The sequence below is a fragment of the Rana temporaria genome, chromosome 2 (genome assembly GCF_905171775.1).
Source record: "Rana temporaria chromosome 2, aRanTem1.1, whole genome shotgun sequence".
NCBI classification, from domain to species: Eukaryota; Metazoa; Chordata; class Amphibia; order Anura; family Ranidae; genus Rana; species Rana temporaria.
The window spans coordinates 476,635,651-476,707,739 of NC_053490.1; positions in this window are offsets into that span (position 1 = coordinate 476,635,651).

The following is a 72,089-nucleotide window of genomic DNA, read 5'->3' on the forward strand; positions in this document are numbered from 1 at the left end:
CTGCAGTTCATCTTTAAGATATTAAAAATGACATTTAAAATTATATATATGAGATTTTAGGGATTTACATATATGAGATTTTAGGGATTTACATATACATTAATGATTTGATAAAAAAATACCACATGTAATAACATATTGGTGGTAGTTTCAACGATAACTTCAGCTTAAAACTCAACAACTAAACAAACAGATAAAATACATGAAAGCTGATTTACCCATCAAAGAATTTATATCTCTGTCCTAAGATTTACACAACCAAGTCAGAAAGCACAACCAGAATGGTGACATGACTTTTCTCTTCTGCAGTTATAAAGTACAAACTGCTCACCTTCCTGCCCCCATCCTGTAATTGGACATTGAAATGGCAGCAGACTGATGAGGGTCATCCCTCTGCTCTATCCTCCTATCACCCTGTTCCTTGTCAGCATGTGTACATTCAACTCACCTGACTGGTTCTTAATACTGTCCCCGCCTCTCAGTCTGACTACTGCTGCACACAGGATTGCAAGTGTAGGAGCTCAAAAGCCGTCTGACACGGACAACAGACTGTCGACACAGGTCCTTAATGTGGTGTTTTGTAGGTCTGCCTGTATTTTGGATGTTATCTTTTTTGTGAATTAGACTGCGTTTCTGCACAGATGATGAAACTAACAGACTGTAAAGACCAGGATGCGTGCTGTAAAGATTTTGTGAATTGCCCTCTTGTTTATTTATCAAGAGTTGGGACACTGTCATAAGCAGAATAACAATCTAATATGTCATTTCAGTAAGCAATCAAAATCAAAAGATACAGGCATTCTAGAAGGTTAGATTGCAGCCGAATGAAGAGCAAAGGACATGGATTGCCAGCCATGATTTCTACGCAATGAAGACAATTTTTTCTGTTTATCTGCTACCTGTCACTGTTAAACTATATTTACAAAATGTTAAAATATCTTTAAGAATGTATATATTTACAATAATCTAATAGAAATAGTTATGAATGTGTATGTGTGTATGTACATGAAATGTTGTTTATTATAATACTTTGGGCCAGATCCACATAGAATTCGATCGGCGCAGCGTATCAGAGATACGCTACGCCGCTGTAACTTACTTTTGGCTGTTTCAAATCCACAACGAATTTGCGCCGTAAGTTACGGCGGCGTAGTGTATCTCTGGCGGCGGAATTCAAATCGGCGATTAGGGGGCGTGATTCATTTAAATGAAGCGCGTCCCCGCGCCAAATGAACTGCGCATGCTCCGTTTCTAAATTTCCCACCGTGCATTGCGCGAAATGACGTCGCAACAACGTAATTTTTTAAACTTAGACGTGACTTACGTCCATCCCGATTCATGGACGACTTACGCAAAAAAAATAAAAATTCAAATTTCGACGCGGGAACCACGGCCATACTTAACATGGCAAATCTAACTATACGCCGCAAAAAAGCAGCTTTAACTATACGCCGGAAAAAGCCGACTAGAGACGACGTAAGAGAATGCGACGGCCGCGCGTATGTTCGTGGATCGTTGGAAATAGCTAATTTGCATACCCGACGCGCAAAACGACGTGAACGCCACCCAGCGGACGCCGAAGTATTGCATCTTAGATCCGAAAGGCGTACGAGGACGTATACCTGTCGGATCTAACCCAGATGCCGTTGTATCTTGGTTTGGGGATTCAAACCAAAGATACGATGCAGGTAATTTGAAAGTACGCTGGCGTATCAGTAGATACGCCAGCGTACTCTGTCTGTGGATCTGGCCCTTTGTCTCTAGCTAGGGTTGCTGAACGTTAATGAAAAAAATCCCTAATATTTTTATTTCTGGGTAAGTCTAGCCACAGGCAATGGGGAAAACGGAAGTGACCGCCTCAGCCGGGATGACGCTGAGGATGAACCGTCCATACCAGACTATCTGTCCTCACTACAGGTCAGTAGTCTCGTCTTGTATACACAGGGAAACACTACTGAGCTGATTACCGGGATGCTAGCCCAGCTTCCTGCATCCTAGCAATCAATGACAATGAGCAGCCTAGCTGCCAGCATCCTAACTAACAAAGCCACAAAGTCATTAGTTGCTGAGGCAGTAAAAGGGTGTGGAAAAAACGGCTGCATATGGCCACCACAGTAGGACTGGTTAGAGATCATACTGGATTGTGGGGGGATGGACAAAAATGGCTGCCTTAGCAGCTATTAATGTAGTCATTCACCTGAGGCTACCCAATCAGACACGTAGGCATTAAATGACCAACAGCATGCCCCATCCAAACTTCTGGTTAAAGTTTGTCTATTAGGGTGGAGATATGGAAATATTGTAGATGCCATTGTTGACTTTTTTTGTAGATTTAAATTACAGGTTGTTATCGTTATCCTTCCTTCACTCCGTTATGAAAAAAAAAAGTCTAGAGCTCCTGTTTTCTTTGGGGGGTGAATCTGAGGGTGGTGGAGCTCATGATTGAAAATGATTTACAATGAGCAACTTTTCTTGGGATTCTTATTTTTGAATAAAAGACTTATCAAACATTTGGGTGAGAGGAGAGTTAGCAGTGCCTGATATCATACAATGTACTGGGACCTGGTGGCCAGGAGATGTATCCATAAACACTTTGGACCTCCAGTAATGTTGGTGCAATGTATCTGTGGGCTGGATCCTGAGTGAATGGTGACCAAGCTTTTGAGTCTTCTGGAGGATTACTGCAGTACACTAACCCCAGTTTTACTGGGAATGTGCATGGTGACCTTACCTAAGTGTGGATGGGACACCCTTTGGATGGTGTTAAAGTCATATCGTTGGCTCATTTATTTTCATTTTTTATCTCCAATTGTCTACCCATGACTCTGCTTATTGATGGAATAAAACATTGCCTTTATTCATGGTCCTATTGACTTTGTCACCATGTATAGACCCAGTCCATAGAGCGCTGCCTATCAGTATCTCTTGTTCATGTCACATTCTTCCAAATGTTTCTGTCAGCTGCACTGGCTCTGCATTCTACTGTATATAACTTATTTGGTTGTCACACATCACTGCAGGACCCACAGGTTTTTAGCGCTAAATGAACTATGGGCCAAATTCTCAAAAAACCTGCCTAACTTAACTTTCAGCAGTTAAGTTACACAGGCGTTAAATTTCTACCTAAGTGCCCGATCCACAAAGCACTTACCTAGAAATTACACGCCGTGTAACCTAAGTGCCTCCGTCGCAAGGCGGTCGTCTGCTCGAGGGGGCGATTTCTATTCAAATGAGGCGCGCTCCCGCGCCGGACGTTCGGCGCATGCGTGTGACGTCATTTTTTCCGACGTGCATCGCGCGAACGTACTTTACGCCGGGCTTTGTGGATCGCGACGGGACAATAAAGTTGCGTCGGGTAAAAAAAAAAATACGCGCCGGGAAAAAAAATTTGAAATTTTAAAAAAAACGCGGCGATTGAAAAAAAGGTTTGTTTTTACAAGGTCTAAACAGTTTAGGCCTTGTAAAAGCATCCCTAATTTTACGTATGCAAAACGTAACTTACGCAGAAAACACAAAGCTAAAAAGCTTTGTGGATCTGCCTAATGCCCCATACAGACGGTCATTTTTTGTGATGAAAAAAAAATGACGTTTGAAGTGATGAAAAAAAACGACATTTTTGAAACTTCATTTTCAAAAACGATGTAGCATACACACCATCATTTTGAAAAATGATGAACAAAGTGACGGCACTCTAAAGGGGAAGTTCTATTCGCCTTGGGACTGCTTTTAGCTGGTTACTTGTTAGTAAAAGATGATTCGTGCTTTTTTGTCTGTTACAGCGTGATGAATGTGCTTACTCCATTATGAATGGTAGTTTTACCTCCCGTCTCAAAACTTGCTTCTGGGCATGCGCGGGTTTAAAAACGTCGTTTTGCCCACACACTATCATTTTCATTGACACAAAAAATGACATTTTGAAAAACGACACAAAAAATTCGAGCATGTTCGAATTTTTTTTTTGTCATTTTCAGAAGACATAAAATTACATTTTGCCCACACACCATCATTTTAATTGACATTTTTAAAAATGTCATTTTATTTCATCACAAAAAATGACCGTCTGTACGCGGCATAAGTCCTCATTTGCATACGCAAAGCGGCATTTCGACTCGAAATGCCCCCAGCGGCGGATGCGGTACTGCATCCTAAGATCCGACAGTGTAAGTGTCTTACAGATGTCGGATCTTCTGACTATCTTTGGAAAAATCCTTCTGAGGATCGTTTCCAAAGATAGCCACAGGGATACGCAGGCTGAACAGCAGTTCCGCCTGCGTATCTCCTTTGAAGATTTGGCCCTATATTTTTTTGTTTTGTCTGTTTTAGCCTTTGGCTATTGTGATTTTGCACTCAATATATTTTCCTTTGTCAATACATTTTTATCTGGTTATGCACCCTTTTGTTTTTTCTGTACGCCTGTAATAGAATAGGTTCCCTTTAAAGAAAGATTTAGAAGTTGGAAGGAGGTAAAGCCAAGCTTGGTATATACATGAAAAGTCAAGATTTGCATATAATTTTAGCTGTTTTTATCCTTACAGTTACTGATCATTTTGACAAACATTGTACATCTATTGAGCATGAGCACAATATGGAACTGTTTATGGACTGTTTATGATCTATTTCCAATGAAATATTTATCTATTTGATGATACTATTTTGTCCAGTACTTATATTAGACTATGTCTAGCGCAATCTTTTTCTTCCATTGTTTATTGCTTTTTTGCTGACCGCTAGCTTTTTTTGCAGCTGATATTGTCACTATAAGTACTTATATATCCAAAGGCGCTTTAAGGTTTATACATTCATTGTACCTTGTTCACTAAAGGCAATGTCTAATTATGTAATATTTCATCATATGCTTGATTTAAATTGTCAAGGCTTGCAATAATTTGGGGTTACTGGAATTTTTTTGAAATAGATCCCTTAAGCCCCGTACACATGACCGAGTTTCTCGGCAGAATTCAGCCAGAAACTCGATCGGAGCTGAATTCTGCTGAGAAACCCGGCCTGTGTATGCTTTCGGCCGAGGAAGCCGACGAGTTCCTCGTCGAGCGAAATAGAGAACATGTTCTCTATTTCCTCGTTGTTCAATGAGGAAAGTTGGCTCGCCGAGATCCTCGGCGGCTTCACACAGAACTCGACGAGCAAAACGATGAGTTTTGCCCGTCGAGTTCCTCGGACGTGTGTACGGGGCCTAACACATCTTTTACATACAGATTCCAAGCTTAGAAATGCTCTATAACCAGTCTGCCAAGTACCCATGTCATTCTTGTTTTATACCTACCGTACTTACAGTATTTTTGATAGCATTTTTGATAGGGCAACAAAAAAGTATTGCTAGAGGCAGCTAATATGTAAATGCAGCATTGGCATCATCAATATTTTACAAGGTATGTTCAAGGTATTCTGCAATACACTGCGGAATTAATCAGTTTCCAGCACTTGGTTATTCTTGACATGACATTTCCCATCTGCATATTGCAAGTCTATTTAAAATACCTTTTCTTTAAGTCTTGCATTTCAGCCACTCTGTACATTAGCATCCTATATCAAATCCAATAATTTAGTGTTGTTATAATTCACAGGTGTTTTTTTCCATAGCACGTCCTCTAAAGTAGCAGCTTACATATGCATGAATTGTGAGAAATGCAAATGACTTCTGCCTGGAGGGTAGAAGTGGCTGTGGCTCCTCCTTTGCCTCAACCTATTCTGAACTCTGACTTGTGATATAATATGCATGGAAATGAAGAAGTATGTCTCCATCTAATCACAATGATATGGTTTAAAATGAGTCATCAGCCCATAAATATCTGTCATTAATATGGCCACATATGACAGGTCTGTGCTGATGAATAAAAATGAAGGTAGGTTGGCTTGTCATTTTAAAATGTTCACTGTTAATTTTTACCATTTTTGTAATTTATTTAAAACTCTGAAAGTAATACACTGATGCCATTAATATGCAATTTATCATTTTAAAATAAGAAGGTGCTCAACTCCCTGAATCAAAGGTGTGATTAAATATGACAGCACTACTCTATAGCAGAATTAAGCATTGAGGAAAACAGGAAGCCCCAATTTACCTCTATGAAGACAACATACACATTTGCTGGAACCCCAGATGGATGCCAATTCTATACTGATACACAGACACCAACGTCTGAGAGTATCATGTGTAAGTAAACGAAGGAGGGCCGCACTTCCATACACAATGCAATATGGTTTATTTCCAAAATATAAAAACAGCACTGGAATGGTACAAACAGAGGGAAGCAGGTAACGCGTTTCACACGACTAGCATGTTTTGTCACAACCTTACAAAAGTGAATCACCTTTCACATATTTATGTAAAACATCACATGTAATTAATTGGTTAATTAGGTGATTAGACTAATTAAACTTGTCGTTTCCAACCGTTGTCTTCATTCACAGAAAGATATACATATAAAAAAAAAAAACATTAGATTCTCAAAAGTGAAAAAATCTAAAAATATTTTTTTGGTATATGCACATCTGTGAAGAAAAAAAGGATACATAAGTATAAACATACAATCCTAAACAAAAAAAAAGGAAAAACTAAAAGAAGCAAAGACAAGTTTACTTGCCTATCTACCTGCAGCAGCCAAATTCGTTACACAGTCTGAGAGTATCAGTCTTTACTGTGGTTGTCCTTAAAACGGTAGTAAACCCATCTCGTTCTATTTCTGCAATACAAAGATTCCCTAACTAGTGAACTTGTTGCTCTATGTACAATGCTTCCTACCTTCTTCTGTGCAGTCTGTCCTTTTCTGAGCAATGACGTAATTGGCACATGCACACTTAGTCCCATTTCTTTGGAAGGCTCTTCCTGCAGGAAAAATTGTATTTCCATGCCGGGGCTACGTCTTTTCATTTGCCTGTCAGCTCCGCGAGACTAGTTTCACATTCACAAGCTGAGCCTTAAAGTGATTATAAAGTAGTCTTGTTTAAAAATAAATAAATAAATAACAAACATGTTATACTTACCTGCCCTGTGTAGTGATTTTGCACAGGGCAGCATGGATCTTCCTCTTCTCTGTTCCATCTTCACTGCTCCTGGCTCATTATTCCTGTTGAGTGCCCCCACAGCAAGCAGCTTGTTATGGGGTCACCCAAACCAATCTGTAGCTCTGTGTGTCCATTCAGAGTCCCCCCTCTCTCCTGATTGGCTAACTGACTTTGATTGACAGCCGTGGGAGTCAATGGCACCGCTTCTGTGTCGCAGATAATCAGGAGGGAGAGTCCCGGATGACCGAGGGACTCATAGACATCGCTGGACAGTGATGGAGCTCAAGTAAGTATTAGGGGAGCTGGGGAGGCTGCTACACACAAAAGGCTTTTTATCTTAATGCATAGAATGCATTAAGATAAAAAACCTTCGGACTTTATAACCCCTTTAATCCCATGTGACTCGTTACGTCACAGGGGTCGTGGAGGCAGCGAGCACAGCACAGGACTGTGCCTGAGAGAGCAGTAATGCATTATTGGGCACACGCGAGGTTATAGACATGGAGAGGGAGTAAGGGCGGAGGTAAGAATCATATTGAGCGTGGAAGACAGCAGTCCGTATAGTGGAGGCGGGAACCGAGAAAGAGCTTTACAAAAAATAATATAACTTATTACACCTCAATCTACATAATTTTGGGTAGAAGTATCTGAGTTTACTACCGCTTTAATGGCTAATGAGCATAATGGTGTGCTGCACAAGTAGTATTTCAACTATACAGTAGGTGAGCAAAATGTAGTTTTACTTTTTATTTATTATTTTTAATTATGGCACAATCATGCATTGGAGTCAATAGGAAAGTTAAAAGTGAATTCCAGGAATTCAGCTGCTTTGTAAAAAGTGCAGACATGCTATGAGTTAAGTCTAAGGAGGTGCTCCTGGGCTAATCTCTATTATTTATATTTTACAGGTTTATTGCTCTGAAGGGATCTATGCTCGAGTCACCCGGAACTGGCCCAAGTGATGACACTTACAATGTATAGGGGGAACAGCACAATTACAGTACAGTTCAATACAGAAGGGACAGGAGGACCCTGCTCGTAGAGCTTACATTCTAAAGGGAGGGGGTGGTGGTACAAAAGGTAATAGCTGCAAAAATATGATTTGATGGGGGTGGCTCTGGAACAGTTGTTAGGTGGGTGTGGGATAGGCTTCCCTGAATAAACTGAATAAACTGATCAGTGTTGTCGGCTATAGCCAGCGGCACTGATCGATCAGGAAAAATCCAACAGGGTGGTTGTACAGAAATTGATCAGTAGATTAACTTCTGTAACTCCTTCCTGCCCAATCATGGATTGCAATTCAGCCGATCCCTGCTGAACCAGCCGAATTCCGATCCATGTATGGCCAACATAGGCCTGCATTCACACCTGAGCAGAGTGTATTCCTGGTTATTTTAAAGTATTTTTCATGTCTTTTACAGGTGTTATTCAGGTGTAATACAAACATTTTACAGGTGTTTTTGCACATATACGAAGCTTCAGAAATTTGTTTCCTGGGCTGTGCAAGGGGAGAAGAACAATTCTATAGGGTGGTGCAAGGTTGAGGGGTGCGCTATGTTGTGCTTATTAAGGAAAGTTTTCCTGCACTGTATTTATGATTTAAGTAATTTTTAACAATGATATTTTTAAGATACAGATTCAATCTATTATGACCACAGTCTAAAAATATGAAATTTATTCGCCAGACATGTAACCATACAAAATAGTTATATATATATTGTGACAGTATGCGAGGTGCGATACATGATCATAGGTACATTTCACCTCGCATACGTTCCATTATGAGAGACTGAACCGGAATCCATTCCGGGTTTTACAGCCTCTGGGCCTGGCTAGGATTCCGGTCCGGATGTTTGGGTCTACTGGAGTCCACAATCAGCTGGACTTTAAATGTCCAGGAAGAGAGCACAACAGGGCTCTGGCTTGAAACTCAGGAAGGGACCTGAGTGAGGGGAGCGCTGAGTGCTGGACTGAAAAGGTTTGCTTTACTACATGTTTTGTGGGTGTCAGGGACTAGCCCCACACTGTATAGAGAGGAGATCCTGTTTGTTTAGTTTAGCGCCGGACGGCAAGGATTTAATTTATTGTTTTGTTTATTTTAATCTGCAAACCGTTTATAAATAAAATCTGGCATCCGCCAGACTTAAAAGAAAGTGCCTGCTTACAGACTGTGATTTCAGAAAAGGTGATCCCCACAAGCTAATCCCTCACACGTGGTGGATTCAGCGGGCACTTTTCTGAAAATGGAAGAAATGTTAAAGGCCCTGCTACAGGCCAATGCAGCCCAGCGGGAAACCAACCGCCAAGTCGCAGAGGCCGCTGCAGCACAACAGGCTGCCCAGCAGGAGATAAACCGCCAAGTCGCAGAGGCCGCTGCAGCACAACACCGCCAAGTCGCAGAGGCCGTTGCAGCACAACACCGCCAAGTTGCAGAGGCCGTTGCAGCACAACACGCTGCCCAGCAGGAGATGAACCGACAGTTTGCCGAAGCTCTGGTGGAACTGAAAAAGGGGTCCGCACCTCCGGTGTTAGCGGAACCAAAGATTGTACGTGCTTCCTACCACCTGCAAAAGATGACACCGGCGGATGATGTTGAGGCGTACATGGCGACTTTCGAGAGAGTCGCTGACCGCGAAGGATGGCCAAAAGAGCAGTGGGCGGGACTATTGGCCCCATTCCTAACAGGAGAACCCCAAAAGGCCTATTTTGACCTAGAACCAGATAAGGCCCAGGACTATGAGACTCTAAAGACAGAAATACTCGCACGCTTGGGTGTCACCATGGCAGTCCGGGCCCAGCGCGTGCATCAGTGGTCCTATTCCAGCAACCAGCCACCCCGGTCACAAATGTTTGACCTGGTCCACCTCACCAGGAAGTGGTTGCAGCCAGAGACTCTGACCAGCCCTCAGATTGTGGAGCGTGTGGTAATGGACCGGTACCTGCGTGCGCTCCCTGCTACCCTGAGAAAGTGGGTCGGACAGGGGGACCCCAACACTGCAGCCCAAATGGTGGACCTAGTGGAGAGGTACAGTGCTACCGAGGACTTAATAAACCCACCCACGCCCCACTTCGGAGTGTCTCGGGGTGCAAGATCTCCCAACGGTTCAGGTAAGACTGTTCCGGGGTTCAAGAGTTTGGGGAGAGTGGATAAGACTGTTGTTACAGCAGATGAGACTGTAGGTCCTAGACCTGGAGACTGGCCAAAGAAGCCAGGAAGGTTTTTGGGACCGGTAAGAGGACTGGGGGTAGGGCAAATACGGTGTTTTCGTTGCCATGCATTAGGCCATATTGCTGCAAACTGCCCTCTAAATGATGAACCTATGCAATGTGATTATGTTGATAGGGTAAGACGCCTTTCTCTGTTTGCACAGGTCGCATGTGTTGCGACAGGTCAGCGTCGCCTGGAAAAACAAATGTGCGTTATTTCAGTAGATGGCAAGCCTCTTACAGCCCTGCTAGACTCTGGTAGTGTGGTGACCTTAGTCAGGAGTGTGTGTGTAGATCCCGCAAAACTACACCCCAGTTGTATTGGGGTAATATGCATCCATGGGGACACTCGGGACTACCAGACAGCGGTGGTTGAGGTTGATACCCCCTGGGGCTGTGTAACACATTCAGTGGGGGTGGTACCTTCACTGCTCCATGAAGCCTTAGTGGGAAGGGACTTTCCTCATTTTTGGAAGTTATGGGAGAGTGAAGGGAGGCCCGTAGATAGCGCTCCCCCTCCTGGGGAAACTCGAGAACTCTCACCAGACCCGTTTTGCCAAAGGGAAGGGCATGCTGTTGGTGGGATCGAGGAGGCCGGAGATCCTCCACCATTCCCTGCCATGGCTGGGGAACCGGAGGACTTAGAAGCTAGCACCCAGCCTGAGGGTAACGAACAGGAAACCTCGCCTGACCCTGACATGGAGAGTAGCCAAAATGTGGTACCCGACTTGGAGGTCAGGAGGGAGGATTTCTGTACTGAGCAGCTGCGAGAGCCCACCCTCATGAATGCCAGGGAAAATGTTAAGGTGTTGGATGGGGAACCGGTGGATCCTAATTGGGTGGTGTCCTTTCCCTACATGGCAATTAAAAACAATTTGTTATATCGAGTGATAAAACATGGAGAGGAAGAGGTAGAACAGCTACTGGTTCCCAAACCCTTTCGCAGGATGGTGCTAGACCTGGCTCATGGTCACGTAATGGGGGGACATCTCGGGGTCGAAAAAACCAGGGAGAGAATCACCCAAAGATTCTTCTGGCCCGGTTTGCATGCAGAGGTCAAGGAGTACTGCGAATCGTGCCCCGAGTGCCAAATGTCAGCACCATCGCCCCATTTTCGCAGCCCCCTTGTTCCTCTACCAATAATTGAGGTCCCCTTTGAAAGGATTGGCATGGACCTGGTGGGGCCGGTCGTGAAATCTGCCCGAGGTCACCAGCATATTCTGGTGATCCTGGACTATGCGACTCGCTATCCTGAGGCCATACCCTTGCGTAACACCTCCGCCAAGGTTATTGCCAAGGAATTAGTCCAGGTGTTTAGTCGAGTAGGGATCCCAAAAGGGATCTTGACCGATCAAGGCACCCCTTTTATGTCAAGGGTTACCAAGGAATTGTGTAGATTGTACAAAATCTCCCATCTCCGTACTTCTGTCTACCACCCCCAGACAGATGGTCTGGTCGAAAGGTTTAATAAAACCTTGAAGAGTATGTTGAAAAAGGTGGTTGACAAGGATGGGAGAGACTGGGATTTTTTGCTACCATATCTCATGTTTGCCATACGAGAGGTTCCACAGGCCTCCACAGGCTATTCCCCCTTTGAGCTCTTGTATGGTAGGCATCCCAGGGGCCTGCTAGATATTGCTAAAGAAACGTGGGAAGGAGAGGTCAGCCCATATAGGAGCATCATAGAGCACGTCTCCTTGATGCAGGACCGAATTGCAGCCGTTCTGCCCCTAGTACGGGAACATATGGAGCGAGCCCAGGAGGCCCAAAGGAGGGTCTATAACCGGGGTGCCAAGGTCCGTACTTTCAACCCGGGGGACAGAGTGTTGGTACTGGTTCCCACGGTAGAAAGCAAGTTTTTAGCCAAGTGGCAGGGTCCCTTTGAGGTTGTCCAAAGGGTGGGGGAGGTAAACTACAAAGTCTACCAGCCAGGGAAAAGGAAACCACACCAAATTTACCATGTAAATCTCTTAAAGCCCTGGAAGGACCGAGAGACTTTACTGGCCACGTCCCCACTTCCAACAGACCGGATACCCGTGATACCTGACGTTCCCATCACGGATTCCCTGTCTGTAGCACAGCAAAGTGACGTTAGGGCATTCGTGCAGAAAAATAGAGACTTTTTCTCCCCCTTACCCGGACTGACCAACACGATCCAACATGACATAGTGACGGAACCAGGGGTTCGGGTAAATGTAAAACCATATAGAATTCCAGAGGCCCGGCGAGAGGCAGTTGCGGAAGAAATAAAAAATATGTTAGAGTTGGATGTGATCGAGGAGTCTCACAGTGAGTGGTCAAGTCCCATAGTGCTGGTCCCAAAACCTGATGGCAGTATTAGGTTTTGTAATGATTTTAGAAAACTTAACAGTGTGTCCAAATTTGACGCCTACCCGATGCCCCGGGTCGACGAACTTGTGGACAGGTTGGGACAGGCTCGCTACATAACGACCCTAGACCTAACGAAAGGTTATTGGCAGATACCGCTTACTGAATCGGCCAAGGAGAAGACTTCCTTTTCCACTCCTGAGGGCTCGTTTCAGTATAAGCGGATGCCGTTTGGTCTGCACGGAGCCCCTGCATCATTCCAGCGAATGATGGACAAAATTTTGAGACCACATCGCTCGTATGCAGCGGCGTACTTGGACGATGTGGTCATCCACAGCCCAGATTGGGAATCGCACCTGCTCCGTGTACAAGCGGTCGTAGATTCCCTTAGGGAAGCACATCTCACGGCCAATCCAAAGAAATGTGCCATAGGCCTGGAGGAGGCCAAATACCTTGGGTACATTATTGGCCGGGGAATGGTCAAGCCGCAGACCAATAAGATTGAGGCAATTCAAAAATGGCCCCAACCAGTCAATAAAAAACAAGTGAGGGCCTTCCTGGGCATTACGGGGTATTACAGGCGTTTTATACCCAATTTTGCCACCATTGCCGCCCCCTTGACCGATCTAACGAAGGGTAAGGGGTCGGTCATGGTCAAATGGAACCCCGAAGCCGAGGGGGCATTTCAGAAGTTAAAACAGGCTCTTTGTATGGTACCCGTACTAGTAACCCCGGATTTTAGCCAGGAGTTTGTTATACAGACGGATGCCTCTGAGGTGGGACTAGGGGCCGTACTGTCACAGATCAGGGATGGTGAGGAGCACCCAGTGGTATACCTGAGCAGGAAGCTGAACAAGCACGAGAAAAATTATGCCATCGTAGAAAAGGAGTGTCTCGCCATTAAGTGGGCCTTAGACTCCCTGAGGTATTACCTACTGGGGAGGTCATTTAAGCTGGTCACAGACCATGCTCCCCTGAAGTGGATGTGTGATAACAGGGAGAAAAATGCTCGTGTGACAAGGTGGTTCCTGGCTCTACAGCCTTTTAAATTTACGGTGGAGCACAGGCCAGGGAAGCTCCAAAATAATGCAGATGCCCTCTCCCGTGTGCACTGTATGGTTGGGTCAAGTGCTCAGCCGCAGGGGCTTGAGCAGAGGGGGAGGATATGTGACAGTATGCGAGGTGCGATACATGATCATAGGTACATTTCACCTCGCATACGTTCCATTATGAGAGACTGAAACGGAATCCATTCCGGGTTTTACAGCCTCTGGGCCTGGCTAGGATTCCGGTCCGGATGTTTGGGTCTACTGGAGTCCACAATCAGCTGGACTTTAAATGTCCAGGAAGAGAGCACAACAGGGCTCTGGCTTGAAACTCAGGAAGGGACCTGAGTGAGGGGAGCGCTGAGTGCTGGACTGAAAAGATTTGCTTTACTACATGTTTTGTGGGTGTCAGGGACTAGCCCCACACTGTATAGAGAGGAGATCCTGTTTGTTTAGTTTAGCGCCGGATGGCAAGGATTTAATTTATTGTTTTGTTTATTTTAATCTGCAAACCGTTTATAAATAAAATCTGGCATCCGCCAGACTTAAAAGAAAGTGCCTGCTTACAGACTGTGATTTCAGAAAAGGTGATCCCCACGAGCTAATCCCTCACAATATATATATATATATATATTGGTTGACAAAAACAAACGTTACATGAAAATACCGATTGTGTTACATAACAGCTTGAATATCAGTTGAAACATCCGCTAAATGGGGTTGTAGTACCTTTCACATGATACAGCAATGATAAACTTCCCTGTAGAATCAATAACCTTGTAAAATGACAATTCAACCATAACAATACTGCAGGTAAGTAAGTGGTTAACAACGTGAAATAAAATTAGACATTTGTTACAGTATGTCAAAAATGGAAACGATGCAAATGAAAAATGTATTGAAAATGAAATCTTTAGAGAAAAATCTACAAGGCGGTTATTGATTCGGGAGATTAATTATCAGTTGTATAATACTCAATGAATCAATATATTTAAGAAAACACAAATGAATATAAGATAAAAATCAACACAACATAATTTCCCATTCCAAAACGGCTACTAGTCTGAATTGCTGGTTACCAGAGTTTTTAGAATGGCTGCTGTGGCTTTCAAGATGGATACTCTTAAAGAGGAATTACTTCTTGCGACCTTCAAGTTCCAAAGCATAAGGTGTCCAGGAATCTTTATGAATGTAAAAGTGTGAGTTGATGAATGGTGTATGAGTCTGCGTGTATGATTGATGGTAATCAGGTGTTTTGAGTCTTTTTTGCGTGTCCTTTCATGGCATCTCTCTTGCCTCTAAATGCCATCTCAAACAATAAGATCATAAAAATTATAATAGGCTCAGCCCAAAAGGTATGGCTCTTTTCCATTGGTTAATGAAACATCTTATGATTTACTTTGGTGAAATTCAGATAATATCACCTTCAACCACTAGGCATGTCTGAGAGAAGAAAAATGTGTTCTAAACTATCTTTTAAATATTTTCATAATGTGTATCAGTTTGGTACTGGTACTGAAGAATATATAATATTTATATTATTCTGGAATTCTGGCAACCGGCATAATATACAATACTCTCAGTATAACTTTGATTAATGAAAATCACATTTAAATTGTTATATAAATGGATAAATGTATATTTGTATATCCAATGAATATTTGATTATCTAAGAAAAACACATGCTATATGTATATTTTTTTTACAATTATTGTCACGATTTATATGTCTTACATAACACTGATTGGATTTTTAAAACAATTCTACTTATAATTTTTTCTACATCAAAATCTTTATATTTTTTACCTTATGACAGAATTATCATTGGGTCAGTAGATACTAAAATCATAATTGTATCTGTGACCGGGAATATAATATATAATTTGAGTGACTTATAATCAAATATCGGCATAATACTGACTGCACAAAATTCAAATCTCTTCCTAACATGTTTTGAAATTAACTTTGAACAGACTCAATGAATATTTAGAGATGGTTTAGCTATACACAAAACTTCTAAAATCTAACACAATGGGTTTTGTTAGACAATGGTGATTTCTATATGATAACAGTCCAGTCATATATTTGTGTCTCTTTCCTTTTCCATTCCACAAGGACAGGTAAATGTTTTTCTTGTTTCTGGTTCGCAATAAGTTGAGTGCTCGAAGAACCGGTTTATATCATTCTTGTTTTAACACAAGGCTTGTATAATTTTAGAATGGTTGATCCATTGAAACTTGGAAAACATATGAAGTCACAAGACCTTTATTTCATCTTGTCTGGAGGCCTAACTGAATTTAACATCTCCGCCAGAAGATTTTAAAATGTATTATTTCCTCATCATAATCACGACAGCTACATACTGAGTGGAGGGTTGAGAGGTGCGCTAGGTACTGAGTACAGGATTGGGGGGAAGCTCTACATACTGAGTGCAGGTTTGAGGGGTGCACTATTTATTGAGTTCCGGGTTGAAGGGTGCACTATGTACTGAGTGCAGTGTTAAGAAGTGCACTACATACTGAGGGCAGGGTTGAGTGGTGCACTACGTACTAAGTGCTGGGTTAAGAGTTGCATTATGTACTGAGTGCAGGGTTGAGAGGTGCACTATGTACTGAGTGCAGGATTGAGGAGTGCACTATGAACTGAGTGCAGGGTTGAGGAGGGGCGCTACATACTGAGGGCATGTTTTAGGGGTGCACTGCATACTGAGTTCAGGATTTAGAGGTTCATTACATACTAAATGCAGGGTTCAGAGGTGCACTACGAACTGAGTGCAGGGTTGAGGGGTGTGCTACGTACTGTGTGCAGGGTTGAGTGGTGCGCTACGTACATAGTGCAGGGTTGAGGGATGTGCTATGTTCCCCCAAGTCCCCCCCCCAGTACAGATCTCACCCCGTCCCACATTCCAATACAGAGCTTTCTTCCCCACACATCCTCGGAAAGAGTGGAGCTGCTGCAAAAGAGTATCTACAACTTACTTGCCCCTGCCAGCAGCCTGCAGGGGTATGCTGAAAAGAAAAGATCCGCTGCAGAGCTGACGTCGGCCATGGACCACATAGATTCCCTGCCCCCTCCCTCCTCTGCTCTCCTATAGAAAGGTGCAGGGGGGGTGGAGGGTGTTCAGTACGGCCACCAGGAGAGGAGCGCTGTCTGTATTTGCAAATGACAGTAGTAAGCAAGGAGAAAAGTGAACAGCACCGGAGGAGACAGAACTTTCTGGCTGACAAAAAAACTCTGCTGGTGCCCACACTAGCGTACCGCTGCAGTGCAAGTTGCTGGAGCCAAGTGCTGGAACTTGTTCCGGCACTGGGCTCCACTCTGGGACTCAGTCTTGATCTGTGAACAGTTGGAGGTATGGATGCTGTTTATGAGGATAAGCACAAGTAGCTGTCTGTTCTGAACTGGTTTACTGAAGTAGTGATTCTCACCTGGACTCTCTGTTGTTAAAGTCTTATAGAGACTATGCTATGCAACCTTATATTTCTTTACTGAGCCTCAGAGACCTTGCTGCGAAGAATTGATGGTCTTGCAGCTTTCATAATATACTTTGTGTTATTTTTCAGTTTATAGGTGTTATTCACCACACTGAATCTATTTTGCATTATTGCTTCTAAGCATTTTTAGTAAACAGCAAGTTAAAGAGGAGCTCTGGGCTCCTTCAGAAAAAGTTAAAAGTCAGCAGCTACAAATACTGTGACTTCACCCAAACCGGTCAACAATCGGTTGCTGCCGCCGCCATCTCCACTATGGAAAACTGTCAGTGAAGACCTGCGGCTTCACAGAAGGTTTCCTACTGTGCTCTGTGAATGGGCAGGCTGCGGGGCAAGGAGGAGGGGGCAGTGGCAAACATGGTAGCAGTACTCGCTCCTCCCTCTCCCCCAAAATGTTCCAAATGTGGCAGGGGAAGGGAGGAGGGGGCAGACAAGCGGAGCTTCCCCTTTTGGGTGGAGCTCTGCTTTAGAGTTACTCCATCTTGTATTATATGCCCAATTACTTATTCTGTTAAATCATCACTTGACTAGTGTAAAGTATGGATTTACAGGTATGCCATCACGCATCTAAGGAGAAGGTAAAGTGTAAGATTTCCATCTGCTCCTGCTAGCTTCATTCAAGTTTTACAGACACTTAGGCCCCGTACACACGAGAGGATCGATCCGCTGGAATTGATCCGCGGACCGGTTTCAGCGGATAGATCCCCTGGTGTGTACGATCCAGCGGATCTGTTTCCGCGGATTTTTGTCCCCGGGGATGGATTTCCAGCGGATCAAAATTTCTTGACATGCTAAGAAATCGATCAGCTGGAATCCAGTCCAACGGATTCATCCGCTGGTCTGTACAGACTCACCGGATCAATCCGTCCAAATCCATCCCCCGCATGCGTCGTAATGATTCGACGCATGCATGGAAGTCCTTATATCACAGCGTCGCGCACGTCGCCGCGTCATCATCGCGGCGACGGCGCGACACATCACCGCGGACGGAATTCCGCAGGGATTTTGATCTCATGGTTAGTACAACCATGAGATCAAAATCCGCCAGAGGATTTATCCGCGGAAACGGTCCCCCGGACCGTTTCCGCGGATAAATCCTCTCGTGTGTACTAGGCCTAAGATTCGTTATCTCTTAACAGCTTGATTTAGAGGAAAATCTAGTAATCTTCTGCCTCTATTCCCATAATCACCACTAATGTTGTTACTGTCATCCTGCAGGCCAGAGTGACATATTTTTTCTACATTGCCGAACTGGAAGGGTGATTTCTCTGATAAATCACGTTTTCATGTAGTTTTATTGGCAGTAAATGAGTCTTAGTGATATATCAGAGGGGCAAAGGTTTTAGTCATGGCACTGTTCATTAGTAAGTTATGTCATTCAGATAGACCTTAATTGGCCTCAGATGTAGCCTGTCACATTGTATAGGTTAAGCATTCTCCTATTAAATTAAGAGTTTTCCAGGCTTTAAGTTTAAGATAATATTAACCAAGGTATTGAACCTACACAGGGGATTCATACCTTCTGGCACATATGTCTGACTGTCTAAAAGGATACTTTAGCTAATTAAATCGAACACTGAAATTTTAAACAAATATTATAGCCACTGCAAAAAAAAAAAAAAAAAAGAAATCATTATTTAACCACTGAAAGACATTCAGAAATATTCAAATCTGCTATAGACACATAGGCCCAGATTCACGTACAGCGGCGTATATTTGAGCGGGCGTAGCGCATAGAGAGGCAAGACCAGTATTCACAAAGTACTTGCTCCCTATGTTACGGCGGCGTAGCGTAAATGGGCCGGCGTAAGCCCGCCTAATTCAAAGTAGGCAGGTAGTGGGCGTGATGTATTGAAATTAACCATGACCCCATGTAAATGAAGGGCCGAACGAACGGCACATGCGCGCGCATGCTCAGAATCATGTCCAATTTACGCCCTAAGATACGACGGCTCAATGGCAACGACGTGAACGTAACCTGCGCCCAGCCCCATTCACATACGGCTTACAAAAACGACGTAAAATCCGACGGCTATTCCGTCGTCCATACCTTTGCATTGGCTGCGCCTCCTATTTGGTGGTTTATCTTTACGCCGGACGTACACCTTACGTAAACGACGTATACTCATGCGACGGGCGCAAGTACGTTCGTGAATCGGCGTATCTTGGTCATTTGCATATTCAACGTGTAAATCAATGGAAGCGCCCCTTGCGGCCAGCTTAAATATGCATCCCAAGATACGACGGCGTAGGAGACTTACAGCGGTCGGATGGAGCCGAAATTCAGGCGTATCTCCTTTGCAAAATCAAACGCATAGATACGACGGCGCATCCATGGACTTACGTGGCGTATCAGTAGATACGTCGGCGTAAGTCTTTGTGAATCCGGGCCAAAGTGAACACAAGGTGCAATATGAAAATATTTAAACATATGTAGCAACCCTACCAGTAACTAGCCTGGCTGATTTGTAGTGTTTATGATCATTTGGGTTTCTCCTAAGCCTGGTTTAGTTGTGGTTCCTCCCTTCTGTCAGTAGATGGCTTTGTTACTTTTGGCATTAGTATGATGAGCTACAGTGAAGCTAGGTTATGAATATGCATACTTTCTCAGCCAATCATTAGGAGTTTCTCTGGCTACTGAGCATGCTGGGAAATAGTATACATATTTGGGGTGGTCAAGTGATCAAGGTCCTCCCACCCAGACCTTGGTCTGGAGTAAATGTGTGAGGAACAGCCCCTGTGTTGGGTAGGCCTAATGACTGGGGCCTAGCCATATGTTTGGGGCTCTGCAAGCGAAAGCCTGCTTATAGATTTAGGCATGAAGGAGACATGAGATGAAGTGCCAGAGGTTACTCTGCCATGGACCAGGGAACGATGGAGAGACTGTGAAAGCATCAAGACTGAATCATCCAGAGAATTCCTGCCTTCCTTTTTTGTGAGCTCTTTTTCTGTACTGCTGACTACTTTTTGTCTGATGAGTCTGCTGGTCTGCTAGTCTGCTTCTTTATTTGACTAAGGGTGTCCTGTGCCCAACCCTTTCCTACCTAAGTTGTTTGTTATCATGAGCAATAAACTCACCTTTGGTCAGCATCTTTTCTACAGTCTACACCACCTGCCATGCCTAGCAAACCCACACCCCGAGGTAAAATGTCAGCACTCCCTGTCTCTGGGGGTTGCCACCACACCTCTGGATGTCAGGGGGGGTGCTACACATATATTTTGTGGCTCCAACTTAATTCATAAAACATGCATACATATTATTAACATTCAGTTGTTCAACTGTCTTTTTTCCTTTATATATTAAACTCAGAAACTCAATGGTTTTTCAATACCAGCAAAAGAAAGCTCAACCTGTTTTAAAAAATAATTGTAAAAAAATAATCTGTGTACATTGTATGAGTAATTGTCAGTAAAATGATCACTGGAAAATGGTAGGGTGATGAAGGTTTACTGTAAATACTGGCGGGAACTCAATTGGTTGAAAACTTTCACTAGGACCCACAGAATGCCCCCCAGAAACATTATTTTCTGCTTGTGCAATTGACTTACTGATTTTCTCAGAAGTCTGCCCCAAGATACAAGTCAGATTTTAGGCATCAGTCACACCAAGGATTTCTCCAGCTCACAAGAACAGCATTACCAATAGCCAGGAAAAGACTATCTAGACCAATGGATACTTTTCAGTCTCATTATTTACAAAAAGAATCGTCTCTTCCTGTGATCAACTCACTGTTGATGTTTGGAGATAATCTGCTATATTCTTAGTCATTGCATGGATCACTATCAATTAAGGCTACAATATTAGCTATTACGTGACTATCCAATCAGCACACTGCCATTTTTTCTGTACACTATATTGCCATACTAGCAGCTTGGGACTTTCACGCCTGTCCACTGACATAAGATTCCTGTAGGGGTCTTCTATAAATGGACTTGTTATACTGTTAAACAAACCTGACAGCTCGGTAGATCCTGGGATATGAGACAAAGGAGGCTCTACAGTGGGTCTATTTTGGGCAGTACTTGGTAAACTTCACCACATGAATATTTTAATCCATTCTCTTCCCTCCTGATCCCTTGCGTATATGGTTTAGTTCAACGCCTGAAGATATTGTAACATACACTTACTTTACGATTAATGTACTAGGCCACAATTTTTGGAGGTTTTCGGGTTCCAAGTCAACGAGGCCTGTAGGGTGTCTGCATGTTCTAGCCAGCGGCTGGCACCCAATAAGACCATTCGTGTAGCTCTCTCCCTTGATCCTGCCAATGTCGCCTCCTCTATGTGTCATGCTTGTGACATACGAGGCAATTTGGGGCAAATATTGTGTGACTCTTCTGTCTTGTGGGTGTGCACACCCGTGACCTCTTTGTTCTTAATGTCTTTTAATTCGATATACTCTCCTTATTATCTCTATGCCATTTTTGTATATTATATTTAAGCAATAAAGAAAATTTCTTATATAGGTGGAGATCGCTGTCTGCCACATCCCCTTGTCATTATCTGAACTCTATGGGTCTTTACACTTCTCCTCCCTTTTTTCTACTTGTTAATTGAGTTAAAGACAAATGAAAAAAGTACCACCCACACTGGGTGAGTCGGTACCCCTATTCTGCAAGTGTATTGAATGTCGATGTAATTCTACACACTGGTCTCTGGATTTGATCTGAAAACCCTCCCCTTTGTTTTTCAATAGATTTTAGGCATCCCCTGCAACACAATTGTAATTTATGGTGAGATACTCCCAATTGGAAATTACGACTAAAATTATGCAGACCCTGAAATTTTCCTCATTAGAGCCCTGCAACTGCAGTAGCTGATTGATAATTATGAAACCATTAGATTCACTTTCCACATGGACACAGAAAAACACACAGGTATTTCTTCAGAATAGCAAAAGGTAGGAATCTGCAGCAAAGTTTGTTAAAATCCTTGCAATGTACATAGATCACCCAGAGGGGAATGTTTTTTTCTCTCAAAAAAATGGAGTTACTCTTTAAGTCCTATCTTTGGAACATGCAAAAGTCAAAATTATGCCACAATATTAGAAACAGCAATTGAACAAAAACAGAAAAAAAAAAAGAAACAGCAAGTAAGCATGTTATGAAGTGCTACTAGGGCACAAAGTAAAACCTAACTTCAACCAAAACTTTTCTTTTTGTTTTGATTAAAGTGGGTTACTGTTAGAACCTCTAATTAGTTCTTTGTGTCCCCAGTGAAGAGTTTTCACTTCCAATTCCAACCTCAGGACCTCTGTGGTGTCTGGCTGTGGCTCTTCTTACTGTGCCACCTGAAATGCTGAACAGCTCCCTGCCTGATTTCTTGGATAACCTTACTTTGTATCGTTTTTCTGATGAAGCTTGAACCCTTTGCTCCTCCCATTAACTTCATATTTAAGCCATGTCTCAGATTGCTGTTTGCCAGATTATTTTACTCTCACCAGCTGATATCTTGCACCTTTGTATACCTGCTACTGACTTTATGTTTGGTACCACACGTTATCGACCCTTGGCTTGTTCATCAACTACGCTTCCACCTGATCCCACCTGATCCCACTGCTCTTTACTGACTTTTTGGCTTGCTCATCGACTATGCGTCTGCTTGTTTTAGACCCTGCGCCTTGGGTAAGCACATGTCATCCACTTCGGGGATCTACTTGTGTATTCATCCAGTCATCCAGAAGACTACTGCATAAACCTCTCTACTTCTATAGCCACTGGCCTCATGATGCAATTACCCTCACAGAGACAATGAAGCAGACAATGAAGTCCTCAAACTTAAAAAAAAAACATAGGGCCAGTTCTTTGGACTATTGGCTACTGTTGCCTGTAGTCAATAAGTGTAAAAAGTGCTCCAGCATCAGTGGTCAGAATAGTGTCCCATCCTGGTGTCAGTGAGTTTATTAAAACTCCACCCATCTCTAATGTTCAGTGATTACTTACCTTTGTATATGCCCATGTCCTTCTCTGCTTCTCTACTGTTGAGATGACATTAGGGCCTGGTATGCAGGCTTCATCAGACAGGAAATCAATCTGCCTGACAGAGCTGATTGAGGTACATTGGCACCCAAGGCTACCCTCCATACACCTGTAAGGCCCCATTCACACCTGAGCGTTTTGTAGCTTGAAGCCTCAAGCTACACAACTCTTGAGGGGAAAAAAATCTATTATTCTCTATGGACATGCTTCACATCTCCACTCCAAGTTGTCTGAAGCTCAAACAAGTTCTGGACACTTTTTTGTTGCCCGAATCAGGCAGATTTGGGCATTTGTATTACCATAGAAATGAATGGAAATACTCCATTTGAGTGTCTTAGCGCTTCTTAGCACGTTTCTATGTGCATTTTGCCACTTTTATCTGTTCAAGTGAAATAGATTTACATAAAGGAAATTACATAAAAATACACAGGAAATGCACAGATCTCCATTTTTGGTTAGGAAAGCAACATGGATGAGGAAGTGATGGATGAGGCAGTATCTATTTCGATCTGGAGAGCTTTATCAGAATGATAAAGCAACACACCTACCTCTACGATTCCAGAGATCAATGCCTCAAGCTTTGAGCGAGCAAGAGGAGGGCATGGAACCAGATTGCCAGCCAAGTGTTCACAAACTGGGCAGACATAAGAAATGCCCATGTGAAGGATGATAAAGGTAAGATAAACCCAGCAAACTGAACTAACCACCAAATCGACCATAGGGAGATGATAGGATGATTGTTATTTAGTACATTATCTAAACATAAATAACAGATTCACCAGAAAAACAGTACAAGCTTATGCTCATATTCCTATGCACTGCTTACATGATCATACATATGAGAAAAAAACAGACAATAGATGTGCAGTTGTGGCCACATATGTATACACACAACTTGCATGTGTGTAGGAATATGGTCATGATGAACTGGAATGGCAATCTATTGCCTCCTTGTTCGTAAGTATATAAGTATAAGCACCTAAGCAATGCATAGGAGTATGAGTATAAACTCGTATTGTTTACCGTATTGTTTTTAACACAGTGATTTGCTCAGAAAAATAGGTGAATTTATACTCATATTCCAAGACATTGCTCATGTGCTCATTATGGTGCTCATTATGGTGCCCCTATAGCAAGCTGTGGGGGCACTCCATAGGAGGGAGGGATCATAAGCACAGAAGAGGGACCCGAGAAGAGGAGGATATGGGCTGCTCTGTGCAAAACCAACTGCACAGAGGAGGTAAGTATAAAATATTTGTTATTTTAAAAAATACCTTACAATCACTTTTATTAATGTTGCCAGCTACTCCTGCATGTGCCACTTCTTGCCCTCACACTCTCCGCCTCACCGCGTGTTGAGCAGAAGGTGGAAAAGAGGCCTCCACAACTTTCCAGTCTTCATCAGGTACTTGGTACTTGATTTGCCGCTTCAGGCAGGAGGGATAACAAGGCTACATTTGGACACACAAGTAGATAGGTGTCAGCACGTAACAAATACATGAGGACACATCCTGACCCCTAGTGGATATTGTATGGATGCTGTACACAAAGATAAATAGATATTTAAAAAAAATACAAGACTTCTTATCAACAAATTATTTTTTAGATTATTCAGTACAGCTTAGTATATAGTTATTTAACAAACCAATAAAGGGTAATTTTACTCTTTATTAAAGATTTCGAATTATTAAATTGCCTCAAGCTGCCATGGGACCTGTCCTGCTGGAGAAATAAAGTAGGACGCAAATTGATCCCTGACATGTGTACCTTGTCTGCTTTCACGAACACCAGTACAATGAACTCTTTTTATGTTCTGAAGTAATGAGTCCTTAAACTCAAATCCATCCCACTGCCTTACAAAGTTATGAAAGGCACATGCAGCTTTAACAGCACAGACCGCATTTTACATGTTCAAGACAATGGGAGTGTGCAGGACCCGCCATTTGTTTGCTAAAATGCTAAATGCACATTCCAAAACTCTACATGCTCTTGTTAGCCGATTATTGAATACACTCTTCTATACAGTTAGATTTTGCCTCAAATAAGGCCGTATAAGATGCTTACCCAGAGCAAAAACACTGGGTAGGGGAGGGTCATTTATGCCCAGGAGTGGACTGTTTTCCAGAAGGTCCAGACTATTGGTACGCAGCATGTGTCCAAAAGAAGAATTCCCAAAAATACTAAAATTAGCACTGCTGCCATACGACCCAATATCTATATAACTTAAGCAATAATTAGCATCAGCCACTGCCATTAAAACAAACAAAAAATATTTCTTGTAGTTAAAATACTGGCTTCCGCTGCCCATGGGCTTTATGATTCTAATGTATTTTCCATCAATCGCTCCAACGCAATTGGGGAAGTTGCAGCATTGCCAGAAAACTTCAGGTGAGGCTGCAATGGTGAGCACAGGTCATGCTGTAATGGTGGGCACAAGTGGGGATGCAATGGTGGGCACAAGTGGGGATGCAATGGTGGGCACAGGTCACGCTGCAATGGTGGGCACACATCATGGTGCCATGATGTTTATTTTATGCATATAAAAATATTAGAATATTGGGTTCTTCATGTATCAGTCTTCAAAAAATTACAAAAAATTTAAAATCACCTCAGTGTGATGGTTAGTCATTCCACAGGGGGTATACTGTTTGGGAAATATGTGTCCATTCATTGCAACTGACTACTGAGTAAACCCAGTAACTCATCAAAACCGTGAGCAAAAATAACAAATGTGGGGTTAAGTGGAAATGATAAGAAAGGACCAATGTCAAACATCATGAATCCAAAGAAGTTTGACTAACTGTTTTATGGACATCCTAGTGTAGTCCAAAAATGTTTACTCACGATCACGTAGATCACTGTACATGACCCAAAATTGGCCCCTCTCTTCTCGATCGGCAATTATGGTGTGGATACAGTATCTGCATGCCCTCTTCTTCCTCCTCTCTCTTTCATGCATGTAGCAGTGGCTGCTGATACAAAACATGCCATCTCATCGTCACTCATCTTTGTATAACAAGATACACTACACAACACAGCCAGGAACAGGAAGAACAATGATGAACCGGAAGAAGAATATTCACCCAGGAAGCAGATGAAAAAAACGAAAAACATAGCAAAAAATTCAGAAATAGAATTTCCTATTGGCTATTAAAAAAAATGCCAAAGCTCAAAAACGATGCATGGAAATGCGCAAATACGCGCAAAAAAATAGCCTGAAAAACATGCAAAAATGTTACGCTCAGGTGTGGCCTTATAGTGTGCAATGGAAAGGACATCACAGGGCTGTTCAAAGCCAATCAGTGGGCCATAGTGTAAGGACTTCTGTTTTAATCATCCTGAAATAATAAAATAAAATCCACAACATTGGTATACTTATTATTTTTATTATTTCTTATTACATAAGCTCTATTGGTTAGAGAAGATATATTATTTCATTAATTATGGTACACAAATTTCATATGCAGCATCTAAGATGTAGTACTGTTTTTCCTTGTTAAATTGGAAATGTTATAAAACTCTTGAAAATAAGCCTTTAGCATTTAATCTTTTTCTGTACTGCCTCGTCCAAACTTCAACAGATTGTGGACCAGCAGCAGTGGATGAACATTGAATCCTATATCCTTCCTTAGATTAGTTAATTTAGTATGGGGCTAAAAAAGTACAGTTCATCAAAAAATGAAGCAGAATATGAATTGGACCAGATGGCTTCATGTGCATTGGGGATGTGTTTGTCCTGCATAATGTATTCCCATCTCAGTGCTCTCTGGTTCTTCCAGAATGAGATCTTAGTAAGGAAATCAGAATCATAAGAGTAGAATGCATTGGAATGAGTGCTATGACAAATTAGACTGTTTAAATATAGCCCTGTATATATTAAGCCATCTGCTTAACCTCAGCCAGTTTATCTATAGATCTTTTACAAAGGTAAACTCATTTCTTGTGACCTTTCTGATTGGTTTAATTAAAGCCAAATTAAAATATAACATAAAACATAAAAAGGAAAAATAAATGAAGTATGCTGTAAATATATATTTTTAATAAATAACGTATTATTATTATTATTAATATTATTATTAGTAGTATTATATAAATAGTAATATATTAATATATTTATTATTTCTTAAAAATATTATGTAGTCATGTGTTTTAAATAACAAATTGTGTTGCATCATAGCTTCTAATCAGATTAAAATTTACCGGTTCAATTGTCAATTGCAAGTGCCATTTTGAAGAGTATAGGTAGACCCCAAACAATGTAAGGTTTAGGCTCACAGAGGCGAAGTGAAATATTTGATGAGAAGCTCATATAATATCTATGTGTAATATTGATTTAAGGTACAGTGGAACCTCGGATTGAGAGTAATGCGGTTAACAAGCGTTTCGCAATACGAGCACGGTATTTAAAAAAATCCTAACTCAGTTTGCGAGTGTTGTCTCGCAAAATGAGCAGGATTCAGGCCAAAGCGGTGTGCAGTACCGCGTTTGGCCTGAGGTGGGGGGCGCCGTAGCCGAGCAGAGCTGAACGGCGGGGGTTGCAGCCGAGCGGAGCTGAACTGCGCGGATCGCAGCCGATCGGCGCCGTTCGGAAATGCACGGAAAGGCTCGAGGACAGCTCGGCTGACCTCGGCAAACCTCGGGAATGGAGTCTTTACGAGGTTTGCCAAGGTCAGCTGAGGTGTCCTCCAGCCTTTCCGGCCGTTTCCGAGGCTCTCTGGTGCCCCCCCATCTCTGGCCACATGCAGTATTGCATGCCATTGAAGTCAATACGGAACAAATTATTTTCGGTTCGATTGACTTCAATGGGGAAACTCGCTTTGATATGCGAGTACTTTGGATTACGAGCAGTCTCCTGGAATGGATTCTGCTTGTAATCCGAGGTTCCACTGTACATTTAAATTTATTGATAGCACTTTTACGTTATTGATACACATTTTCTTCAGGGATTTTAAATTCAGCCAACCTCCAAGGTTATTAATTGAAATCTTAGAAACCTCTAGTGCTCACAGCACAGAGAATTTGAAATTTTAATGATGGGCAAAAGGGAGCTTGGTTAAATGGAATATCAAGGTTATGTGACCAATATCTCTTCCAATCACAAAGTATTGTCTATAGCATTAAGCCTCTGCAAAGGACCCTGCAAGCTCCACACTGTGGCCTGCATTTTATAGATGAACGCAAACACTGTGGTGTCTCGTGAACATGCCTTGAGGGTACTCCTAGATGTTCCTCATCTATTGCAGGGGCTTATCAAATCTTTGTATACCTATCTGTTTACCCACCTGTGCACTAAAAATCACTGGCATGCTTGTCAGGCATCACACTCTGCCGGTTTTCTACTGTTTACCCACCTGTGCACTAAAAATCACTGGCATTGTTCAAAACATAGAGACCACTGACAGTTATTCTTTTTTTAAAGGGGATAGTTCTTCTTTAGGACACTGATAAGTCAGGGCGATTGCCCTTTAATCAATTTGCTGTCAGAGCCATTTTATTTATTTTTTTGCACGTGCTTGAAAATCATTTTAGGCCTTTACTTATCCCCCCCCCCATTTTTTTTGAGCAGACACCCTGGAGAATAAAATATTAATAGGTCTAATTTTTTCGTTACACTATAAGAATTTATTAAGAGCAAAACTGCAGTAAAAAATAGACTAATGCCACGTACATACGATCGGGAATTCTGACAAGAAAACTATGGATTTTTTTCAGACAGAATTTTGGCTCAAACTTGTCACACACAAATGTTGTCTGAAATTCTGACTGTCAAGAACGCGGTGATGTACAACACTACAATAAGTCAAGAAAAATTAAGTTCAATGATTCTGAGCATGCGTCGAATTGATTCCTAGCATGCGTGTTTTTTTTGTGCGTCGGAATTGCCAGCAGGACCTGTTGCTTCTTAGTAGGAAGGGGAGATCAGCGAATAGACGTTTGCTGATCTCCCTCCTCTCTACCCAGCAGCACCTGTGATGTTAGTCCCTAGTCTGTCAAAGGGAGTGCAGAACCTTGGAAACATGGTGGGGGCGTGCATGGGGGAATCAACTGTTGTTGGTGTGTCCCTGAGACAACGCACTTTGTGTGACAAAACGCGTAGGGTGAGCGACGTACTGAGGTCACCGTGCCTTTGTCACGTCTTGAAAGCCTCTCCCCAAAAAAACTTTCTAACGTCCATGAGTTGAACTTGCCTTCGGCCTTTTGCCTCTGACCCCCGGGTTGTTATACTGGATACCAGGACACACTAGGTTGGTTCTTGATCTATGGATAACTATTTAATTCTATCCCTTTATTCAATTTATTTGTTCTTCTCATTTGTTCTTTGTTCTTTCCTTTTTTTTTTCTTTGAATGGGAGGAGTTTTAATGTTGGTGAGATACTCCACAAGGGTTAACTACTTCTAAAGGGATGCAGATACTGCAGTTTTGTTTATTAGAACATAAAGCGTGCACCAGCTGATAATAACAAACCAATTCCCTCATTCAGAATCAGTATCCTAAAGACATAATGGAACAAACAGCTTTTTCTTCAAAGCAGAAAAAGATCAGATTCTGCAGCAAAATGAGTTTCAATCTTTGAAAGTACATTGATCACAGAGAGGGTATTGTTTGTTTTTTTTCTCAACAAAAGTGGATTTATTCTTTAAGCAGCCCATTCAATAATTTCAGTTTCCTCAATTTATTAACCAGAAAGCAAGACTTGATTTTCATATTAAACACCATTAAATGAAAAGTCAGTACAGACTTTAAAAATAAATTTAAAGTTACCACTTGTAATAATGCAATTTAGCTCCTCTTAGAGCCACATATTGTAATATTACAGTAAAAGGTTTTATTGGCTTATCAAATATTGATCAGGCAATTAAGATGGTTCATTTGTCCTTTTGCTATTCTCATATTAAATGTTAATATACCTTTGGTATGTCCTACAAGATATAATTCAGAAACTTCTATGGGTATTACCATTTATATTGCCTGTTTTTACACAGTAAGCCTTGTTTGAGTCTCCCATTCAAAAGTTTTAATGATTTATCTGAATCTGTATCTGCAGTGTTATTAAGGTTCCTAATTCTATATGTCAGGAAGCGTGTATAGTCAGTAGGATAAATAGTCTAAACTGGCCACAATGAAATTACAGATCAACAGTCCTTACTGTAAATAAAACCCATTTTAGAGGGGTTCTTTTAGATACCATTGTACACAGACAGGTCTACAAAACATATTTTTCCTAATTTCAGTAGTTGTTCATTTAAAAATAATTCTCATGTTTACATTACCGTATTTGCCGGCATGTAAGGCGACTGGGCGTATAAGATGACCCCCTAATTTTCCAGCTAAAATGTTGGTTTTGGGATATACTCGTCGTACAAGATGACCCCTCACTGTGCCATTGCCTCACCTCACTGTGCCATTGCCTCACCGTGCCATTGCCTCACCTCACATCGCCGATCTTCATTACTTGAGTGAGTCAGACTGCGGGCGTCCATTTTTTAAAATCCGCGCCTCTTCCTCGTCGTCTCGTCCTTAGCCTCGGACGAGAGGACGTCCATGATAGGCGGAACACTGAACACAGGCTCTGCTGGGAAACTGAGTGTTCCGCCTATCACGGAACAGCACGAGGAAGAGGCGCGGATTTTAAAAAATGGACGCCCGCAGTCTGACTCACTGAAGTAATGAAGATCGGCTAAGGACGAGACGACGGCTAAGGACGAGACGACGTCTGTGATAGGCGGATCACTGAGCCTATCACGGGACAGCACGAGGAGGAGGCACAGCTTTTAAAAAATGGACGCCCTCAGTCTGCATCTGGCGTATAAGACGACCCCCGATTTTTGAGCCAAATTTTTAAGTATAAAAGGTTGTCTTATACGCCGGCAAATACGGTACATTTTTCATTTTTTAAGCACAACTGAAACAAAATCCTTTTATTCTGTTTTGTATCAAATTGGTAGTGGATAGAGCCTCTAATTTTTATTGCTGTCTGTGTTTGAATTTTTGTAAATTTTAACTCATTTCCTTTTTTTTGTCCATTGCTTTAAAAATCCACTAAGAACCACTTTTCCTATTCCTTGTACAACCAAGGGGAGGCAAAAATATCTGCAATGGGGTCATGGACAGAAATAAAAACCTAATAAAATCTTTAACTCTTACCCACTCCATCCAAAACCAAACAAATAAAAAGGCTGAACTACCCGGGGATCTGTGTTGAAATTGACTTCTGAGTCCATGTGCAGACCATTGAACCCCAGCATCAGCCTAGCTGCATGATGGTAGCACAGTTTGGCACCGAGAGGGCTTAAGCCAACCATAGACGGTGTGATTTTCCAGTGGTTGCAAGAATGAAAATCACTTGATTCCCCCATCAATACATTCAATGTTGATGGGGGAATGCGTGGAGCTATTGTGTTCTCCTGCCGGGGGAGCCATCCCTGAAGGGAGAAGACACAGTGGTTATTGCTATGCCTATAATGGCAATAATCACATAAAAAATGCAGGCTGGTTGTACCCAAGCTGATCAATCTATCAACTTGGGTACAATAAGCCTGCCCATACATGGCATGAATCTTGGCCGATCCCTGTTGAACCAGCTGAGATTTGAATTTGAATCTTTACTACACAGATTGGTAAAACACAGATACACAGATACTTGCAAACACCATACCATATCAGTATTTCAACACTGTTTGGATTTAGGTGCTTTCCCTCACTCACCTTCTTCATAGCATATTTTCCAGCACTACATGTGGCCTTTGACACTATAAAAATAATATAAAAAATTTAATATTTTAGAAAATATTATTAAAATGATTACTGCATCTACATTTATAAAGTAAATTTAAATATTAAACACAGTGTATAAACATGTGCACAGTTGGTGCAGAAATAATTATAGATAATAGAATGATGGAATATCTGCTGTGTGCGTGATTGGTGGAGTACAGTAGACCAATATTATTTACTTTCCAAGCAAAGGTTCTATTCCAAGGGAACACTTACCAGTTAACTTTGTTGTTTCCAATTTTAATACCCCTAGATGTGCTTCCAGAGAGACCTAGTCCCCAAATATCACCCACTGTGGCATCATTGTCCAAATAGAGAGGTAGTATACTTCCTAATAATGATAGAACATAATAAAGGATTATATTAGTAACTCTGAAGCCAATGATATTAGAGGAGATTCACCCAAAAATACCTATTTGTTGCCAACATCCCAATACTTGGTAACCATAAAAAGTAGAAGAAGTGCCCCCCAACAGAGTACATAGGGGACTTTGAGGGCAACTATACTGAATACTAGATATGTGTAATAAAGTAGAAAATGTATTGAACATTTTTAAAAAGTGGTGCATACATCACCATATGACACATAAATAAAAACAATGAAAGCAGTTGAATAAATTGATAATGGTTTTCAGGATCTCACAGAAATCCTTTCTTCGGGGGCATTTTCATAAGGAGATTTTATCAAAAAATAACAATCTATAATAAAGCATGACAATGACAACAGAGGAGGTGGAGGTTTGTACTCAATCTTTAGAATGCAATTCCAATGATTCTTCGCTTGTTATATGCATTCTATGTAAAATGTTTATCAACATGTTCTACCAATATCAGCAGTCTGTATCTACACTGATTGAATGATGTTGTGATGCATTGAAATAAAAAATAAAATGGAATTCCAATTTAATCCAATAGGAAGATATGGCAATAATTAGGTCTTAGGAACCCCCAACCTGTGTGAACAGAATGGGGGAGTCATACTGAAAACCTGTTCAACCCTAATTTTTCTCTAAAATGCACAAGTTGGTAACAGAAATGGTTAGTTTTAAATTTCATGCCTGTGGTATGCAGCCAGAGCTGGTAAAATACTTGTGGTATTAAAGCAAAAAATATGCAGGAACCCTTGCAAATTGCCTATTGACGTAATCGCCTAGGCCAGTGATGGCGAACCTTTTTAAGTCCGAGTGCCCAAACTGCAACGCAAAATCAACGTATTCATTCCAAAGTGCCAACATATACAGAACTTGATGAGCGTGGGATATGATGTCTGGGGGTGAACATGGGACACATCAGAAATCATTGTGTATTCACTATGTAGTCTGTGTTTTGTACAAGAAGATCTAAAACTAGAACACATTTGACAAAAGTTACATTTTTTGGAAGCTGTCCTAGCATTGTGCAATCAAATTTCAGTATCACTATTCTAACTATACATTAATATTCAATACACTCAAGTTGCATGACAGGTGTACTTTAAATTACTAGTTGTTCAGTAGAAGCACTGGCTGGATGATAAACAAATCCTGTTACAGGGGGTGACATGCAACCAGCAACTCTACAGCTGCAGCAGAACTTCCCAGTCCCCCCATTCCCTGCTGGCACACATTATGCTCTCTTTGGTTGTTAAGGCATGTTGAGATCTGTAGTTCTACTCCAGCTGAAGACATACTGGTTGCCCTGCATTGCTGTAGCAGAAGACTACTTAGAAAATCTCTCATTCCTGACTATCTTCATAGTCCTCAATGTCCAGGAAACATCCTTCTGAAAGTGAACATTCAAAGACAACTGTAGCAATGCTTTACCAATGGTTCACTCACAATGCCTGTGCAGTTCAATGCACGTCAAATGCAAACTCCAAGCAACATCTCTACACCTCTCTGTATAATGCCAGTGATTCTGGACTGTCTGTCATGTGATTCTGGTATTATAAAAATACAGGGGGATGGCAGGGACAAAAACTATATGTATTTACATCTCACACTGTACTGCAGTGATCTCTGAAAAATCTAGCAGGCATTTCCAGCCAGATAAACCTGAATAGCCAACACAAAGCATGAGACATCTGCTGTAACCCACACAGCATATAACACAGACAGCATATAAACAACATTATTCTGACTATACAATTCCATATTTTGTGGCAATGTTGGGAACAAGAAGAAAAAAAGTCCCCAAGGAATAGATTCTATTTGAAGAGGCACAGAAACAGTGTACACAGCTAAACACATTTATTCCCCACACAGCATGTACACTTACTTTAACAATTGCCACAGCACTCCAATGCATCTGCCGACTCAGTCAGTTCCCGGGCATAAGAACGGCCTGTGATTGGGCAGCTTCAGTAGGCACCATCACGGCCCCCCATTGGCTCAATCCCCACCACGTGTTCTGCCTGCCATCAAACCCGGAGCAACCCTTCATCTCGTCCACGCCCCATCCTAGACACGGCCCCCCATTGGCTCAATCCCCACCACATGTTCCGCCTGCCATCCAACCCGAAGCAACCCTTCATCTCGTCCACGCCCATCCTAGACACATCATCCCTGGCTCCAGAGACTTATGGGAGATGTAGTTCTATGTGAAGGGGAGCTGTGGACGCGATATACCGAGTCAGTACAGGATTTTCTCACGTGCCCACAGAGAGGGCTTGACGTGCCGGCTGTGGCACGCGTGCCACAGGTTCGCCATCACTGGCCTAGGCTAATAAGACCAGGAAGCTGTAGAAAAACGGTAAAAAACAGGTATTTACCAGCCAAAAAAAAATAAAAATATTGCCCATTGTGAAAACTATGCGCTAAGGGCATGCAGCACAGCCAAAGGTGAAAAATTGGGTGGAACTCCACTTTAAGCCAGGGTTTGCAAAAGAGTCCTAATGACTCTGCCGTAAATATTCATAAACAGAATAGAGAAGAATATATTTGGCCTCTAACAAATCGTAATTTTATTCTGTGCAATCATTTTATGGTTATTTAATTGTGAATACATGTCACATGGAAACTATTTAGGATAATTGGTATTAATGGTGTGTCCCCTGGACCATATTAAAACACTTCAACATCCCTCACACCCAATTATTGATTGTGTTAATACTGTAAACCTGCATTCCTCAACCTTTTTCCAGTAAAGGCACCCTGTAAAATTATGGACAATCTCGAGGCACCCCATTCTAAAATGTACCAAACTAAACTAATAGTTTTACACATCGCGGCATTATCTACACACATAGGATGCTCAACATTAGTGATGGTCAGTGATGTGCCATCCTGGAGGAGTTGGACTGCCTATGCAACCTTTATAGGGTTCAAGTTTCGCCTCGTGCTACCAGTAGTGACACTGACCCTAGCCAAATGCAAAACTAGTGAAAAACAGTCAGAAAAGATGAGTAGGGAAAAAAAATGTCAGACATCTCCACCTGAAAAAACATTCCTGTTTTGGAGGTCGTCTCATTGTTGCCCATCTAGTGCACCTGTTGATAATTTCAATTAACAGCAAAGCAGCTGAAACTGATTAACAACCCCCTCTGTATACACCCCTCCCCCTCTGCTACTTTACTGACCAGATCAATATGCCAGGAGTTCTGATTCAAAAGTGTCCCTTTAATTTTTTTGAGCAGTATAGTAAATATCTCCTAAACTGTCCCAGAGCAGAAATATCTGTGTACACTTTGGGATCTGAAAGTGTAATCATCATAGATGAGGTGACCTTGGAACTTATTTAGGAAGCTGGAATGTGAACTAGTAAGTACGTTTACCTCTTTACCATTTACTAAATGAATCGGGTATAGTGGTAAGGGAACTCTCACTTGGTGACCTGCTCAGATTTGCCTATCTCAAAATAACACTGCAGCTCTAATGTGACAAATATGCAAAGATAAAATAATGTTTCAATTAATATGCAAGTCTCAATTACACATCAGCCCACGACTGCTTGGTTAATCCTCATCTTCACAGTCTTCTTATTGCTAATCCAGATTTAATTGCTGCTCTTTAACTAAGAATAGCAATTGTGTGTATGTTTCCATCTCCCTGTCTTTATAAGACAGATAATTGTTTATTAAAACGATAGAATAGAACGTTTACGCATGAATGATGAGCCAACAATAATGTGCATCCTGAAAAAAAAATATTGAGCATTATTCGTGTATAAAATGGGGACACACAATGTCCCTAATAATCCCTTTTCTGCCTATATACCTCCAGCTACTCAGCACAAATGCATAGTGCCCTTGTATGGCTAAATATCAGTTATTTATACAAGTATACAGTGGGGATCGAAAGTTTGGGCACCCCAGGTAAAAATTTGTATTAATGTACATAACGAAGCCAAGGAAAGATGGAAAAATCTCCAAAAGGCATCAAATTACAGATTAGACATTCTTATATGTCAAAAAAAGTTAGATTTTATTTCCATCATTTACACTTTCAAAATTACAGAAAACAATAAAATGGCGTCTGCAAAAGTTTGGGCACCCTGCAGAGTTAATATCTTGTACTGCCCCCTTAAATGGATTTCACGGGAGGATACCACAGAGGAAGCCACTGCTGTCCAAACAAAACATTGCTGCACGTTTACAGTTTGCACAGGAGCACCTGAATGTTCCACAGCAGTACTGGCAAAATATTCTGTGGACAGATGAAACCAAAGTTGAGTTGTTTGGAAGAAACACACAACAATATGTGTGGAGAAAAAGAGGCACAGCACACCAACATCAAAACCTCATCCCAACTGTGAAGTATGGTGGTGGGGGTATCATGGTTTGGGGCTGCTTTTCTGCGTCAGGGCCTGGACGGATTGCTATCATCGAAGGAAAAATGAATTCCCAAGTTTATCAAGACATTATGCAGGAGAACTTAAGTCCATCTGTCCACCAGCTGAAGCTCAACAGAAGATGGGTGTTGTAACAGGACAACGACCCAAAGCACAGAAGTAAATCAACAACAGAATGGCCTAAACAGAAGAAAATACGCCTTCTGGAGTGGCCCAGTCAGAGTCCTGACCTCACCCCGGTTGAGATGCTGTGGCATGACCTCAAGAAAGTGATTTACACCAGACATCCCAAGAATATTGCTGAACTGAAACAGTTCTGTAAAGAGGAATGGTCAAGAATTACTCCTGTCCGTTGTGCACGTCTGATCTGCAACTACAGGAAACGTTTGGTTAAAGTTATGCTGCCAAAGGAGGTTAAACCAGTTATTAAATCCAAGGGTTCACACCTGCACTGTGAATGTCTACATGGTGTGTTCAATAAAAACATGGTAACATTTAATTATTTGTGTGTTATTAGTTTAAGCAGACTGTGATTGTCTATTGTTGTGACTTAGATGAAGATCAGATCACATTTTATGACCAATTTGTGCAGTAATCCATATCATTCCAAAAGGGTTCACATACTTTTTATTGCAACTGTATGTATGCTCTTATGGGGCTTCTATGTTTGTAGGGTTTGCTCTGGATTTTCTGCTTTCTCTTATCAAGGTAAAACTTTTTTTCTTTTTTTTTGTTGAGAAATGGGCCTTATAATGGTCTTGCATGACAGTTGTGGCAACATTGAGCTTTAAAGAGACTCTGTCATGAGAAGAAGGGGAAGAACTTGGTGCTGGTATGGTCCTGGAGGTGCACACGTTCCTCTCTTATGACCAATGCTCAGCAATTTTGACAAAACTTTAATACTTCCAGGTATAGTCAGAATTTTCCATTAGCCCTAACATCCTTTTTGCCCATCACTATCACGTCAACATTAAACACAATCGGGTTGGTTTACTAAAAGCAAATTCACTTTGTACTACAAGTGAACTTGGAAGTGCAGTCGCTGTAAATCTGAGGGGAAGCTCTGCTGATTTTATCCTCCAATCATGTGCAAGCTAAAATGCTGTTTTTTTTATTTTCCTTGCATGTCCCTCTCAGATCTACAGCGACTGCACTTCCAGTGCACTTAGACCCTTTTCACACTGGGGCAGTTTGCAGGCACTAAAAATAGCGCCTGAAAACCGACCCTAAACAGCCGCTGCTATGTCTCCAGTGTGAAAGCCCCTAGGGCTTTTACACTGGAGCGGTGTGCCAGCAGGACGGTAAAAAAAGTCCTACATACCGCATTTTTGAAGCGGTGAAGGAGCGGTTTGTATACCTCTCCTCCACTGCTCCCACCCATTGAAATCAATGGGACACCGCAGCCTCTGCAGAGGAGCTTTGCAGCGTTTTTTTAACGCTAGCGGAAATTGGCGGTAAAGCGTTGCTAAAAATAGCAGCGCTTTACCACCGACGCACCTCCCGGCCCCAGTGTGAAAGGGGCCTTATAGTGCAAAGTGGATTTGCCTTTAGTAAATCAACCCCATTAATATTATTTGTTGATTGTCAGGCCTCGTACACACGACCGAGGAACATCGTTTTCCTCGACGAGTTCCTTGTTAGGCTTGTCGAGAATCTTGACAAGCTTTCTTTGCGTACACACTGTCAAGACAAAATCTCGTCGTTCTCAAACGCGGTGACGTAAAACACGTACGACGGCACTATAAAGGGGAAGTTCTATTCCACTGGCGCCACCCTTCTGAGCATGTGCTGGTTTCTAAGCATACACACGAACGTGTTTCTCGTCGAAAACCAGCCCGACGAGGAACACGACGAGGAAATTGAGACTCCCGACGAGGAAAAAGAGAACTTGTTCTCTTTTTTTCTCATCGAGTTCCACAACAGTTTTCTCGATGAAAAACATACACACGACAGTTTCCCTCGGCAAAAAAGCTCTGCCACCAAGTTTCTTGATGGATTCTGTCGAGGAAAACGGTCGTGTGTACGAGGCCTAAGAATTACTTAGTTGCTGTTTTCTGAACTTCATAAATAAGGCCATGTAACTATAATTCAAATCGGAAGATGCTGGGATGTGGCTATAAATCTAGGAAAAGAAAATGACTATGACTTTGAATAAATGTAATCTTTTCAGCTACTAATTACTTCAAATCACTATATAGGTCACATATAACCCTGGGCTAGAACCACAACTGAAGTGACAACAGGAATGCCACAGCTACAAACATTCTAATTAATTTGCTAATTTGATCGTGCCAGGGAACAAAATGAAATTAATAATGTATTTATTAAATAAAGTAGCACATTTTGTCCCTTTTGGACGGGGCTTGTAAGCGAGGTTGAGTTCAGAAAGAATAACAGATAAATCTTTTGGATGACTGAGTACATATGTTGAGGACAATCCCTATGCTGGTGCAGAGAAAAACTAAAACCCCTAAGGGCCCTGGTATGTGGGTTGACTCCTTACCTCCCTGCCCCAATTAACCTTCTACAAAACATGGCCATACCTAGTTATGCCTAGTTATTAATGCATACCGTGAACAATCTGATAATCTATAAATACTGTTTATAAATGTTAAAAAGTAACGATAATCTACTTAAAGTGGAGTTCCACCCATAAATATAACATTACATCAGTAGTTTTAAAAAAATGTCATTGGTCCTTTACGAAATTATATTTTTTTTTAAATGCCTTCAAAGTGGTGTTGCTAGGCAGAATAGTTAATCTTCCCACTTCCTGCACCTAGGTGCTTAATGCTTCCTAACCTACACCGCACAGACTCCTGGGAATGTAGTGGGTGTAACTTTCCAGGAGTCTGTGCACTCCCCAGTCTCAAAGAATCATGTGACTTGGACAGCACAGGTGCTGAAACCTGATCTGACACTGCTTGTGCAGCACTGAGCATGTGCGGGATCTGCAAGGCTGAAATCCAGGAAGTCATACAGTCTGCCTTCATGATGCCCACACTTAAGATGGCCCCAGTCAATTTCTATTTTATAAAGTGTCTAAATGCTGTAACAACCTAACAAATCGAACCTTAGTTTACAGACTAACTTTACTAGAATACATTAAGCTTGTGTATAACAGGGGTATTTATATTTAAAAAGTGAAATTGTGGCCAGAACTCCGCTTTAAAGTAGGCTTTCATCATCAGTCATTATTGAAAATTGTATTTAGCCATAATAAAAGAACAATAAATAAAGGTCACTGTTTTGTCTAATTAGACATATGGCATGCTGAAGCCCAGTATACACCATGAGATTATCGGATGAATGATCATCTGTTTTTTTTTTGCATGCTAGTCTCCATATCAAATGGGAATAGGTCACTAAACCATGAAAATTCTCGTATGACAGAATTTTTTTTTTGGAAGTGCTGTAATGTATTTGTATTGTGTTTTTGGATGAAAACTGTACTGATTAACCACTACAGCCCTGGAAAGGTTGTACCCCCTTCAGACCAGGCTTTTTTTTCTGATACGGCAATGCGTTATTTTAACTGACAAGTGCACGATCGTGCAAGGCTGTACCCGTCTAAAATTTAAGTCCTTTTTTCCCACAAATAGAGCTTTCTTTTGGTGGTATTTGATCACCTCTGCGGTTTTAATTTTTTGCGCTTTAAACAAAATAAGAGGGTACATTTTGAAAAAAAAAAATGATGAATTTCTTCATCGATTTATGCCAATATGTTTGGTAAAAAAAAAATCCCAATAAATGTATATTGATTGGTTTGCACAGAAATTACATCGTCAGCAAATGGGATATTTTTATGGATTTTTTTAATTTATTTTTTTACTAGTAATGGCAGCGATATTTGGCGGGACTGCGACATTGCGGCGGACAACTGACACTTTTGACACTTTTTTTGGGACCGGTGCTACTAATACAGTGATCAGTGCTAAAAATATGCACTGTTAATGTACTAATAACACTGGCAGAGAAGAGGTTAACACCAGGGACGATCAAAGTGTTGTGTGCCCCTAGGGGGTGATTTCTTACTGTGTGGAGATTGCTCTCACTGGGAGAACACAGAGATCTGTGTTCCTGCTTAGCAGTTACACAAGATCTCTATGAAGACCCAGCTACTGCAGGATGGACTGTTGCAATTGTTACCAGAACACTGTGCTTTCAGGTGGTTGAGAACTCCAGCTGACCCCTCTCTCCTGCCAACAGTGCCAAGTGCCCCCCCCCCCCCAGCAAGCCACATGCTATGAGGGCACTCGTGCATGGTCGCTCCTGAGCCCCACCCTCTGTGTTCATGAGACATAATGAATGCAGCTCAGCCCCGCCCCCTGCTCCCTCCTCACTTGCTGGGTAGGTGTGCTAAGAGTAGTGATTTGGGGGGATTTGTGTTGGCAGGGGAGATGGGTGAAGAGGATTTGTGCTAACAGCAGAATTTAGAGGGGGTATTTGTGCTAGTAGGGTTGATTGGGGGGTATTTGTGCTAGGAGGGGGGAATTGGAGTGGGGGGAGAGGATTTGTGCTTGGAGGGAAAATTTGAAGGGTAGAGGATTTGTGCAAGGAGGGGGATTTTTTTTGGGGGGGGGGGTTGTGCTGGGGGCATATAAGGTAAGATGATTTGAGCTGGGGGGTTGGATGGGGGGTTAAAGACTCCAGGTGACCTTGTCCCTGCCCTGGGCTCTGGTAAGAGGGGGCTGGGGGGAAAGATGCACACTAAAGGTTTTTTAACATCATGCATAGGGTAGAAAAAACAATGGACAGGAACAAAAATCACAAATTCTCCTGGATTTTAAAGGGAAAAGAAAATGTTTTTCATTTTTTTTTTTTTTTTTAGAATTACAAGACAGTTAATTTAATATTTCCATTGTTGATAAATACAATAGGTACAAACAGATGGACATTTTGTTTTAGTCTATCATTAGGCTACTTATACAGAAAGGATTTCAAATGTTTACAAAAAACAAAGGAATCACACTTTAGTAATGCCTAGTTTAATTTGATTATCTCTTCTGCCTTACTCTATCATTATTCTGAGCTGTACAACAAGCATTCAGCGACAACAGTTATCAGTTACAGCCATGCTGACATTTGAAAGTGATATTTTAAAACGTTTGCACAGTTTCAAAGGTCTTCGGTGAGGAAACAATGTTGGATTTATGCCGCCAGATGTAATTTTGTGATAGAAGACCTTTCATTACAATAAAATCTGACACCCAGATGAGAGGGGGATATAGAAGTTTGCTAGGTTTGCATATAATAAGCAGACAGTAAAAATCAAAGCAAAAAAATATCAAGTTGAAACTGCTCAAAGCATTCATAAGGGTCCATCAAGTCTAAAGCCTCGTACACACGATTGGTTTTCCCGACGGGAAAACTCCCATTGGATAGAAGAAAATCCTGGACTGCCGCACAACAACAGAAAAAAGGTGGCTGACATGTTTCACATCATGTGATGATTACTGGTCGGGAAAACCGGCCGTGTGTATGCTCCATAGCAGTTTTCCCGACAGGAAAACTGCGAGCAAAAAAATTAGAACTTTTCCCGCCGTGATTCTTTGCGTTTTTTTTGCTCTGCAGTTTTCCTATGGGAAACACTGCAGTGGAGCATACACACGGCTGGTTTTCCTGACCGAAGCTGTCATGGCAGTTTTCCTGTCGGGAAAACCGGCCGTGTGTACACGGGAAAAGCAACCGAGCAGGTTCTCAGTTTTCCCCTCGGTTTTCCCGGGGGACTTTTGACCGCCGGGAAAACCAATCGTAATACATTGTTGGATGGAAGTGGGACTGGAGGTGCTTTTCAGGTGATGATGTTGTTTTGGACACATGGGGCCAGATTCACAAAGAGATACGACGGTGTATCTCCTGATACGCCGTCGTATCTCTGAGTTCCGTCAGTCGTATCTATGCGACTGATTCATAGAATCAGTTACGCATAGATATGCCTAAGATCCGACAGGTGTAAGTGACTTACACCGTCGGATCTTAGGCTGCAATTCCAGGCCGGCCGCTAGGTGGCGCTTCCGTGTCTTTTACGTGTCGAATATGCTAATGAGTATTTACGTAGATTTTGAAACGAACGACCGCCCGGCGCTTTTTTTTACGTCGTTTGCGTTCGGCTTTTTCCGGCGTATAGAGTTACCCCTGGGTCTATGAGGCACAGTATGGCCGTCGTTCCCGCGACAAAATTTTAATTTTTTTACGTCGTTTGCGTAAGTCGTTCGCGAATACGGATGGACGTAATTTACGTAAACGTCAAAACCAATGACGTCCTTGCGACGTCATTTAGAGCAATGCACGCTGGGAAAATTTCCAGGCGGCGCATGCGCTGTTCGATCGGCGCGGGGGCGCGCCTGATTTGAATAGTACACTCCCCCTAGCTGCGGAATTTGAATTCCGCCGGGAGATTTACGATACCCCGCCGCAAGTTTTGAGGTAAGTGCTTTGTGAATAAAGCACTCGCCTCAAAAACTTGCGGCGGCAGATCGTAAATCAGATAGGTTACGCGGATCTAAAGATCTGCTAACCTATCTGAATCTGGCCCACGATCTACATGGACTTCTACTCCTCATTTCTGAATAAAACAGCAAGGAGGTAAAGGGAAAGCAAAGTGAACCTGTTTCTTTTCATTGTACAATATATTTAATGATCATACTTTTCTTTAAAAGCATTTTTTTTTTTATCTGCATTCCAAATGGTGAGATTTCTTTTCTGTCCAGTGGACACAACAGAGACTGAGAGAAAATCATTCCAAATCTTATCTTTTTTTACTTTTTATTTTCTTAAATTTAAAATTTTTCCTTATTTTTTGTGATGCATTTCAAAAAGCACATTTATTTCATTGCTAAATAGCCTTAGTTTTGTGGTTTGAAATAGAAGCAAAAAACGTATAGCTAGATTCAGTAACATTGCCGCAACTTTGCGGCGGCGTAGCTTAAGGAATTTAAGCTACGCCGCCGTAAGTTAGTGAGGCAAGTACATGATTCACAATGTACTTGCCTGCTAAGTTACGGCGGCGTAGCCTAAAGCGGCGGGCGTAAGGGCGCCTAATTCAAATGTGTTTGAGGGGGGCGTGTTTTATGTTAATAGTGCTTGACCTTAAGTTTTTTACATTTTTTCCGAACTGCGCATGCGCCTATTGATTTTGACGTGGACGTAAACGACGTAAATTCCGATTCACGAACGACTTACGCAAACGATGTAAAAATTTCGGATTTCGACGCGGGAACGGCGGCCATACTTAACATTACTATTCCAACTAGTGCCTAGCTCTAACTTTAGGCGGCCTATCTCTTACGTAAACGGCATAAAAGTATCGGCGTATCTACTCATTTACATATTCTACGCCGACCGCAATGGAAGCGCCACCTAGCGGCCATCCGAAATATTGCAATCTAAGATAGGACGGCGCAAGCCGTCGTATCTTAGATATGTTTAAGCGTATCTCTGTTTGAGCATACGCTTAAACATAAGTCGGCGTAGATTCTGAGTTAGGTCAGCTTATCTACTGATAAGCCGGCCTAACTCTTACTGAATCTACCTAGTAGTGCCTTATATACATGAGAAATGATAAAATAACCTTTGTTTTCAATTTAATACTAGTCATACTAGAACAAATCTGAACTTTTTTTTTGTTTAGTTACATCATTCGCCTATAGACTGTATAGATTGTTTTGGTAGTCTATATCCTTTAGTGATAAATTCCTTCACTTCCTGTCCCAAAGACATAAGTAACTAGAAATCCCTGCCATCGTTCTGTTGTACTAAAAATTGTTACTAAACCCACAATGGTAAAATCTGTCTGTATATGCAGCATAGCATGCTTTGATATACTGCACTGTCTATCTGGGGAAAGCAAGCTAACACAGGCAGAGTAGCCAACCTGCACATGCTCAATTGTGTCTTTTATGCTGGAGAGAACAGTTACTTGTTCTCAGAGTTTGCCAGGTCACATCATATTGATATCACACATGTGGGCGTGTATACAGGCTGCAGTGGAAATCTCCTCCTTCCTGAACTCTCAGCACAGGAGTAACTGTGCAGTTTATCATGTAACTGTGGTATACAGATCATCCAAAAAGGTATAGTGGCAATATTTTAATGTAAAAAAAAAATTTATAAGCTGTGGACACTGTGGAGGGGCGGATTAACTATTTTCATATTATAGTGTTAAAGGGTCACTAAAGGAATTATTTTTTTAGCTAAATAGCTTCCTTTACCTTACTGCAGTCCTGGTTTCATGTCCTCATTGTTTGTTTTTGCTCTGATGTTGCTGTAATTCTGCTCTGTTCTGAACACTTCCTGGTTGTCTGTTTCCTTTGGACCACAGTACTGGGAGCTTCTAGCTCGTTTTCAAACCCTCACTTCTCTATGGCTCTATACAGCACAGAGGCAGCATAACATGCAAAAAACGAAACTGAAACTAAAGGTACATTATATGCTTATTTTTTATCTATTTTTAATCGTTTTTAAAAGGAATCAGTTAACTATTATGTCTCTATACCCTGTAAACAGTCATTTGAGCAAAAACATTTTTTTCCTTTACAACTCCTTTAAGTAACACTTTAAGGTAAGATAACTCTTTCCTGGCAGTGGATCTAACGCTTCCGAATTCTATCCAAAACTAATAAAATTTGTTTTACCTTTATATATAGACTTCAAGACAAAAGATAAATGAGGGAGCTTTTTTTTTGTCTGCTTCTTATGCCCCGTACACACAAGCGTTTTTTTCAGTCGGAAAAAAACGGATGTTTTTTCCAACGGAATTCTGCTCAAGCCTTCCTTGCATACACACAGTCAAGCCTCGTACTCACGACCGGTTTTCCTGCCAGGAAAACTGCCAGGAGAGCTTTTGGCCAGGAAAACCGTCCGTGTATATGCTTCCTCGCAGTTTTCCCGACAGAAAAACTGCTGGGAATCCGGTGGGAAAATAGAGAACCTGCTCTCTATTTTGCCACCAGGATTCCTGGCGGTTTTAAACCCGTCAGTTTTCCTATGGGGAAACACTGCAAGGGAGCATACACATGGCCGGGATTCCCGGGCCAAAGCTCTCCCCGCAGTTTTCCAGACAGGAAACCCAGCCGTGTGTACACGGGGAAACTTACCAAGCAGGTTCTCAGTTTTCCCATCCGGATTGCAGGCGGACTTTATACTGGAATGCTGGTCGTGTGTTCAGCGCTTCACACAAAAGTTTGGTGAAGTTTTGACTACCAAGAACACGGTGACGTAAAAGATTCCGACAAGCCAAAAAAAATAAGTTCTTTGCTTCTGAGCATGCGTCGATTTGTTTCCGAGCATGCGGAAATTCCGATCAGTAGCACTTATAGGGCTGCACTGATATGTGTGGCACAGATAGGCAGCACTGATGAGGGGGGGGGCATTGATATAAGGTGGGCTGTGAGCTAATGGGGGTCTCCAAGGGGGGTGCTGCTGATCTAATGGTTGGTTACCACACATTATATCAGCAGATCCTGCTCTCTATCATTTTCCAGCAGTTTTGGCCTTGGAAAAAGTCTGATGAAGCATACACACGATCAGGATTACCAACCAAAAGCTCTCATCAGACTTTTTCCAACAGGAAAACCAATTGTGTGTAAGGGGCATTAGACTAGTGTCACCTGCAAGATAATTCTCTCAGTACCTCTTTATACAAATTGCTTAATTTTGTAGGGTGTTCAGATCAAAACCATAAAATACAATATTATGCACCATACATTTTAGATGATATTCAGCAAAATACAGGTTATTGATACTCAGCCCATTTCATCATGCAGTCACATTAATTCTCTAAATATAAAGTGCTTTTCATTTATTCTAAATGGATAGATACCATGTATGAGTTCTACATTTCCTTTTGTTTCATGGACTGCTAAACCTTAGAAATGTACATTTAATCAGTCCATTCTGTAAGTCACCTTAGCAGCTAGCTGAAATGTGAGTAACCATCACAGAAGCTTAAGTTTAAATGAACAATTAATAAGTTGCTTGCATTCTGTGACCCTGAACCAATTTCACATCCATCAATGAAATAGTTAACCACAGTGCCATGTGAGCTTTGATGGGTGCTGTATATGTCTACAAGTTATATTATTTTATAATTTTCTCCCCATCTCAGGTTATGTTTTGTATTTTACTGTCAATACTATCTGGCTGGTGGGGAGATTGCATTAAGAAGGTTGTGAAGAAAACTCAGCAATGGGCTAATGCAGGTGAGTCATTTTCTGGATGACATTAGTCAGCAGTGGTCACGTCATTGATAAAATGCTTCTTTTTTAGAGGTTTTATAATAGTCCTCTATAAGCAGGCAGAATTATAATGGCTTCAGTAGTTCTGCAACTAAAAAGATTTACTGTATTTATTGGCGTATAACACTCACTTTTTTACCCTGAAAATAGAGAGCAAACTGTGCCTGCGTGTTATACGCAGGGGGTTTTGGAATTTTTTTTCCTGAAACTTCCCTCTTAAAATTAGGGTGCGTGTTATACGCCTGTGCGTGTTATACGCCGATAAATACGGTAAATACATTTCAAAGAATATTAAGTAGAAAGCAGATGGGGAAAACAATACATCTTGAAAATAGTGGACTATGCCACATAATACAGCCAAGTATTATGTGGCATAGTCCACTATTTTCGAGATGTATTGTTTTCCCCAACTGCTTTTTACTTATTATTCTCGGAAATTTGTTTAAATCTTTTTAATACTAGGCACAATCCGTCCTCGTGGCAATCAAGGTCATAAGGCTTTTCTGAGAATCTTTACAAGAGTGGGGTTCCCTGCAGAACTTCTTAGTGATCAGAGCCGGCAGTTTCAGTCTGACCTGATGCCTGCTCTCTTTAGGAAAATACAGGCAATTCATAAAGTGACTAAGGATGAACTAATGCCTCAATTCCACTGAGCGGAACGGTTCGGGTCGGTACAGTTTGGAAGGGTTAGAATGGTCCAGCCTATTCAGGTGAGCGTTTCCACTGCAAGTCAGACCGTCAGGGGCCATACAGGGTTTACAAAAAATGCCTAGCGTGTCTGCAAATCAGTGGAATGTATTGTAGCTCCACCCTAACTGAACCGTTCCATTTTCTATGGCTCCCCAACTGAAGCAGGACCCAGAACGGTGCGGTATGGTTCGGTTGTATGGGCTGCTTTCATAATGGAAACACTCAAAATAGCGCACCGTACCGAACCAACCTGAACCGATCCTCTCAGTGGAAATGAAGCATAAGTGTACCTGGGTTTGGCTGGAGGTGAGTTCTCAGAGTATGAATAAAATTTAGGTGCCAAATACGAACGACGTTAAAATTATGGGAAGCTGAATGCTAAAAAACGGTAATGCCAATTTTCTAGGCTAATAGGCAAAGAATTATTAAAAAAATTACATGGGGGCTGGGCACCGGTACCAAAGCAAAAAATGAAAGGAAAAAGGTTTAAATTGACATTTGGCAGGGAGCATTGGTTTTTAATAATGTTTTATGGGCAGACATTAAAACTTCAAAATTTCTTTAAATAACACGCCTGAGGGATGCCCTGCCCCTGCCCGTGAAGTGGCACATCTGAGCCAGAGCCAGCAGCATACAGAGAGAGTGGGAGTGGTCCAAGTACCACCAAAGCAAAAGCTGCAGTTGGCTCCCCAGTAAAATGTTGTTTGGCCTCATCCTATAGGGGCCCAGAAGAAACTATAATGGACCTCTGCCAGGGTAGAACCCCGAAGAGACATAGGGGTGGCAGAATGGCTGACAGTCATGCCGCGTACACACGACCGTTTTTCGGGTTGTAAAAAATTAGTTTTTTTTTATGTCATTAAAAACGATCGTGTGTGGGCTCCAGAGCATTTTTCACGATGTAAAAAATGGCCATTAAAAATTTAGAAGATGCTCTAATTTTTCACGTCGTTTTTAACGTTGTTGTTTTTAACGTCGTAAAAAATGGTCGTGTGTGGGCTTTAACGACGTGAAAAAAACATGCATGCTCAGAAGCAAGTTATGAGACGGGGGCGCTCGTTCTGGTAAAACTAGCGTTCGTAATGGAGATAGCACATTCATCACGCTGTAACAGACTGAAAAGCGTGAATCGTCTCTCACCAAACTTTTACTAAAACGAAATCAGCAAAAGCAGCCCCAAGGGTGGCGCCATCCACATGGAACTTCCCCTTTACAATGCCGTTGTACGTGTTGTACGTCACCGCGCTTTGCTAGAGCATTTTTTTTTTACAATCGTGTGTAGGCAAGGCCGTTTTAACGATCAGGTTGAAAAAAACGTTGTTTTTTCTAGACCATTAAAAATGGCATTTTTTACAACCCGAAAAACGGTTGTGTGTATGCGGCATCAGAACTCTTTCCAAGGTTTATCTGGGCAAGGTACTGGTTCAGTTGATCAGCTTGGGAACCAACACCCCATTCCTCTGCCCAGTTGAATATTACTAGCAGACATATTTGAAGTGCCCAAGAACTGTATCTTTGATAACCAATTTGTGGTTGAGGCTATATGTGCTTCAATGCAAGCCTCTGTCTCCCCTAGTGGCCACTCAGTACCAACAGCTACTTGACTGGTTGGTCATTTCCTTCCAGGAGTGCCACCTTCTAGTGGACATACCTTACTACTAAAATACTGCAGAGATAACCTAATCTAGTATAAGACTATTTTTGTTAGTAACCAAAAAAAAAAACTGATGTATCCATTCTGGTGGGTGTTATCTGCTGTTTTTTTTTATATAAATTTGGATACTTTTAAAAAGTGTTTTAAAGTGAACATGAGGCAGGGGGAGGGGGTGGGGATCCGGTGGTTGCCCTATTACAGCATACTTTGGGTGCGGACAGCGTAGTCACAGGTCTTTAAGAATTGCAATTTGCCAGGTCAAACAAGCTCTTCACCACCTATGCTTTGATTAAAAAAATTTGGAACAAAACTCGTCAATTGCAAAATATAGATGGCTTTACAGGGCATAGTCCAATCTGGAACAATCAGTATTATGGGGAATTGCTTCTTTTGCCTTGTGCGGAGCGCTGAAGGAGATAAGGAATCACTCACTTGGTCCACATTTTGTCTAGCGGCTGCCTGCTCTCTTTCGCGGAGCTGCAGGAAAGGTTTGGACTGCCCCAGTCAATGTACTTCTTTTATTTACAGTTAAACCACACTGTTAGGGCTCAGGCAGGAAACAATCTATGGATTATATCCCCTGCTCTGATCTTTCACTACATGTCTGAGGTGTTCTGTTTTAAAGGCTTTATCTCCAGGGCATATACCATGTTGCTCTCCTCTTGTTTACCGGGCTTTCCCATGAGGGTGGTGTCTTCCTGGGAGAGGGATGTAGGTGTATTTGAGGAGGATCAATGGGAGGAAGCATTGTTAGCAATACAAGGGTGCTCGCTCAACACTGCACAACGCCTGTCACAATTATTCATTGTTATGCCGCATACAGACGGTCATTTTTTGCGATGGAAAAAAAATGGAGTTTGAAGTGATGAAAAAAAAAAACATTTTTGAAACTTCATTTTCAAAAACGATGTAGCATACACACCATCGTTTTGAAAAATGATGAACAAAGTGACGGCACTCTAAAGGGGAAGTTCTATTCGCCTTGAGGCTGCTTTTAGCTGGTTACTTGTTAGTAAAAGACGTTTCGTGCTTTTTTGTCTGTTACAGCGTGATGAATGTGCTTACTCCATTATGAATGGTAGTTTTACCTCCCGTCTCAAAACTTGCTTCTGGGCATGTGCGGGTTTAAAACGTAATTTTTGCCCACACACGATCATTTTTTATGACACAAAAAATGACATTTTAAAAAATGACATAAAAAATTGGAGCATGTTCGAATTTTTTTTTTGTCATTTTTCAGAAGACATAAAATGACATTTTGCCCACACACGATCATTTTAAATGACATTTTTAAAAATGTCATTTTATGTCATCACAAAAAATGACCGTCTGTACGCGGCATAACGAGGGCACACTTCACGCCTGCTAGATTGCATAAAATGGTCCTCGGAGGGACCCTAAATGAGGTGTTCCTAGTCAAGGTTCCACAAGACCCTAAAGTCTGTATCCTAGGCATTGTGGATGATTTACCACTTGAAGATAACCCGAAAAAAGCGATTGGCAGAGCCCTCTTCCAGGCCCGTAAACTTATTCTGCAGCATTGGAAAGCAATTGAACATCCTAAGTTAAGTGAATGGATAGCTCAGATGGAATCCACTTTGCGTCTGGAGAAATATATACTGTATATATCAATAGGCCGACAGGAGAAATTTGAACTGCTGTGGGCCCCTTGGTTGAATATCCCATGGTTGGCCCTGCTTGAACTAGTTATAGACAGACTACTCCTTTAACCACTTAAAGCGGGGGTTCACCGATTGAGGCTAATTGTGGGAAGCACAATCGGGTGTTTTTTTTTTAAATCAATGCAGTACATACCGTTTTAGAGATAGATGTTCTCCGCGGCTTCCGGGTATGGTCTGCGGGAATAGGCATTCCTATTTGATTGACAGGCTTCCGACCGTCGCATACAGCACGTCACGAGTAGCCGAACGTCGGTACGCAGGCGCCGTATAGAGCCGCACCGACGTTGGGCTTCTTTCGGCAACTCGTGACGCGCTGTATGCGACGGTCGTAAGCCTGTCAATCAAATAGGAATGCCCAGTCCCGCAGATCATACCCGGAAGCAGCGAAGAACATCTATCTCTAAAACAGTATGTACTGCATTGATTTAAAAAAAAAACACCCGATTGTGCTTCCCACAATTAGCCTCAATCTAATGTTAAAATTTTTTTTTCGGGTGAACCCCCACTTTAAGACCCGACCATTATGCAGGTTACGGATCTTGCCCCTTTTTGCGATTCGGCACTGCGTCGCGTTAACTGACAATTGCGCGGTTTTATTTATAAAGATGTTATAAATATATCACAATGGCTAAATCTGTTTAAAACGTAATACAATAAATAATAACACGTCATTCGGTTTTTACTCCAGGAGAATACAATGAGATCGTAGAGAAATGCTTAAATAATGCATTACAATTTAACTAAATCAATTCGATTTTAGTCGACTAAAATGTACTGGAGATTTTAGTCAACTAAAATATGACTAAAACTAAAATAATTCAGAGGACAAAAATACGACCAAATCTAAAATGGCATTTTAGTCACAACTCAAAAGACTAAAACTAAATCGAAATTTGATGTCAAAATAAACCTTCTTTTCTGGCTCTTGTAAAAATTGCTGATTTAGAATGCTGTATTTCTGAGTGCAAAATCAGTTCTCATGAGTTGCCTGCTTTTATTAAAAACAAAAGCATGCAGATTGTTCTGCATCAGAATAACAGGATGTTTTTACAAAGTGAATCTATTTTTTAGTTAGTACTATATCTGGGTTATCTTGCATATCGTTATCCTAGCCTTCTTCCATTATTTGCAATACCTCTTGAGAACACTTCATTTCTGTAGGGCACACATCATTTTTGATGTCTTTGTAAGGTAAAAAGTGTTTGTAAGAAGATCTTACATCTTTCTAAATGTCTCTCAAGGATCAAAGGAGCTCAGAATTAATTACTAAACTAAATAGATGGCATAGCCTTGTTCTTGTACATGTCCTCTTACCATTTACTAGGTTGTTGAATTGCGATGACATGTTGTCTCAGGATGTGACCATTCTTCTATTCAGAAGATTTATACATATTGTGTATGCATTCATTATATGCTTTTTCATAACACTTCCAATGTGTGTGCTGAGCCATAGATCCCAGATGATCATAATAGCTTCATCTTGTTTAAACTAAAACATTGATTAACCACCTGCCTACAGGGCACATTCACCCCCTTCCTGCCCAGGCCATATGCGTTCTCTTCTGGGCATGAGGATGGGGGGGATGAGGTGCTTAAAATAAATAATTATTATTTAAATTTTTGTTTTGTTTTTATTTTTACACTGTCTTTATTTTTTATTATTTTATTAATTGTTTTTATTATTATTATTATTATTATTATTATTATTATTATTATTATTTTTTTTTTCTCAATTTTATTCCTATTACAAGGAATGCAAATGTCTCTTGTAATAGAAATAAGCATGACAGGTCTTCTTTATTGAGGGGAAAAAATACCCCAGATCTCTCATTTACCTTTAAAAAAAAACAAAAAAAAAACATTATACATTATGAAAAAAAAAGATTGTTTACGCCCGAGAACCGGAAGTGACGTTTGAGGTCACTCCGGTCCTCCAAGGGCATAGAGATGAGTTGGGCCATCTTGCCCTCACTTGATTTCCTGCCCAGCGTACGGCAGCATCAGATCACTTCCGGGTTTACCGACTGCTACAGTAAGCTCAGAAATTACAGAGAAGCATCAGGAGGGGGATGGGATGGGCAACTATCCCACTGCCTCTAAAAGTGATCCCGTGGCGAATTCACCCACGGGGCCACTTTTATTCAACACCGAATCGCCCACAGTAAAAAACGATACCAGGGTTGTGGCATCTAGCTGCTGCCATAAAACCAGTGTTTAACGTCATATTAATGATGTATATTTACTGTGAGTGGTCAGCAAGTGGTTTTACTATCCACTGGGATTTGCTAAACAAATGAAAAAAGACAGGAAATTTTGAAAAAAATAGTTTTTCTTAGTTTCTGTCATAACATTTTGTAAATAAGTAATTTTTCTCCTTCACTGATGTGTGCTGATAAGGCTGCACTGATGGACAATGATAGGTTGAACTGATGGACACTAATGGGCACAACTGAGAAGGCACTGATGAGGCTGCACTAATATGCAGCACTGATGAGCACTGATAGACTGCACTGATGAGGCTGCACTAATGAGCATTAATAAGCTGCACTGATGAGGCGGCACTAATGGCCACTGATAGGTGGCACTGATGGCCACTAAAAGGTGGCAATGAAAGGCGGCACTGACAGGCATCGCTGATGGTAATTCGGTTATAGCGCGGTCCTGAAAGGATAATTTTCTTTTTTGAAATTGTATTACAGATTCCTACATTACTGTTTTAGAGACCACTTTTACTATTTTGCCATTTTTCAAGATCACTTAAAGCTGAACTAAACTCTCTCAATTAACATTCCCTTTTTTTAATCCTTATTCTGCTAGCCTTAGTAAAGAGATAGGACGGTATTATATTTTCTTGCTTTAAACTTTTTATTTCTTTATGTGTTTTTTGGTTTCTGGCCCAGGCCAAGATGATGTCATACAATCTACATTGTAATCACCATGGTGCCATGCATGAGGCATGTGTTAATTGTTTGAGTTGCATGGCTCAAAAAAGCTGTAGATCTCTATGATTAAAGCCGTTGTTAACCAAAAAAAAAAAATATCATATCTTGGTCCCTTAAAGCAGATTAAACAGCACAGTGCTTGTACTGTACAATTTGCCCCCCTCTAAACTGTAAAAAAAAAAAAAACAGAATCTGCCACTTCCTGTATGCCCTCTGTAAACAGACCACGATAACCAGGACTGCTCCACCCTGATCACCGTGGTCAAAGTGTGTCCCACTGCCATACGCTGCCCTGCTCTGCTCTCCTCTCTCCCCCCTCCTTCCTCCCTATCAGCGCCCTCTCTGTCTCCACTCAGTCCTGCCCCCCGACTCTATTATTTAAAAAAATATATACAATTGTCACTGCCAGCCTCTCTATTAGAGGCTGGCATACCACACAGTGTAAAGCATTTTTTAAAACGAGCAGTGTAAATATTGAATTTCAGCTGTCTTCAGGCCAGTCACGTGACTTGTGGCTGCTTTACAGCTACGAGACAGAGCTTCTGCGGGTGAAGCCAAGCAGCCACGTGATCTCCCCGGCTGACATCAGAGGGAGATCACGTCCACTCCCGCAGAAGCAACCCATCGGAGCTGGAAAGCGGCCACGAGTCACGTGACCGGCCAGAAGACAGCTGATAAGCAGTATTTACACTGCTCGTTTTTAGAAATGCTTTACACAGTGTACTATGCCGAGCTCTATTAGAGGGTCTGGCATAGACTTAAAGCGGAGTTCCACCCAAAAATGGAACTTCTGCTTATCCCAATCCTCACCCCCTTACATGCCACATTTGGCATGTAATTTTTTTTGGGGGGGGAGTGGGGGCTTCAGGAGAAGGGGACTTCCTGTCCCACTTCCTCCTTCTGCCGAGGGGCTGCAAAGGCGATTAAGCTTAATCGCCTTTTGGCAGCCCCTCCATGTAGGCGATCGCCTAGGACACGTGACAGGTCCTAGGCAATCGCCTGTCCAATCAAACAGCGCAGCGCCGAGCCGTGCGCGCATGCGCAGTGCCGCTCGCGCATGCGCAGTGGGTGCCCGGCCGTGAAGCCGAAAGCTGTCACGGCCGGGTGCCCACAATGGCGCTCCTCTCCCCCCCTCCCCGGCCGGCGCGTCGCTGGAACGCTGGAGCAGGTAAGTGTCTGTTTATTAAAAGCCAGCAGCTACACTTTTTGTAGCTGCTGACTTTTAATAAACATAAATATTGTCTGGAACTCCCCTTTAAATAAATGGGTTCACAAATCCTTCAAGCTCAATTAGGGCAAAACAGATCTGAGAGGCCTGGCCACAATGGGGACAATCAGTGACTGGAAAAAAAAAATTTAGTGGACTGATGTCATCAATGTGCGTCCTTTCTTGACAGACTATTGCAAATGCACCAGAGCGGAGACAGGCTATTACGGGCAGCACCTGCTTCACCCTAGACCAGGGAAGATGATTCATTTGGAGTGGCTCTCTCACTCCTCTGGAAGCCATTAAAGCGGAGGTCCAAAAAAAAAACAACGTAAAAGTAACAAGCTACAAACACTGTAGCTGCTGACTTTTAATAAGCACACTTACCTGTCCAGGTTGCCTGCGATGTCAGGCACCCAAGGCAGATCTGTCCCTCGGACCCGGTCCCTGCGCCGCCATCCTCACTAAGGGTAACAGGCAGTGAAGCCTGCCCGTTTCCTACTGCGCATGCGAGTCGCGCGTCTATTTGTGATTGGCAACGCGCCTCCATTTCCCAGGAGTCAACGGCGAGGAGGAGAACACAGAACCTCACCGCAGAAGAGGAAGAGGCAGATTAGGACGATCTGCCTAGTAACAGCAATTTCTGGTAAGGGTGAATGGGCTGCCAACACACTCCAATGTGCAAAAAATTGGACATGACCTATTTTTTCTAACACAGCTCACTGCAACACACTACCGGACATTGTATACACTGCAATGCAGGTGTTTTGCCTCAGTGCATTGGAGTGCCATTCAAAATGAAAGTGGTTATAAAGGCTTAAGGTTGTTTACCTTCATGCATTCCATGCATGAAGGTAAGGTGGGGCCAAGCTGCTCTCCATGTGTGAATGGACACACAGAGCAGCGGCTCTGGAGCAAGCCTGCTCAGGTGCCCCTAAAGCAAGTTGTTTGCTATGGGGGCAGGAGGGAGGGCCCATGAGCACTGGTGGGGGACACAAGAAGAGGAGGATTGGGGCTGCACTGCACTGCATAGAGCTGTTAAGTATAATAAATAGTATTTTATAAAAAAGACTTTAATATCACATACTTTAAATTGTCTCCAAAAAGATTTTCACAAATTTTGGGAAACAGCAGTCAATAGATGGATTAATGGACTGATGGACTATTATAGTTCTCATGTTACCATTGCATTTTCTTGTTTACCAATGATAAACAAACATTATGGGGCAGATCCACAAAGATCTGCCCCGGCGCATCGTATCTGAGATACGCTACGCCGCCGTACCTTACCTGGCTTTGGTTCGAATCCATAAAGATTTTGCGCCGTAAGTTACGGCGGCGTAGTGTATCTCAAGCGGCGTAATGGCGCGGAATTCAAATTGGGCGGCCATACTTAACATTGAGTACGCAGCTTTAACTATACGCCGAAAAAAGCCGACTAGAGACGACGTAAAGGAAAGTTCCGGCCGCTCGTACGTTCATGGATCGACGGAAATAGCTAATTTGCATACTCGACGCGGAAAACGAAGGGAACGCCACCCAGCGGACGCCGAAGAATTGCATCTTAGATCCAAAGGCGTACGAAGACGAAGACGTACGCCTGTCGGATCTAACCCAGATGCCGTCTTATCTTGTTTTGAGGATTCAAAACAATGATACGACACGGGAAATTTGAAAGTATGCCGGCGTATCAGTAGATACGCCGGCGTACTCTCTCTGTGGATCTGCCCCTATGGATTTTTGTGATGTGCCTTTACAAACATTTTCATTTCATTTGGGTTTCAGTACAGCAGGTGATATATTATCATGTGGGTAATCACCAGTGGTGGCCCGCCCATAGGGGGCGCAGGGGTGCTGCCCCCCCCCCAAAGCTACTCATCATAAAAAAAATAAAAAATACTGGCCCTTTTTTTTTCCCATAAGAAATAATGGAAACTAAAATGATTCGTTCCACAACCATTTATTCATAGGTCCTTCAGTTAATAGTCCATATAAAAAGATTAAAGCAATGTGGTAGGTTGTGTTATCATAAAATGCCCATCCACAAATGGAAGCCTCCACAAGGGGATTAGAAGCAAAATCCAACAGGAGCTACAGAGCATAAAAGAGAAGAGAGACACCTCTAAGTGTAGCAATGTGTTGCTAAATGTTGTACCTTCATTAAATGTAACCATATTGCTACACTTAGAGGTGCCTCTCTTCTCTTTTATACTCAGTTGTGACATGACACTACTTGTATATCAAGTCAAAATGTATTTAAAAATTTAGCAAAACGCTCTCAAACCAAGTTACTCTCAAACCAAGGTTTTACTGTAGATATATATATATCACTATTAAAATGTTACCACTCTTGTAAAATAGACCACAGTAGTACGTTGCATAACGAGAAATGTGCCTGTAGCAAAATGTAATCTAGATGGACATTTTCAGACATATAAAGATGGGTTGTCAGTCCTGAACTCTGCCTCTGTCATCCTCCAAGACACAGAGGGCTATTAGCAAGTACAAATTGTGTTCTTTGTCATTTTCTCAGTTTATTTCACCACTTTTGGCTATTCCTTGTTACTCCAATTTAATTGCTCTTGCTTATTGCAACTTTTTATAGTAGTTTTGAACCCAACCACTACAATCTCATAGAAGCTTTAACATGGTTTTCATTTCAACAGTTGTTTTAAATTCTTTTAGATCTAAAGCTTTCATTAAAAGAAAGTCTGGGGATCCTGCCATGAAGACCATGGTTTGGCACTTCCTGTGATGGGTGACAACTGTTTCTAAAATGCGCTTCTGTGTTGCTCCCCTCACAGGCGAGGACAAAGGACTACTGACCTACCATGCCTTATTCTGCATTTTGTCTGTGTGGAGGTGGATATCTTAGTAGAGGCAAAGCATTGCTTCCTTTTGGTATAGCTAATAATCAGAGGACTCAGGGGGGCAGGATCAAAAAGCAGCAGGAGAGGTGCAGAAAGCTTACACTATATTCACAGAATAGATGAAGATGAAACAAAGAGATCCTGCTGCTACATGTCCTCAGGTTCTGTTTCCTCTTATGCCTCGTACACACAACCTTTTTTTTCGACGGGAAAACTGCTATGAGAGCTTTTCATCGGAAATCCTGGCCGTGTGTATGCTCCATCGCAGTTTTTCCGATGGGAAAACTGCTGGACAAAAAAAGAGCAGGATCTCTTTTTTTCCGTCAGGAAAAAATCCTGGCGGGAAAACGTTCGTCTGTATGGTATTCCGACGGGCAAAAAAAGTGCGCATGCTCAGAATCAAGTATGAGACGGAGTGCTCTTTCTGGTAAAATGAGCGTTCGTAATGGAGATAGCACATTCGTAATGTACATCAGGCAGACATGTAATGTACCTCAGGCAGGCATGTAATGTACATCAGGCAGGCATGTAATGTACATCAGGCAGGCATGTAATGCACCTCAGGCGGCGTGTAATGTACCTCAGGCAGGCATGTAATGTACCTCAGGCAAACATGTAATATACCTCAGGCATTTAATGTACCTCAGGCAGGCATGTAATGTACATCAGGCAGGCATGTAATGTACATCAGGCAGGCATGTAATGCACCACAGGCGGCGTGTAATGTACCTCAGGCAGGCATGTAATGTACCTCAGGGAAACATGTTATATACCTCAGGCAGGCATGTAATGTACCTCAGGCAGGCATGTAATGTACATCAGGCAGGCATGTAATGTACTTCAGGCAGGCATGTAATGTACCTCAGGCAGGCATGTAATGTACATCAGGCAGGCATGTAATGTACCTCAGGCAGGCATGTAGAGTACATCAGGCAGGCATGTAATGTACCTCAGGCAGGCATGTAATGTACATCAGGCAGGCATGTAATGTACATCAGGCAGGCATGTAATGTACCTCAGGCAGGCATGTAATGTACCTTAGGCAAACATGTAATATACCTCAGGCAGGCATTTAATGTTCATCAGGCAGGCATGTATGTACCTCAGGCAGGCATATAATGTACCTCAAGCAGTGTACTCTCTCTCACAGGAACATCCGCTATGCTACAGGGAGAGGTGGAGTGCAGCTGATATCACTCCGCTCTCTTAAGGCTGTAGTCCGAACGATAAGACCTATGTCGGCTTATGCGGCTGCCAGCTCGCTCCGCCAGACTGCAGCCGCATAAAACAAGCTATATATAAAAAAAAATCTGCTCCCGGGCAGAGGTGCCGGAAAACAGTTTTGGAATTTTTCCGGCAGAAAAAAAGCCCTGCACACATTTATCCAAAAAGGTCTTTGTATGCTGTAACATTAACAGTACCTGTCACTGGAAACACCTGAATTTAGTCACTTGGAGGGGTGTCCAAATTGTTTTCCCTATAAAAAGTATGTTACAAAATAGTACCACCAGTGGGACAACTTTGTGGATATTTAGCTTTCAATTGCTGATGTTAACATAATTATTGTAGCACCTGGACCTACAAAACTGCACTTTGTTTGTTCTTTAATCTGTACAGTATTTGTCTGCAGCATATTATTACACAGGACGAAATTCTTGTCCATTTTATATAAACCGTATTTTTCAGAAAGTGGGAAACCAATTTCTTTTTTTTTATTTTGTTTTTGTTTAGCTCCCGTCTCCCTCCCCTTCTTTCCCTTTGCTATTATTTTCTATATACAACTGACATAACTAATTTATTTTAGTACACTTCTCTTGTTCTATGAAATTCTCATCTACACTGTAGCTTCTCTTGTTCTACGTGCAGAGTATAATTCTTAAAAGAAACTATACAGAGATAAATATACAGACTCTCATTGCTCATGTCCTCCTGAATGGCCAGCTAACACACCAAAACTGATTTTGTGATGCACTTCGTTTAGGATTACTCTACGATACACAGATGTTTCGTGTATAATGTGCTAAAATGCAGGCCCGTTGTGGTGCTTTGGGGATGTGTATTGGGGTAAAATTCAAAAGGCAAAGATCTGAATTATGGCTTTACTCCAACTCAGAGATGATACATACACTATTTACATCAATTAGATATACAGAGTTCCACTGTAAAGTACCGTCCCATGTTACTGTTGTTGTTCAGTCGTCACTTTGTGACCTCATGGACCATAGCGCGCCAGGCTTTTCTGTCCTCCATTGCCTTCTGAAGCTTGCTTAACTTCATGTTCATTGTTTCGATGATGCTATCTATCCATCTTGTTTTCTGTCATCCTCTTCCTTTTTCTTCCAAGTTTGCCAGCATCAGGGTATTTTCCAATGAGTCCTCTCTTCGTATTAGGTGACCAAATTTTGGAGTTTCAGCTTAAGAAATCTGTCCTTCCAGAGAATATTCAGGGTTGATTTCCTTCAAGATTGACTGGTTTGATCTCCTTGCTAGGGATGAGCCGAACACCCCCCTGTTCGGTTCGCACCAGAACCTGCGAACACACCAAATGTTCGTGTGAACTTTAGAACTCCGTTAAAGTCTATGGGACTCGAACATCTGAAATCTAAAGTGCTAATTTTAAAGGCTAATATGCAAGTTATTGTCCTAAAAAGTGTTTGGGGACCTGGGTCCTGCCCCAGGGGACATGTATCAATGCAAAAAAAGTTTTAATAACGGCAGTTTTTTCGGGAGCAAAGAATTTAATAATGCTTAGATTGAAACAATAAAAGTAAAATATTCTTTTAAATTTCGTACCTGGGGGGGGATGTGAAAAAGCACATGTTTCCCGTACTTAGTACTTTTTGCATTGATACATGTCCCCTGTGCCTACCCACGTGGGTAACTACCGGAGCATGATGGGACGGTGATGCCTATATAAATGGGATGCAAGGCGCGCTTCCATCATTGCAGTGACAAGAGGCGACGTGTCAACATCGGAAGAAGGGAGAAGAAGAACATGACGTCACAGAAGACCGCGCTGGCGGCCTGCTAGTAATTGAGCTAACACACGAAGATATCAGGCAGCCAGCGCTGAAGGAGAAGGCACCGGACAGCTGCAGAAGAACCGGGGTGCGCCGAGTCAACAGCGGAGAGCGGCGAAGATAGAAGAAGACCCCCGGAGAGCGGAGAAGACCCCCGGAGAGCGAAGACCCCCCCCGGAGAGTGGAAGAAGAAGCCCCCCCTGGTATTAGAGCTAAAGAAGACAGGGGGGGCCTCCGGAGCAGACTAATAAATGATTTTAAAAACCCTTGTGTTGTGTGTTTAATAACTATCACTTTGCCTCCAGGTGAATGGGTAGGGGTACGATGTACCCCATATCCATTCACTAAGGGTGTGGGGCCGGTATCTGGGGGCCCCCTTATTTGAGGGGACTCCCAGATTCCGATAAGCCCCCGCCCGCAGACCCCGACAACCAACGGCAAGGGTTGTCGGGAAGAGGTCCTGTCCTCATCAACATGGGGACAGGGTGCTCTGGGGTGGGGGGGCCCGCAGTGCACCCCCCTGCCCCAGAGCACCCAACCCCCCCATGTTGAGGGCATGCGGCCTGGCACGGCTCAGGAGGGGGGGGGGCGCTCGCTCGTCCCCACTCCCTTTCCTGACCGGCCGGGTAGCGTGCTTTGGATACGGGTCTGGTATGGATTGTAGGGGGACCCCCTACGTCGATTTTTCGGCGTAGGGGGGGTCTCCTTACAACCCATACCAGACCTAAGGGCCTGGTATGCTCCTGGGGGGGAACCCATGCCGGTTTTGATTTTACAAATTGCCGTGGAGTTCTCCCTCAGGAATGCATACCAAATGCCGTCGCTTGAATGGGCTTTTACATGGTGTGACTAACTTTCCACATTGTAAAACCAGCCCTAGTTTTGCGCAAGCAAATCGGAACTTGCGCAGAAATCACAATGCTGAAATGCTTTGTGGATCTGCTTAAGTCCTCATTTGCATACTCAAAGCGGCATTTCAATAAGAAATGCCCCCAGCGGCGGATGCGGTACTGCATCCTAAGATCTGACCGTGTAAGTGTCTTACACATGTCAGATCTTCTGCCTAACTTTGGAAAAAGCCTTTTGAGGAACGTTTCCAAAGTTAGGCACAGAGATAGGCAGGCTGAACAGCAGTTCCGCCTGCGTATCTCTTTTGAGAATTTGGCCCAGTATGCCTATTCTTTGATTGCGTGATTTGGAATAGTGCAATGAGGATACAATGAAGAAATTACTAGAAGAGAAGTAATTAGGCAGCACAGAGAAATTAATACATGCCTCCAGAAATCACAACATAGCTCGGCTCAGTAAGCTGAATTCTGAAATCATGGCTGTCATTTGCAGCATTTATACATTCCTAAAGGTTTATAAATAAGGCTTGATCTTCAGAATATACTGAAATGAAGCTTTCCAACAAGAGTTGTAAGATCATTAGGGGTCTTTTTACACTTTGTGCAGAGACAGTTCTAAGTTGAAACATGCGCTATTTCACATGCTAACTTTACACCCCCCCCTAGGTACGAAATTTAAAGTAATATTTCACTTTTATTGTTTCACTTTTAGCATTATTAAATTCACTGCTCCTGAAAAAACTGCCGTTTTGAAACTTTTTTTTGCATTGATACATGTCCCCTGGAGCAGGACCCAGGTCCCCAAACACTTTTTAGGACAATAACTTGCATATTAGCCTTTAAAATTAGCACTTTAGATTTCAAATGTTCGAGTCCCATAGACTTTAACGGGGTTCTAAAGTTCACACGAACATTTGGTGTGTTTGCAAGTTCTGGTGCGAACCGAACAGGGGGGTGTTGGGCTCATCCCTAGTTGCTGCACATTACATCTATTCTAAAAGTAAAAAGGCTTAGCTTGGCATTAAGAACAGTATAAGACTCCATGTGGTTTGAGTAGCTAGTTAGGATTGTTGGGGGTTACCCGACCCTGCTGGAAGGGACCCCGCCCAGCAGAAAGATGTACCATCATACCATCATACCATCTGATTCCTCCTTCTGAAACAATCATCTTACCATGTGTTACCAGCTGTCATTATGTAAGCATTGGGCTAGATTCACATACATTTAGGCAGGCGTATCGTAAATTACGGCCAGCCCCATTCACGGACGAGTTACGCAAACAACGTAAAACTTGAAAAATTTTACGCGGTTCCGACGTCCATACTTAACATTGGCTGCGCCATCTTTTTGGTGGTTTATCTTTACGCCTGAAAACCCCTTACATAAACGGCGTATCTTTACTGCGACGGCCGGGCGTACGTTCGTGAATAGGTGTATCTAGCTGATTTACATATTCTAGGCGTAAATCAGCGTACACGCCCCTAGCGGCCAGCGTAAATATGAAGTTAAGATACAACGGCGTAGGATACTTACGCCGGACGTATCTTAGCAATATTTAAGCGTATCTCAGTTTGAGAATAGGCTTAAATATACGACGGCAGGGATTCGGACTTACGACGGCGTATCTATTGATACGCCCGTCATAAGTCTACCTGAATCTGGCCCATTGTCTTTTGCTTGTCTATCTTGAAGAATAAACTTCACATTTTTGAATGTTCACATTTTTGAATTGTTTTGCAAATCTATGTACACTACAATCTGTATGGTTGAATTGGTTCTGATATCGCTGTTTTACTAACCTGACAGCTTATTATTTTAAATAGGAAAACTTAATTTTGTTTGCGAATATTAAAGATTCTAACTACCAGTAGGGATGAGCCGGTACGCACCAGTCGGTACGCACCAGAACCTGCGAACAGACCAAAAGTTTGTGTGAACTTTAGAACCCTGTTAAAGTCTATGGGACTCAAACATTTGAAATCTAAAGTGCTAATTTTAAAGGCTAATATGCAAGTTATTGTCCTAAAAAGTGTTTGGGGACCTGGGTCCTGCCCCAGGGGACATGTATCAATGCAAAAAAAGTTTTAAAAAGGGCCATTTTTTTAGAAGCAGTGATTTTAATAATGCTTAAAGTGAAACAATAAAAGTGAAGTATTCCTTTCAATTTCGTACCTAGGGGGGGTGTATAGTATGCCTGTGAAGTAGCGCATGTTTCCCGTGCTTAGAACTGTGTCATTTCTGAAAGAAAAAAAGTAATTTAAAATCACTCGCCGCTATAATGAATTGTCGGCTCCCGGCAATACAGAGAAAAGTCATTCATAAAAAAAAAAAAAAAGCTTGGGGGTCCCCCCAAATTCAATTACCAGGCCCTTCAGGTCTGGTATGGATATTAGCACTTAAGGACATTGCCTGTTTTTCAGACTTGGTGTTTACAAGATTAAAACAGTTTTTTTGCTAGAAAATTACTTAGAACCCCCAAACATTATATATTTTTTTCTAACACCCTAGAGCAGGGGTGGGCAATTATTTTTTCGATGGGGCCACATGAGAAACTAAAAATATTTTGGAGGGCCGGGCCAAAAGGCTAAACTCAATACTGCATAAAATCAATTGTATTTCTTTATAAAAAGCAGTAAATATCATTGTTGGAAAACTGGTACGAGTACTTGTTATAGACATGGCACAGGAGGGGGACAGACGCTGGGGACATGACACAGGAGGGGGACAGAGGCTGGGGACATGACACAGGAGGGGGACAGAGGCTGGGGACGACACAGGAGGGGGACAGAGGCTGGGGACATGACACAGGAGGGGGACAGAGGCTGGGGACATGGCACAGGAGGGGGACAGACGCTCGGGACATGACACAGGAGGGGGACAGAGGCTGGGGACATGACACAGGAGGGGGACAGAGGCTGGGGACATGGCACAGGAGGGGGACAGAGGCTGGGGACATGACACAGGAGGGGGACAGAGGCTGGGGACGACACAGGAGGGGGACAGAGGCTGGGGACATGACACAGGAGGGGGACAGAGGCTGGGGACATGACACAGGAGGGGGACAGAGGCTGGGGACATGGCACAGGAGGGGGACAGACGCTGGGGACATGACACAGGAGGGGGACAGAGGCTGGGGACATGGCACAGGAGGGGGACAGAGGCTGGGGACATGACACAGGAGGGGGACAGAGGCTGGGGACGACACAGGAGGGGGACAGAGGCTGGGGACATGACACAGGAGGGGGACAGAGGCTGGGGACATGGCACAGGAGGGGGACAGACGCTGGGGACATGACACAGGAGGGGGACAGAGGCTGGGGACATGGCACAGGAGGGGGACAGAGGCTGGGGACATGACACAGGAGGGGGACAGAGGCTGGGGACGACACAGGAGAGGGACAGAGGCTGGGGACATGACACAGGAGGGGGACAGAGGCTGGGGACACAGGAGGGGGACAGAGGCTGGGGACACAGGAGGGGGACAGAGGCTGGGGACATGACACAGGAGGGGGACAGAGGCTGGGGACATGACACAGGAGGGGGACAGAGGCTGGGGACATGGCACAGGAGGGGGACAGAGGCTGGGGACATGGCACAGGAGGGGGACAGAGGCTGGGGACATGACACAGGAGGGGGACAGAGGCTGGGGACATGACACAGGAGGGGGACAGAGGCTGGGGACATGACACAGGAGGGGGACAGAGGCTAGGGACATGACACAGGAGGGGGACAGAGGCTGGGGACATGGCACAGGAGGGGGACAGAGGCTGGGGACATGACACAGGAGGGGGACAGAGGCTGGGGACATGGCACAAGAGGAGGACAGAGGCTGGGGACATGGCACAGGAGGGGGACAGAGGCTGGGGACATGACACAGGAGGGGGACAGAGGCTGGGGACATGACACAGGAGGGGGACAGAGGCTGGGGACATGACACAGGAGGGGGACAGAGGCTGGGGACATGACACAAGAGGGGGACAGAGGCTGGGGACATGACACAGGAGGGGGACAGACGCTGGGGACATAACACAGGAGGGGGACAGACGCTGGGGACATACGCTGGGGACATGGCACAGGAGGGGGACAGAGGCTGGGGACATGACACAGGAGGGGGACAGAGGCTGGGGACATGACACAGGAGGGGGACAGAGGCTGGGGACATGACACAGGAGGGGGACAGAGGCTGGGGACATGACACAGGAGGGGGACAGAGGCTGGGGACATGACACAGGAGGGGGACAGAGGCTGGGGACATGACACAGGAGGGGGACAGACGCTGGGGACATGACACAGGAGGGAGACAGACGCTGGGGACATGACACAGGAGGGGGACAAACGCTGGGGACATGACACAGGAGGGGGACAGACGCTGGGGACATGACACAGTAGGCTGCATGTGATGGCACAGTGGCTGCGTGTGATGGCACAGTGGTTGCGTTTGATGGGCACAGTGGCGACAATTAATGGCACAGTGGCTGCGTGTGATGGGCACAGTGGCAACAATTGATGGCACAGTGACTGCGTGTGTTGGCACAGTGGTTGCGTGTGTTGGCACAGTGGCTGCATGTGATGGCACAGTGGCTGCGTTTGATGGGCACAGTGGCTGCGTGTGATTGGCACAGTGGCTGCGTTTGATGGGCAGAGTGGCTGCGTGTTATTGGCACAGTGGCTGCGTGTGATTGGCACAGTGGCTGCATGTGATTGGCACAGTGGCTGCATGTGATTGGCACAGTGGTTGCGTGTGATTGGCACAGTGGTTGCGTGTGATTGGCACAGTGGCTGCGTGTGATTGGCACAGTGGCTGCGTGTGATTGGCACAGTGGCTGCGTGTGATTGGCACAGTGGCTGTGTTTGGGAACAGTGGCAACAATTGATTGCACAGTGGCTGCGTGTTATTGGCACAGTGGCTGCGTGTGATTGGCACAGTGGCTGCGTTTGATGGGCACAGTGGCTGCATGTGATTGGCACAGTGGCTGCATGTGATTGGCACAGTGGTTGCGTGTGATTGGCACAGTGGCTGCGTGTGATTGGCACAGTGGCTGCGTGTGATTGGCACAGTGGCTACGTGTGATTGGCACAGTGGCGACAATTTATGGTGGCACAGTGGATGCGTGTGATTGGCACAGTGGCTGCGTGTGATTGGCACAGTGGCTGCATGTGTTTGGCACAGTGGCTGTGTTTGGGAACAGTGGCTGCGTGTGATTGGCACAGTGGCTGCGTGTGATTGGCACAGTGGCTGCGTGTGATTGGCACAGTGGCTGCGTGTGATTGGCACAGTGGCTACGTGTGATTGGCACAGTGGCGACAATTTATGGTGGCACAGTGGCTGCGTGTGTTGGCACAAGTGGCTGCATGTGTTGGCACAAGTGGCTGCATGTGTTGGCACAAGTGGCTGCATGTGTTGGCACAAGTGGCTGCGTGTGACCCCTCCCGGCCCTGCCTACTGTTATCACCGCGGCGGGGAACATTAAATACAGCGTTCGTTTGAACAGCTGTTTTCCCCGCTGCGCATAGACACTCCCCCTTGGACGGATCTGTCCAATCGCGAGCAAGGGGGAGTGTCTATGTGACACTCCCCCTTGGACGGATCTGTCCAATCGCGAGCAAGGGGGAGTCACATAGATACTCCCCCTTGCTCGCGATTGGACAGATCCGTCCAAGGGGGAGTGTTTATGCGCAGCGGGGAAAACAGCTGTTCAAACGAACGCTGTCTAATGTTCCCCGCCACGGTGATTAACGTGGCAGCGGCGGCGGTTTCGGCGGCGGGGGTGGGCCGGATTAAAAGGTCCGCGGGCCGTAGTTTGCCCAGGTCTGCCCTAGAGAATAAAATGGCGTTTATTGCAATACTTTTTGTCACACCGTATTTGCGCAACGGTCTTACAAGCTCACTTTTTTTGTAAAAAAACAGTAAAGTTAGCCCAATTTGTGTTTATATTGTAAAAGATAATGTTACGCCGAGTAAAATGGTACCCAACATGTCACGCTTCACATGGAATGGCGTCAAACTTTTACCCTGAAAAATCTCCATAGGCGACGTTTAAAAAATTCTATAGGTTGCATCTTTTGAGTTACAGAGGAGGTCTAGGGCTAGAATTATTGCTCTCGCTCTAATGATCGTGGTGATACCTCACTTGTGTGGTTTGAACACCGTTTTCATATGCGGACGCTACTCATGTATGCGTTCGCTTCTGCGCGCAAGCTCGTCGGGACAGGGCGCTTTAAAAAAACATTTTTTTTGTTTTCTTATTTATTTTGATTTATTTTATAAGTTTTTACACACAAAAAAAAAATGGGTCACTTTTAATCCTATTACAAGAATTGTAAATATCCCTTGTAATAGAAAAAAGCATGACAAGTCCTCTTAACCACTTCCAGACCTGCGCACGACGATGTACGTCCTTTTTTTAAAGATTGATATCTCGGTAACGGCAGCAGCTGCTGCCACAACCGAGGTATCGATCTTTAGTGTGCGAGGTCTGGTACACGATAACGGCGGTCTCCGCGGCGGATTCGCCGCAAGATCGCCGTTATCGGTGGCGGGAGAGGGGCCCCCCCCTCCCGCCGCTTACCGGAGCCGTCGGTAGCGGCGGAGGAGATCGGGACTGTTCGGCAGCTGAGCGGGGACGAGACTGAAGGAAAAATCTCTTTCACCCGTCCCCATAGCTCTGCTGGGCGGAAGTGACGTCAAAACGTCAGTCCCGCCCAGCCTCTTAAAGAGACAATTTTTTTTTTTGTCATTTTTGTTATTTATTTTTTATTTATTTTTTTGCATTTTAGTCTAAATAGGAGATCTGAGGTCTTGTTTACATTCCTTATAATAGGAATAAAAGTGATCAATTTTTTTTTCAGTGTAAAAAGTAATAAAATAAATAAAAATAAATAAGAAAACAAAAAAAAAAATTTTTAAAGCGCCCCGTCCCGACGAGCTCGCGCGCAGAAGCGAACGCATACGCGAGTAGCGCCCGCATATGAAAACGGTGTTCAAATCACACAAGTGAGGTATCGCCGCGATCGTTACAGCGAGAGCAATAATTCTAGCCCTAGAACCAAAAAGAAGGTACAGCGCTGATGTGAATGAAATAAGTTATGAATGGACCAAATAAATTATGAAAAATAATAATCAGTGACTAAATGAACAAAACAAATTGATAATGTGATGAAAAAGTTCATAAAAATATCCAAAGGTGAAAAGGTGAGTATACTGATCCTTCACCAATCGAGGATTGAATATAAGTGATGGAATAACAAATATAAATCAGTGAAAAAAAAGTCCAATGGTAAAAACAAACAAGATTCTTAATCTTCCACCAAGAGAAAACACCCGTGTGATGGTATTCCAATCTGCTTACCAGATTCACTGACCGTGATTGCGGTCAGATAAAGCCCAGAGATCTTTTAGAGTCCTCTCAAATGGACTATCGTGACGACCATGGCTCCTTCTATGGCAGGCAACCGGAATATAGTCATCCTAGAGATGACCATAGAGATCGTTCAAGGGATCGTAATTCCAGGTTTTATCCCAGGGAAAATAGAACCACTACGCAAAATAGATTCTCACCCCTCATGCACCATCAAAGAGTTGAACCGATAATAGATTCAACTATTTCTAGACACCCGGTTCAATATATCAACCACTCCACCAGATTCAGACGTGAACATGACTCACCGTCTATGCTGAATAGAAACGAGTCTGTTCATTTTTTTCCCAGGGCCAACGCCACCCCCAAAAGGGCTCACGACGACAGAGGGGCCTCAGAGGGGGGAGGCGCATCAGGGCCAAAGAGAAGAAAACAGTGAATATCAGTGGGGTGTTTAATTTGAGTTCCGCCCAATTAACTACAGGGGAACAGTCAGTGTTAAGTCATGGCCTCAAATTTGCACCCCCACGAGCATTGAATAAATTTGAGACTTTTATCGATGCACACAAACTGATACGCAAATTGAGTATAAAGCGACACTTTATGCTCAACCCATATGGGAGTTCAGTTATAGCTCAACCTGTTTCCCATAATATTGGACTTCAGCCTAGGGCTTCCATGTTGAACGATAACATTGTTCCAATTAGGCACTCATGTTTATCCAATGCGTCTGTGTTTAATCCCCCAGGATTCACAGCCCCATCCATTCAAACTTTTAAAGAGTTAGTTATGAAGGATATAATTGACCTTAAAATCCCGCGGATTAAAAACAACACTGAATTTCACAGCAATTTAAAATCAATTTGTGCACGCAATGACATCGTCATACGTCCAGCGGACAAAGGTGGTGGTGTCGTGATATTAAATAAAGCTGACTATATTTCTGAGATGGAAAGGTTGTTGTCTGATACTGCTACTTATAGCAAGCTCGCCATCAACCCCACAGTTAAATTTAAAAAGGAACTCAAAACTTTGATCAATGAGGGTTATTCTCTTGGAGTATTAAATAAGAAAGAGACAGCTTTTCTGGTGCCCTCAGCACCAAGAATTCCTATTATGTACTACCTGCCCAAGGTGCATAAAAACTCCATCCATCCGCCAGGGCGTCCAATTATTAGTGGTTTGGACTCAATAACGGCACGCCTGGGAAAATATATTGACGAGTTTTTACAACCTCTGGTCATCACCACACCATCATATCTGCGTGACACAACACAAGTGATCAATTTGCTTAGTGAATGTGGTTGGAAGGATGGCTATATCCTCGCAACTGCGGATGTAAATTCCTTATACACGATCATTTCGCATGATGATGGACTAGAGGCTGTTCGTTTTTATATTCAACAAGACTCCACTCTTTCTATTATCCAAAGAGATTTCATTATTAATTTGTTGATTTTTGCAACCACTCATAATTATTTTTGGTTTGGAAAGAATTTTTATTTACAAACAAGGGGCGTGGCTATGGGGGCTAAATTTGCCCCGAGCCTAGCGAACCTTTTCTTAGCTTTTTGGGAGAGGGATTTAATAGACATCAATCCCCCCAACGAGCTGAGGTTGTGGAAAAGATACATCGATGATGTTTTGATAATTTGGGAAGGAGATCTCCCTTCATTGGAAAGTTTTTTTGCCAGACTGAATGGGAATAATAAGGGCATAATTCTAACGTATGAGGCCAGCAACTCTGAGATTCACTTCTTAGACTTAAATATTTTGGTTCATGACGGAGTTGTTAAAACCACAACCCATTTCAAACCGACAGATCGCAATGCCTATATTCCTCTGAATAGTTGCCATCATGCCCAATGGCTTAAGGCCATACCAAAGGGCCAACTTCAAAGGATTAGGCGAAATTGCACATCATCAGATGATTATTTTCAACAGGCTGATATCTTAAAAACTAAGTTTTTGGAAAAAGGTTATGATCAGGCCACTATTGACGATATTATCCAACAAGTGGGGACAATTGATAGAAATCAGTTACTCGGCACTAAAAAAGCTCCAAGAAATAATATAGACCCAAAATTTAGTTACGCCATGATCACTGGTTATTCTAATCAGCACTTTTCTGTTAAAAAAATCTTAAAGAAACATTGGAAGATTTTAAAAAATGATCGTATTTTGGGGGCAGTTATTCCGGATCAACCAGTTGTCATCTTTAGAGGAGCACCGCCATTGCGTTTAAAAGTTGCCCCGAATGTAATTGACCCGCCAAACACAATAGGGTTTTTCCAAGATATGAAAGGTTTCTATCCTTGCAGAAAGTGCAATATTTGTAAAATAAATTCTTTCCGCGGACGTAAGCTCTTGTCTTTCCAGTCCACTCAGACTAAAAGGACATATAATATAGACTCATTCATCACTTGCACCAGTGATCATGTAGTCTATCTTGTACAATGCCCCTGTTCTAAACAATATATAGGACGTACAAAACGGGCATTACATGTCAGATTGGAAGAACATGTCGGAAATGTAGGGCGAGGGTTTTCTAAACACAATCTGTCTAAGCATTATGCTAAATACCATAATAAACAGATTGCAGGAACTCTATTTCTTCCTATCGAAAAACTCAATGCTCCCTGGAGAGGTACAAACAAAGTACGTTCTATATCCAAATCTGAAACTCAATGGATTTTTAATATGAAAAGTTTTGTCCCCTTCGGGTTGAACGTAGAGTGGGACATAAATTGTTTTCTCAGCAATACATAGCTTCTCCATTTTCTATTGTATTTTTACAATATATTTTTTAATATTTTATATATTTTAATATGTGAGATATATACATAAATGTTTTAATCAATTTTATTCAATTAAAGATATTATTCTAGATTTTATACTGTTACATTAAGATATTCAGGCTTTTTTATGCTTTTGTATTAATGGACTTTTATTTGTCTATTTAA